The 71,338-nt window shown below is 44.8% G+C and overlaps 2 protein-coding genes and 1 pseudogene across 2 annotated transcripts; 1 reads left to right on the top strand and 2 right to left on the bottom strand.

Moving 5' to 3' along the window:
- Positions 1 to 28,656: 28,656 nt before the first annotated feature.
- Positions 28,657 to 29,316, bottom strand: DEFB136 (defensin beta 136). Its single transcript, XM_028169183.1, has 2 exons — positions 29,262 to 29,316; positions 28,657 to 28,829 (listed from the first exon to the last, which is right to left on the bottom strand). Exons 1-2 carry the CDS (start codon positions 29,314 to 29,316, stop codon positions 28,657 to 28,659), a joined length of 228 nt encoding a protein of 75 aa, XP_028024984.1.
- A 3,843-nt stretch (positions 29,317 to 33,159) lies between these two features.
- On the bottom strand, positions 33,160 to 34,748 carry LOC103005140 (polyadenylate-binding protein 4-like; annotated as a pseudogene).
- An 11,806-nt stretch (positions 34,749 to 46,554) lies between these two features.
- On the top strand, positions 46,555 to 50,168 carry LOC130708388 (60S ribosomal protein L17-like). The gene is made up of 5 exons (XM_057548304.1): positions 46,555 to 46,603; positions 47,052 to 47,233; positions 47,547 to 47,906; positions 49,735 to 49,839; positions 50,088 to 50,168. The coding sequence occupies exons 1-5, from the start codon at positions 46,555 to 46,557 to the stop codon at positions 50,166 to 50,168; spliced, it is 777 nt and encodes a 258-aa protein (XP_057404287.1).
- Positions 50,169 to 71,338: the final 21,170 nt, after the last annotated feature.

The following is a 71,338-nucleotide window of genomic DNA, read 5'->3' as shown; positions in this document are numbered from 1 at the left end:
ACGGACGGCGACACACAAGCCAGCTAGAGCCACCTCCGTTGCTTCTGCTGCCGTGACTTAAGGTTTTCCCCTTTTCCCGTCCCCGGAGTGGGCTCTGTGTGTGCCCAGGGCTGCGACCTGGGGGGAGCCCTGTGCTGGGTCTGTCGGGGGGCGCTCCCGTCCGCACCTGCAGCATTTTCACAGATGCACGCGGCGCGCGGGTTTCTGTCTTCGCCTTCCCCGCAGGACTCCTGGGAATTCCTGTCCCCTCCTGTTCTCCCCCTCCTTCCTCTTTTTCATTAAACGCCTCCGTTTTCTGGACACGCAGGTGTCTGCCGCTGAATGACCCAAGGCGTGCAGTCAAGGGACTTGGGATCCAGACACAGCTGTGCCCCGTGTGAGCATCTTGTCCTAGGGCACGTGAGGCAGGAGAGGCTCACGGTCGAAAACAGAGCTTCCTTGATTGGCTCGCACCCTCCAAGCTCTGCTGTGGAGACCCCTGAGCCTGTAGGTCGGGGGACAAAAGCCCCCCCCCGGCCCCCGCAATCCCAGACCCCATCTTCTGGCTCAGCCTGCTTCTCCAGCCTCACCTCCCAGGCAGGTGGCCTCGCTGTTCCCCCAGAACATTCCCATAATTTCCCACTAGTGTCTCCCCCTGGAAGGCAGCTCAGCTCCCTTGGCCTGAAATCTGCACATCCACACAGGCTCTGCTTGCTCCCTGAGCCTTCACAGACATCTGACAAGAGTCTCTGCCACCAGAGCTCCAGGACCAAAAGCTCATATTGGACGTGTGGACACGGTTTGTTAATTATCTTAATGTTTTTCTAATTAGAAGGGTGATATGTGTGCTGTTCTGTACAAAACATTTAAAGAAAAAGTAAGAATCACCCATTAAACTACTACACTGATATAACTACTATTAATTTTTAATTAGTACATTCCTCTAGACTTACAATTTTTCCTGTGAAAGTACATGTATTTTACAAACATAAGATCATATCTATGAACCATCTTTTTTTTTTTTTTTAATTTATTTGGTTGCATCAGGTCTTAGTTGCGGCAGGCGGGCTCCTTAATTGTGGCTTGCCAGCTCCTTCGTTGCGGCGTGCTAACTCTTAGTTGTGGCATGCATGTGGGATCTAGTTCCCTGACCAGGGATCAAACCTGGGCCCCCTGCATTGGGAGCATGGACTCTTATCCACTGAGCCACCAGGGAAGTCCCTTAACCATCTTTTAATGTGCAAAAGTTATGCTTCTGAAAAAAATAATTATGCTTCTGAACCTAGTTACTGAGCTTCCAGAAAGCATGAACTCCTACTCACCCTTCAAAGCCCAGCCCATGTCACTCCTGTCTGAAGGACTCTCTGATTCACACAGGCAGTGTTAACTGCTTTCTCATCTGGGTGTTGACGACAGCTTGACCATACTTTTACTTCCATACTTATTATCTTGCATTTGGCTATTGGTTTAGGCAACTGATTTCCCCACTTGACTGGAACTCTTTGAGGCTGGGACCCTGTCTGATAGATTTTTGTATTCCTACCTATAAAGAGAGATTATTCTGATACTTGTGAAAATGGTAAGAAAAACTAACACAACATTGTAAATCAACTATACTGCTATTTAAAAAAATGAAAATGAAAAAAATGGTAAAAAAGACTTTATTCAAGACTATTGCAGAGGGGGTTATGACTCTGGCAGTAGGAGTGAGAGACGGGGTTCAACTCCTACTACAACAAGGACAAGTTGGGGAGAATCCACACTTCCACTTCAGGGGGCACGGGTTCTATCCCTGGTCGGGAACTAAGATCCTGCAAGCCATGCAGCCTGGCCAAAAAAACCCACAAAAAACCGCAAGTGGGGATTTCTAGTCAAGGAGCAGAGTGGGGGTAATGGATGGAAAATTACTAAGAGAAAATGTCAAGGGTAGGGGAGAGTCTTGCTAAACTGATCTAACAGGATTCTTGCTAAAGACAGGACAAGGACTTAGATAGCAAGGGTGGGGCATGAGGAACTTGATCAGATACCCAGGGTGATCAGATATCAGGGTGATCTGTTATCAAGGGTGGGGGCATTCTTGCTAAACTGAGTCAAGTGGCCTGGGGACAGGATGGGGGCCAAGGTCGAGACCCAGTTGAGAGGAAGGCTCAGAGGAGCCTGACTGTAATATTTGGTCAAGGAGAGAGTCTTTGTCACAAAACATATCCACTGAGTATGTATGTACTGAAGTAAATATCATGCACATAATTAAAAATAAGCCACTGAATTTTTAAACTACCCTCTAAGAGCAAAACTCATAATTTCCTCTCCAGAGTTTGTAAACTTGAAAAGAAGGAGTTTGGCAACATGCGTCACATCACCCTTGATGCCAGAAGCCCTCTGTAGGACACAGGAGCTTTATGAAGATAGGGGACCCCCAGCCTGGCTTCTATCCTGGTATCTCATACCCCCCAAATCCATTATTTATTCAAGAAACATTTATTGAACGCTCATTATGTGACAGATACTATTGTAAGTACAGAGAATATAACAGAGATCAAAACAGATCCCTGCCAGACTTCCCTGGTGGTGCAGTGGTTAAAAATCTTCCTGCCAATGCAGGGCACGTGGGTTCAATCCCTGGTCCGGGAAGATCCCACATGCTGTGGAGCAACTAAGCCCACGAGCCACAACTACTGAGCCCACGTGCCACGACTACTGAAGCCCGTGGGCCTGGAGCCCGTGCTCAGCAACAAGAGAAGTCACTGCAATGAGAAGCCCGCGCACCGCAACGAAGGGTAGCCCCCGCTCACCACAGCTAGAGAAAGACTGCACGCAGCAACAAAGACCCAATGCAGCCAAAAAATAAAGATAAAAAAATTAACAAACAAACAAAACAGATCCTTGCCTTCTTTGGGGCTTACATTTTACTGGAGGGAACCAGACAATAAGCCAAATAAACAAGTAAAATATATACTGTATCAAATGGAGAAAAACAAAGCAGGGAAGGGACAGTCCCATCCCTAGACAGGGCTAGAAGGACCCCTGCCCTAAGCCCCACACTTTAGAGGCCTGCCCGGCCTCCTCCAGGGGGAGGTGCTTGCCAAGCCGAGGAGGTGCACCCCTGGGAGCCTGAACCCCCTCTTTAGGCCACACCCTGGCTACCCAGAGTCTCAGAAGTTCCTGCCCAAATGGCGCAGGGTCCACATCGAGGGCTTGTACGGATCTCCCTGAGGTCTGATCTTAGCGGCTAGAACGGAACACAGGTGTGTGTACCCCTAAGCCTGCGCTGTGATCAGGAGGTGGCTGCTTGCTGGGGACACAGCTGGGATGCTCACATGTGTGGGTGAGGACCTTGAGGGGCCAGGTGGAAATGGGGGTGGGAGGAGGAAGGAGGGGCTGCATTTTGGGGACCACCATTTTACTCTTGCTGCAGGCTCCACAGATGTTAGGGGCAGGCCCAGGAAGATAAGGAGAGGGACGTTTTTTGGGGGGGGGGAGAGCATCGCTGCAATTTTAGATCAGATGTCAGGAAGGCATCACAGAGAAGGTGATATTTTCCTGAAGACCTGAGGAAGATGAGGGAAGGAGTGATGTGAATATCTGTGGAAGAGCGTTCCAGGCAGAGGAAAAAGCACATGCAAAGGCCCTGTGGTGGGCGTGTACCTGGCATGTTCAGGAAAAGACACCTCAGCCCACGGGGACCTGCCACATTTGTGTCTGTGCAAAACATAACAGGCTGTCCATAAATGTCATATATATATATATATATATTGGCTGTGCTGTGCAGCATGTGGGATCTTAGCTCCCCAACCAGGGATCGAACCCTGTAGTGCAAATGTGGCGTCTTAACCACTGGACCACCAGGGAAGTCCCCATAATTGTTATATCGAGTAAATGAAGGGGTCAGGCTCTTCCTTCCCTGTCCTGCGCCAAAGAGTGCTCCTGGGCCAGCTCTGCTGTCATTCTGATGACCAGGGACTGCTACTCTTCAGGCCAGGATTTCCCCAAGCCTGCTGTTTTCAAGTTTGTTTTTCCAGTTCCCTCGAGACTCTCTCCTTATCACCTCCACCTTCCTGTTTTCCTCTCCCACCCGCACCCTTGATCTCCCCAAGGTCTCCGCACACGTCTGACTGTCCTCAGGGACACCCGGGTGTCGGATGTGGATGCAGACACAGGGCTGAGGTGGGGGGTGCAGGGGGGAGGCGGGGGGGTGCAGGGGGGAGGCGGGGGTGGTGCAGGGGGGAGGCGGGGGTGGTGCAGGGGGGAGGCGGGGGTGGTGCAGGGGGGAGGCGGGGGGGTGCAGGGGGGAGGCGGGGGTGGTGCAGGGGGGAGGCGGGGGTGGTGCAGGGGGGAGGCGGGGGTGGTGCAGGGGGGAGGCGGGGGGGTGCAGGGGGGAGGCGGGGGGGTGCAGGGGGGAGGCGGGGGGGTGCAGGGGGGAGGCCGTGCCGAGGAAGGACAGCCTCAGAGGTCGCTGGACCTGGTCTCAGCCAAGGGGGACGGGGGAACGTGTGTGGGTACTGACACAGATAAGAGGAAAAGGAAAAAAAAAAGGCTATCTGGGGGGACCAATCCTGAGCGTTTCACCTGGCAGGGAGCCTGGGTCTCAGATTTTCAGCTGGTGGCGTCTCAGCGCTGCTGTCACTGCTCTGAGCATCCTACATCCTTGTCGCTGGAGAGGGCCGCAGTCCCTGGGAGGGGGCGGGGGGTAGCCCCCTTTCAGAGAGTGGGCCAGCTCCAGCCCCGGGCCCTCCCCGTCTCCTACGGCCCGGACCAGTCCCCTCACGGGCCCTTGCCACCCTCCTGGGCCCGGGCAGCGCCGCCTGTCCTCCTCTTCTGGCTGGCGAGGTGGTGGGACACCCTCCCCTGTGCTCTAGAGACCCTGCACTTCTTCACTTGGTTGCCCTGACCACTGTGGCCCTGTGAGCTGTGTCTTCCCTTGGTGGCAGAGGCCTAACACGGGGCCAGACACCCAGTGGACATCCAGAGTGTCAGTTCAGTGAATGAACGGGTAGGACGTGAACCCTGAAACAGGCTCCCGGGGCAGTTCAGTATGTCTAAGGGTGGAGCGGGTGCTACGAGAGGGGACACTTATCGCGTTGAAAATGGGGATGGGACTCGGATTTGGCCAGCATCCTCCATGCAGTCTCTGGAGGTCCCCGGAGGGTCGTGCCGGCTGCCTGGGTTGGCAGGGAGGAGCTGGGGAACAGGAGGGGAACATAACCCACGTTATAAAATGCTTTAGCTACAAGGAGCTCAAATTTACCATCTAGCAGGAGGTCCTCCCCTGGGAGGTGGGTGGGACAAGGATCTCAGCACAGATGGAGAAACAGAGGCTCAGACAGGTGACCTGACTTGCTCCAGGTACCCTTGTATCTAAAGGCAGCGTCAGCCCTGACAACCCGACTGACCTCTTGATTGCAGCCTTCTGAGAGAAGCTGAAGCAGAGGACTCAGGTAAGCCGTTCCTGGACTTCAATGTACAGACACTGTGAGATAATAAATACATGGTTTTTTTTAAGTCGCTAAGATTGTGATCATTTGTTATGTGGCAATAGGTAGCAAACACTGATGTACATCAAATAACATGAAAAACTGTGGGAATCATATTATCCAGTTAAGTTAAAGATTAAGATACACTACTTTTAGTTTTAAACATCTTGAACGAAGTCACAAAAACTGTCCTTTCAAAGATGTAGGTAGCTAACTGTCTTTAAATAGTCCTCTGAGACAGACAGAATGTTCTTTGGTTGACGGAAACCACCGTTCATTAAATGAATGTTAAATAAGTTCAAGACATCAGGCCATGGCAAGTTATTGATAAGTTATTTGGGCCAAATACCAACCCCCCCTGAAAACAACAAATTCTGGAATGAAAAAAAAAAAAGTCTTAAAAGCATTTGAGTATGGATATAACAGCAACAAATTATCAGGTCAAAACTGAAGTATAAACAAGTACCTAGAGATGTAAGCAGAATCTGGAAACCACTTTTGCCTTGAGGGCATTTGCTGATCCTGGCAAATCTGGACTTTCCTCTGACAGCCTCATGGGTTGGATAATAGAGGACAGAAATAAAAGTCCAAGCCCATGTAAATTGGAAAGTCTAATAGAAAATTTCTCCCTCAATATGCTGGCATCACAAAGGGCTACATCCCTAGAGTAAGGGTGAACTTGATGTACAGCCTTCCTACTGGGGGTTAGAAATTGCGTTCCCATTGTCTGGGAGGTCCAAGGAACCTTAAGCTTTGAACTTAATTTAAGGCAGCTCTGGAGGTGCATAGCTCCTACATACCTGGCAGAAGCAAGCAAAATCCTCTTTGGAGAATGGTAGTTTGATCCCAGATCTTAAATTACTGCTATAAATATTTTTTCAAGTATAATGAGCAGCTCACAATAGAAGATAAACTGGCACCAAAAGAAAACAAGGTACCATGAGGAGAACCAGCATAAAGAACAGATAATAGAAACAGACACACAAATACATCGCTCTCCTCTCTGTCTGAATATTCCAAGTATATCCCCACAAAAGGTATACTAAATACGCTTAAAAACATAAAAGAGAAGCTTGAAAATATCTGCAGGAAATTTTCCAAAGTGACATAACAGATCTTAAAAGGAACCAAACAGAATGTTTATGAATGAAACATACAATAACCAAAAATTAAAAGTCCAGTGGCTGGAAATAACAGTCCATTAGACACAACTAAGTAGAAGAATAGGAAATTAGCCAGAAGAAATCATCTGGAATGCAACACAGGGAGACAAAACAATGGAAAATGGAGAAGAAAGGGTGAGCGATATAGAAGATAGAATAAGAGGGTTTAACATATGTATAGTTGGAGTCTCAGAAGGAGACAAGAGAGAATAGAAGAGAGACAATCTTTGAAGGAATAATAGTTAAGGAATTCCCAGAATTGGTAAGAGATCCCAATCCACAGGTTCAAGTGTAATAGAATAAATCCCTAGGTGGATAAAGAAAACATATATCCACACTAGACACATCTTACTAAAACTGCAGAAAACCAGAGACAAAGAAAAAAAAATCTTAAAAGTCACCAGAGGGAGAAAAAACAGAGATGATCACACCAGTAATAATGGAATCTAGGAGGTAATCCAATATTTTCAATGTGCTGAAAGAAAATAACTGCCAATCTAGAATTCTATACAGTACAATTTTTTTTTAGGAATAAGAGCAAAATTAAGACATTTTCAGATAAATAAGACCAGAGGAATTTTTCAATATTAGACCCATGTAAGGGAATTCTACAGGCTGACAGTAAAACAATCCCAGATGGAAGGACTGAGCTGCAGTAATAGAGATGCAAGCAAGTGAGTGAAAATATGGGTAAATGTAAATGAACATACACTGTATCAAACAACAATACTAATTTGAAAGAAGAACTGGGAAAACGGACATATATAGCAATAGCACGCCAGCTGGAGGGGTAAGTGGAATTAAAGTGTTATAGGATGTTATACTGTCTGGGAGTGATATACACATATTGTTCAACTTTACACTTTGATAAGTAGTTAACTCTGCATGCTGTGATTTCCAGGGTGATCATGATAAAAATAGGGCTTATAACTTCCAAGGTGGTAGAGGGGGGAAAAAAAAAAAAGGAATGAAATTAATCGAGTCAAGTGATGCCCAGAAGAGAAAGAAAAACAAACTTAGAGCAGCCAAGACAAAAGAAAATCACAAAAGAAGTGGTAGATGTAAACTCAAATGTGTTAGTAATCCCATTAGATGTAAATGCACTAAATGTTCCTGTTAACAAAGGTTTTAAGACAGTGTAAAGTAACTCTGTGTGGACCAGAGAGAGGAAACTAACTTACCCAAGTCCCCAGGGAGTCCGGGGGGGGGGGGGGGGGGGAAGGAGGCAGCACCCTGCTTCCTAGTCCTGTGTTCTTCCAGCCCTACCCAGTCCAATCAAACCCAGTCTCTCAGTACTGAGCAGCCCACTGTGTGCTGGCTAGTGTCAGAGTTTGGAACATACAGATGGGGGGTGAAAACAAAGTTTCTATCCTTACTTATCCTAAACGAGGAACAAGTACGTTTCAGCACGAATTCTTGCATACATCCTTTTTCTAGGGGTTTAGGGTCGCAGCACAACTTCATGGTGGTGGTGGCAGGGGTGGAGACAATTTTGAGGACACTTGTGAAAAAGGTCCCGCCTGTGAGCCCCGAATGTCCCCTGGAGTGGGACCTCGTGAACACAGCGGGGAGGGGGCACTTTTCTCAATGGAAATTCATCAATGTGTTTCTGTCTGCCGCAGTTATCAACGTTGCTATTTCAGTGAGGAGCCGTGGAGCCTCCGCCGGGCTCCCGCCAGACGCTGGGGGTGGGGATGCAGGGCAGCGATACGGCGGGGTCCTCTCTGTCGTCAGAAAACATGAGCTCACGCCAGGGTTTCTGCAGGTCACCGAGATAGCACTGGCTCCCTGGAGACAGGCGTGACCCTCAGGTCGGCTCCTGGTCATTGAACTAAGTGGGCCCAGATAAGGGCCGGATAATGGTAGCCAAACTCCCACGGCCTGGGCAGGCTTCCCCCAGGGCCCTGAGGCCAGAGAGGGGGCAGGTCAGGGAGGGGCCAGTGGGAGGGGGTCCTCAGGAGATCCCACAGGGGCCCGGGCCTCCTGGGCTCAGGGCCTTACTGTTGGTCCGAGCCCCTGTCTCTAGGCCAAACCGTTGTTAGGACGCACGGATGTGTGCTGGGAAGACCACTGGCCACAGTAACTCCTGGGAAGATGTCAAACTGGCAGCACTTCCTTCCCTGGACTTTTTCCTTTTTCATCGCGATTTGCTGTATCTGTTGGCAGATTTTAGTATGTGGGGAAGTAGACTCGGGCATTTGTTACTGAGTCCAAGCTCGCTCTGCTTGCCTCTCGACAGGCCAATAAATCGGAGACGAGGTGTCGAGGCAAGGAAGACGACTTTATTGGGAAAGCCTGCGGACCAGAAGATGCCAGACTAAAGTCTCCAAATAACCATCTTACCGGGGTTTGGATGTCAGTTTCTTTTATAGCACAGAGAAGGGGAGGAGATGAGGAAGTTAAAGTAAAAAGGCCATAAATTTTGCGAATATCCCCTGGAATCGCCAGCCTCGGGGAGGGGATGTGTTAATTTCTTCTTTCTTGCAGCCAGCCACAGGTGGAACAAGGTCCGGATGCTTCCCTGAACAAAGGCACTTTGGTTCTACATTCAGGCAGAGGGGCAGGGTTCCCCGAGGCAGGCCATTATGTATACACAGTATCTTTTCAGTGAACAAAAGCAGCGGAAAGCAAAGGTTAAAGTAAAAGAACCAGATCCAGCATGTAGTCCGATTTGGCTCTTCCGTGTTCAGGGCCCTGCTGTGGATGGGGTGGGAGGGTACCCGGGGTTAATCTGGGCGGTGGTTTCAGGAAAAGCCAAGGCCTGGTCATGCTCCAAACATTTTCTCAACCTCTGTGCTCTGACCCTGAATCCGCCACCGAGGAGGTTTCATCTCAGCTAAGCCTTCCTGGGACTCAAGCCACAGACACTTAAAAAAGAAAATGATAAATAGAAACCCGTGTAACCACGATGGGAGACGGTCACGGCCCAGGCCTGCGAGTCGCTGGGGGCTGCTACACAGCACCTGGGGAGGGTGGGAGGTGGATTAGAGCCGGGAGGACCCCCCAGAGCTCATCACCTCTGGGATGGCGAACACCGGGCTGCAGGCGGCCAGTTCCCCTCTGTCCTCGTGCATTAGGGAATCTTTCCTCTGCCCAGAGCAGCTCCCAGGGAGCCTCTATCAAAGGACCGGAGTGCCTCAGGGAGATGCAGCGATTTGCTACCCCTGATTCTCGGGGTGGGGTGAGGGGGTGGTGAGAGGAGTTTGGCACCGAGGCCCAGGGACCAAACGTGCCCGACCAGGTTGGCGCTGCTGAAAGCATTCTGCGCACCCCAGAGCTCACAGGCCTTCCCTCTAGGGAAAGAACTTAAAGAAATCATCGGAGGTCTCACTGCTTACGGTGCTGCTGCTTTGGTATCTTGCCTGTAGACAGCTTCCAACTGCAAACGAGAGTTAAAACTTGCGCAGAAGGAAATCCCAAGCCTGGCGCTGAGAGCGGAGAAACCGGATCCCCATGACTGGAGCGCTAGCGACATCTACCGGAATGTGTAGGCACTGCATGTGCCCCGGGCAACGAGTCATCCCTTGATTCCAACACAATTTAGTGTGTAAAGAAGTTTAAAAGCATGCAATTCATACGTTATTCATGAATATAAGCACATGCAGAAAAAGTATAAAATATGCCTTCAAATGAAAAGCATAACTTCAAGATAGAAGTTACCTCTGGGGAGGGTAGAGATGGAGAGTGTGGTAAGGGTTTCAGCTCTATATGTAATAATTATTTTTTTCCTTTAAAGAAATCTGAAGCTGATATGACAAAGTGCCAACATCTATTAAATCCTGGATGAGGTAATAATGGGGTGTTTTTCTGCACTTATCTCTTCGTTTAAGATAGGTTATAATAATAGTAATGATTATTATATAGTATATGTTTATTGTACTATATTATATAGTAAAGTTATATATTCACTGTGTATTGTATAATTACATGTATGTAAGGACAATAAAAAATAAGAATGTAAAATTTGGGGTCCAGGTTTTTGGCCCTGATGGCAGCAGAGCAGCTTAAATAGCAAAAGTTGTTAATACTCGCTGGCTGCTATTGTTATAATTAACAGGTTTACCGCAGTTGATGCAAATAATTGAATAGCAACCAAAGACTCACGTATGGGCTAAAGATGAATGGCGTTCTTCAGTAGAGGTGACGAGATGAAGATGATACATGCATTTGCTGGTTTGATACTGAACAGACTCATTTCTTCGTTGTTGCTGAAGAATGGTCCAGTCTCCATAAGGAGATGTGGTGTGAAACGTCAGAATGTTACTGGCACCGAATCTGGGATTTGCACGTAAGGTCTCATGTAGGAGGCTGAAGGAGGTAGTTACAGTCGACAGTCAGTACTATCTCCAGATTAACGTTGCAGCCTATGGAGGATCACAGACCCCAGCTTCCCACAGTTGCCATTATAACCCAGAAGTCGCCTAACAAAGTCAGCAGGGCTACAGCAGGGATCACCATATTTTGACAATTCGGGTTCACCTTCATAATTTTTTACATGTTTGGGTACCTCTTGTAGTTTATTTACACAGTATATTTTTATTGAAATAAACTCACTTTTCACTACCAGAGATTTGAATGTGATGGGTCTGTTTGTGTCCTGGGAGTTTTAAAATGTCCCCAGTTGATTCTCATACAAGCCAAGGTTGAAAACCACTTCTTCAAAGCAAGAAAGGGAACTGCCAAGTTTCTGGGGGTGAAGAGGGAATTGAAAGCCAGAGTGCTGGTGTGAAAGCTGGTGCTGTGGGCCCTGGAGTCTGGGTGGGTGGATTCTGACCAGGAAATGGGTCTGATTGGCTAAAGGCTTGGGTTTCAACATTCTCACGGGGACAGGTGATGAGGCCCCAGGCCTGTGAAAAAGGGGAGCTGGACTTGAGACCCCTGCTCAGTGAAAGGGGGGACTAGAAATCGCCTACCCACTGGTGAGGGAGACTTTGTGTGCCTGGGGCTCTAGGTGGGAAAACATCTCCCAGCGTAATCCAAACTCCAGCTGAGAAATTCACTTAAAATTCAATCCCCAACAACTCAACTATCCATCCATGGGTGAATGGATAAACAAAATGTGGCATATACATAGAGTGGAATATTATTCAGCCTTAAAAAGGAACAATATTCTGTTTATTTATTTTTAAAATTGAGATGTAATCAATGTATAACATTGTATTAGTTTTAGCTGTACAAGGAATGAAATTCTGACACGTGATACAATGTGGATGAACCTTGAAGACATTACACTGAGTGAAATAAGCCAGTCACAAAAAAGACAGATATTGTGTGATCCCACTTCTGTGAGGTGCCTAGAGTAGTCAAATTCATAGAGACATAGAGTCAAACTAATAGAATGGTGTTTACCAGCAGCAGAGGGGAGGGGAGAGTAGGGAGTTAGTGTTTAATGGGGACAGAGCTTCAGTTTGAGATGATGAAAAAGTTCTGGGAGATGGATGATGATGATGGTTGCACAACAATGTGAATGTACTTAATGCCATTAAGCTGTACACTTAAAAATGATTAAAATGGTAAATTTTATATTATGTATATTTTACCACGATAAAAAAAAATTGGTCTCAAGTTTATGGTATCCCTGGAGCGTTTGGCAGAATCAAATAAAATTCTACTTGGAGGAACAATCCTCTTCTCAGAGTGTATTGGTTCCCACAGTAGAGTGGAGAGACAGGGGATGGGGTAGGGTGAATCCTCACTGAAAATAGTTTCATAGTAATAAATTACAAAACACAGGAAAATCACCTACCATGATAGAGAAACAGCAGGATTACCACCCAAGAGAGTGAGATAATGGGACAATCTAAAAGAAAATAAATATCTTAGAGATGAAAGAAGAACTAGAAACCATTAAAACATACTATATACAAAAGAATAGCAGTTTAGATATGGGTAAAGAGAAAATTAGCAAATGAGAAAACAGGTCTGAGGAAACTTCGACAAATGAGGCCCAGAACAAAAAAGAGACGGAAAATATAAAAGTGAGTTTAAGAGGCATGAAAGATGGAATGAGAAGTTTCACTATAAATCTGAAGATGATGTTGGTGGTGCCCTGTGCTAGTCCCTGGACCCACCTGATTTAGAGCAGCGGTGGTGGGTAATTCCAAGCACAGTGCCAACATCCTTTCTCAACCATGTGCCACTATCTCTGTTCTGACCCTGGCTTTCACCAACACTGCAAAAGCCCATTCAGTTTACACGTAAGCACAGGCTGGAAGTTTTAAGGTGCTAACACTTCCAGTAGCAGCCCTCAGTCAATGGAGGATGGGAGTAAGTAAATAAATGTCTCAATTAAATTGTCCTTTGTTGAAACAATTGGGGGTGTATGCTATAAAGTTCTCCAAAGAATCTGCTGCAGGATTGAGTCCCAGTTGGTCACAGTGGTAACTAGTTTAATAATGCAGACTTTTTTGAATTTCCTGCTTCACTCTCCATACCTCACTATTTCTGGTCACTGAGATCACTTCCTGAATAAACCACTTGCACCTAAATCCTTCTCTCAGGCTAAACTAAAGCACAAGGTGGGAATGCAAAAAATGCATTATTTGAAGAGGCAATATTGGAAGGGGTAGTATCTAAGAATTTTCCAGAATTAATGAAAGACAAGTAGCCTTAGATTCAATAAACACAGTCCTAAACAGGATTAAAAAATAAATTTAGGGCTTCCCTGGTGGCGCAGTGGTTGAGAATCTGCCTGCCAATGCAGGGGACACGGGTTCGAGCCCTGGTCTGGGAAGATCCCACATGCCGCGGAGCAACAAAGCCTGTGCACCACAACTACTGAGTCTGTGCTCTAGAGCCCGCGAGCCACAACTACTGAGCCCATGTGCCACAACTACTGAAGCCTGTGTGCCTAGAGCCTGTGCTCTGCAACAAGAGAAGCCACCGCAATGAGAAGCCCACGCACCGCAATGAAGTGTAGCCCCCGCTCGCCGCAACTAGAGAAGGCCCATGCGCAGCAGTGAAGACCCAATGCAGCCAAAAAAAAGAAAAAAACCTTTTGCACGGTGAAGGAAACTATCAACAGTTGAAAAGGTAGCCTACTGAATGGGAGAAGATATTTGCAAATCATATATCTCATAAGGGGTTGATATTCAAAATATACAAAGAAGTCATACAACTCTATAAAAAAAACCCCCAAACAACCCAACTAAAAAATGAGCAGAGTACCTGAATAGACATTTTTCCAAAGAAGACATACAGATGGCTAACAGACACATGGAAAGATGCTCAACATCACTTATCATCAGGGAAATGCAGATCAAAACAACAAGATACCACTTCACACCTGTCAGAATGGCTATCACAAAAAGACAACAAATAACAAGTGTTGACAAGGATGTGGAGAAAAAGGGAACATTTGTGCACTGTTGGTGGGATTGTAAATTGGTATAGTCACTATGGAAAACAGTATGGAGTTTCCTCAAAAAGTTAAAAATATAACTACTGTATGATCTAGTAATCCCACTTCTAGGTATTTACCCACCGAAAACAAAAATATTAATTTGAAAAGATATATGTACTCCAATGTTTATTGCAGCATTATTTATAATAACCAAGATATGGAAGCAACCTCAGTGTCTATTGAGAGATGAATGAATAAAGAAGATGTGGTAGACACACACACACACACACACACACACAAACACACACACACACACACACACACACATATATATATGCACGATGGAGTATTACTCAGCCATAAAAAATGAAACCTGGCCATTTGCAACAACATTAATGGATCCAGAGGATATTATGCTGAGTGAAATAAGTCAGACAGGGCAAATACCACATTATCTCACTAAATGTGGAATCTAAAAAACAAAACAAAGAAACAAAACAAAAAGACTCATAGATACAGAAAATAAACAGGTGGTTGTCAAAAGGGAGGGTAGTGGGGGGGTGTGAAATAGGTGTAGGGGAATAAGAGGTACAAACCTCGAGTTACATAATAAATAAGTCATAGGGATGTTAATATACAGCATAAGGAATATGGCCATTAATACTGTAATACCAGGACTTCCCTGGTGGCGCAGTGGTTAAGAATCCGCCTGCCAATGCAGGAGACACGGGTTTGAGCCCTGGTCTGGGAAGGTCCCACATGCCGTGGAGCAACTGAGCCCGTGCGCCACAACTACTGAGCCCGTACGCCTAGAGCCCATGCTCTGCAATAAGAGAAGCCACTGCAATAAGAAGCCCATACACTGCAATGAAGTGTAGCCCCTGCTCACCGCAACTAGAGAAAATCCGCGCGCAGCAACGAAGACCCAACGCAGCAAAAAAAAAAAAAAAAATTATATATATATATATATGTATATATATATATGTATATACACATAGTAATAACTTTGTATGAGGACAGAGGATTACCAGACTCATTGCGGTGATCATTTCATAATATATGCAAATGTCAAGTCATTATGTAGTACACCAAAAGCCAACATAATACTGCACATCAACTATATATCAATTTAAAAAAATGATAACAATACCTATTTCTTCATCCTTTCACCAAAATCGGTTGTTTTCCTCTTTTAAATGTTTTCCCTGACGCTGTTTCTTACTACACTCCCACTTCTCCATCCCTTTGTGCCATCGACTTCTCTTCCGACACACCAAACACAGACACACTTCAGAGACTCATACTTTGTATTCAAGTCATAAAATCACACAAACATAATCCATATGGTCAGAAGCCATGGAGTGAAAATCACTCAAACAGGCATCCACGGGAATTTGTAAAATCACACACACACGTCTTCACACACAAATGCAATCTTCTTTCCAGTCAAGATAAGACTATTGGTGGGAAAAGTGCTGCAAACTATCTCATTTCCCCGTGTGGGCGTCCCAGATAAGTGGCCTCCCACATCTGGACAATAATACCCCAGCTGACAGCTTCTCTGCAGCCCTCAGCCCGCCCGCCCTGAGAAGTCCCCGTCGTCACGGCTGTGCCTGCGGCTGGGTTGGGCCAGCAGCTCTGAGCAGGTCGGACGGGTGGGCAGCCATGAGGACCTAGGAGCAGGGGTCACAGCCACGATTGCGGCGTGGCTGGGGATGCCCGGGTGCCCAGCATCGCCTGGGAAGGGTGGCAGCCAATCAGAGTAATGAGAGTAACCCCAGGGGCCCACATCATCACCATGGCCTGGAAGCGAGGATGCAAAGTGGCCAAGCTTGAGGGGTGCGTCCAACAGGCGTGTGAACCTTCCTCCGCTCTGCCTACCAGGCACTCTGGGTGGGACGGCCCTGCTGCCAACGTTCCCTCCTTTCCCGGCCCTGTCAGCCTTCACGCTGCAGCTTCTGCAATAGGTTAGCGAGTACCAGGGACTCTGCTTGTCCTAAAGGAAACGAAACACAGTAAGTGCTCACTTCTGTCCTCAAGTACCTCATGGTCTGGAGACGTGTCTCGGATCCCTCTGGCATTATAATTATTTTATAATCCTAGACCATGTCTCCCTGCCCCGTGTTCCTTGCTGCTGTGTCCAACGTTCACGGTCTCGATGCCACCGACCTAGCTGCTCACGAGGCCCGTTTTGAGTCCTTACTGCTATTTGTGAAGTAAAAGCCTGGAGACGGGCACATGGGAGACCAGCAGTGATGGACGAACCTGAGGCCAGAGGAATAAATACACTGCTCCACGTCCCTACATCCAGGGCTCGGAAGGAGAGACTGGAGCCCGAGAGACTCTGCTTGGAAGCCTGGAGATGCTGTCAGGCTGTGCAGAGCGTGAAGGGGGCCCGTCCTGATGATGTCTGTGGTCCCCCCCTTGGGAGGGTGGGGCAGGGCTCCTCACATCTGCTACAGACGAGAAGCTGAAGCCTGCAAAGGTTAAATGACTCGCCCCGGGCGGCACAGCTGGGAGGGGAAGAACCCAGGTCTCTGGACTTGAGGGATGTGGGCCCAGCCACGGGTCATATCCACGGGAGCTTGGCCAGCGCCCTCTCGGTGGAGGAGGCGGGGGCATCCCTTGTGTTCTCCTGGGGCGCAGGCCCCTGTGTGCATCCTTAGGGAGACGGGAGACAGAGCAAGTCACGTTTATGCCCTGCTCGGCCCCCAACGTGAGCCTCCAGGTATAACTTGGTTAAGAAGGGGAAATTAAACATTAAGGGTGGGCTTGAGGGGTTTATGGGCTGGGTGTGTGTGTATAAGCCTAATACTCCCAGCACTAGTTGATGAAACTGCTGGCTTTTTCCTTAGAAATAGTCTGAGCCTTTTGTTCTCCAGTCAGATTGAGACCCCAAACCCTCAGCCTTTTTTACTTGCTGATTTACTGACCATCGGTGTCCTGGCCACAGTAACAGCCGTGTGACGGGGCCCTGAGCTTGGATGTGAGGGCCACAACTTGCACAAGTCCAAGCACAGCCTGTCCGGACTGGGAAGAGTCAAACGCTGGGGTCCAAGGAGGAATTCTATAAAAGAATCTAGGGTTAAATATCAAACAGTGGGAAAGCCAAATGCCAAAATGGGCCAGAAGCAAGAGTGAAGCTTTAATGTGGAGCTGGGATTTGGAGCTGGGTCAAGAAGAGGTTTGGAAGCAGAAGGGAGTGTCAGGGAGAAGGACTGGAGTATTTGGGGGTCATGGTTTTAACGTGTTTTGAGCCGTGGAGCCCGATCTCCCCCCAAAAACGGTTGTTTCAATTTTCACTGCACCCAGCAAGGGGTGACAGTTCCTGTTGACCAGCACTCTTGCCCATACGGTCATTCCCCTACATATGAACGAGTTCCCTTCCAAGAGTGCGTTCGTAAGTCCAATTTGTTTGTAAGCCCCACAAAGTTAGCCTAGGTACCTAACTAACACAATCGGTTATATAGTACTGTACCATAATAGGTTTATAATACTTTTCACACAAAAAATACATTAAAAAAAACACGAAAAATAAACATTTTTAATGTTTAAAAATGTTTTGGGGGGCTTCCCTGGTGGTGCAATGGTTGAGAATCTGCCTGCTAATGCAGGGGACACGGGTTCAAGCCCTGGTCTGGGAAGATCCCACATGCCGCGGAGCAACTAGGCCTGTGAGCCACAACTACTGAGCCTGCGCGTCTGGAGCCTGTGCTCCGCAATGAGAGGCCACGATAGTGAGAGGCCCACGCACCGCGATGAAGAGTGGTCCCTGCTCGCCACAACTAGAGAAAGCCCTCGCACAGAAACGACGACCCAACACAGCCAAAAATAAATAAATAAATTAATTAAAGAAAAAAAGTTTTAATTGTTTAGCTTACAATACAGTACCTTGAAAAGTACCGTAGTACCAGCTACATCACTGCTGCTTTTACGCTTGCTTCCAGACAGCCTGGGTTTGAAATAAAGATACTGTACTACTGTACTCTATACAGTCATGTAAAGTACACAAAAGCACAACCACTTGTAGAGGATGCATGCCACGTGACAATGTACATCAGACACGTGAGCTAACTTACGTGATGACATGCGAGTGCACGTTCGCACCTTTGAAAGCTCGCAACTTGAAGGTTCATATGTAGGGGACTTGCTGTACTTGATATTACAACTAAAAAATGTGATCTCATGAGACTGTGGTCCTGGAGGGTCTTATTGTCGGGCGGAATTTAAATGCCCAGCACGTGGAAGACCCTCAGTAAGCATTAGCAATTCACGGTTATCACCCGGATTGGGGGAAGGGTTTGCAGGCCTGGGAGGGGAGTCTGGAGGCCAAGCCTTAGGTGGCCTGGCCCCGCCATCCCTAAAGGAGGGAGCGAGCCTCTTCCCTGGGGGCAGCCGGACAGATACAGGCCTGCTCTCTAGAACCAGAACCAGAAGGTCCAGATCCTATTCTGGAACCAGCTGTGTGACCTTGGGCAAGTCACTGGCTCTCTCCTTTCTCAATGTTCTTGAGCACAAGATAGAGACAGAAAAACCACATTTCCAATATGTGGAGCTGTTGTCGGGGAGATGAGGTACATTCAATTCAGGTATGGAAAGATAAAAGTCTCACAAAAATGCAGGAAGCTATCGGAGGTATTAAGAGGGAAATGGGCAACAGTGTGAGATCTGGGTGGCACGTGGGATGAGAAATACTGTTCTAGGCCCCTTCTGCTCCCTGACCATCTGCCCTGCATCCAACCTCTAGGAGGGAGGTGCAGGGTTTACCTGGGAGGTGACTCCTGGCCAAGAAGGGACACTCAGAGTCTGCACAAACGTTCGTGAGCATCAACTGGCCTGGTGCTTCCAGAAGGGCATAGGAAGTGAGCAGAAGGGAGAGAGAGGCCCTGGGATGTGTACGGGTGGCATGTTCTCCATCACTGGCACCTCACCCGTGTGGGGTAGCGGAAGGCACGGTGCAGTTCTCCCCTCATGTGTGACAAATGTCCCCTTCTCCATCTAGCGATTCCTGAAGTCAGGAGCTGGCTGAAGTGCCCGGGCACCAGGAATCACTGTGGGTCCTGGTCTGGGGGGAGAGGTTGGAGGCCCGTGATCCAGCAAGAGGGGGGCCCAGAGGCCCCTGGGGGGAGTCATGGAACCCTCATTTGTACACCTGAAGGGGGTGCAGGCGGACTTCTGGGGGCTGAGGGAGCCCAGGGGGGGGCGGACCGCCATCTCACAGAGACGAGACGAAAAGAACATGTTTCCTGAGTGTTTGCTGCCCGCCGGGCATGAAGTACTAATGTATTAGTCTATTTGGTCCTTGCAACACGCTCTGAGGAGTAACAGTTACACTCCCATTTTACAGATGTGGCAACTGGGGTTGCAGGGAACTGCCTCTACTTCAGAGCACATGGCCGTGGGAAGCCCAGCTCCAGGCCCGTCCTCCGGGGGTGACAAGGCGAGCCCCACCTGGCCGGGGCAGAAACCAGCCCTTGCAGTGCTGGACCAGACTGGAAACTGACCCCAGCTGTGAAGCCAGCAGAGCAGTGACACGGCCGGCAGGACACAGCCGTTTCCCTGGGCTCCAGCTCCCCACAGCTCTCTCCATAGCCTCACGCGACACCGGAGGAGGACAGTGGGTGCTGAGCCAGCACCGTGCCGGAGACTTTAATTCCTGAGCTGGATGAATGCCGCGCTGGGCTGGACCGAGACGGCCAACAGGGATGGAAACAAATGGCCTGGGTCGTGGGGACCTGGGAGCAAGCATGGACTTTTATTTCAGGGGACAAGGGGAGACGCCCTCTGCCCTTCTGTGCCTGGCTACGTGGTGGCTCTGTTTGCAGCTGGCCTTGTTCCCAAGTGCAGCTTGGAGGGGGGTGGAAGCTGAGCTGGGAGAGGTGGCCACGTGCCCTGATGGCCGGGGCAGCAGGAACCCCCAGAAAAAGGCCGGGGCCACGCGGATTTGAAGGCTGCGGCTGACAGTCCGCAGAGGCCCAGCCTGTGCCAAAGTAACCAGAGCTCGGGCTGTCCTTTGCCTCCAGGCTCCCTCCCCTCTCCGGTCCCAGGGAGGCCGAGCTGATAGGAGCTGGGTTCTGCCATGAAGTCATCTGTTTTGGTGCCAGGGAAGGGAAGGGCTGGGGGAGCAGGCGGAGGGGCCACAGGGCCCCCGCTCTGTCTGCCTTCCCCAGGCTGACGCCACGGGTTGGAAAGCCTGAGTCTTATCTAGGCAGTGCCCGCCGCGGGGAGGCGATGGTGGGTGGGAATGGGGGCCCTAGGAGGGCAGGGGGCCGGGTGGGAAGGCCTGTGTATTGTCAGCAAACCTGGAAGAGAAAATGAGAGTGTGGTGGAAATGTCAGGGATCGGGGCATTTGTAGGTCTCTGCAAAGTTTGTCTGGCTGATACCGGGAATGATTCAATCGTGATCTGATGTAAGCACTCCTTTGACCATGTGCCACTCTACAGAAGAAGGAAAGAACCTAAAGGACATTCCAAAGTGCCGAGGTCGCGGGGAAGGGGTGGACCAATCCAGCTCTCTGAGAGGGGGAGGGGCGCCCTGGAGAGATGGTGCTGGAAGTTACCTCCTCGCGCCCAAATGAAGCAACAGAGAATGTTGCAGGGCAAGGTAACAAGGATGACAGAAGTGTGAGCCCACTCAGGGCAAGGGCACCCATGGGCGTAAGACCCAACCAACCAAGCATCAAGAAATCAAGACCAGGAGAAGGACCATCTGTGCCCCAGGGACCAGGGCCCAGGCACGGTGAAGGATGTGTCTCTTAGGGGACAGAGAGGCTGGAGACAAGCTCTGGACGGGAGGTGGACAAGAGCAGGCGGAGCCTTGGAAGCGGAAGCAAAGAGCCGCAGAGGAAGACTCACCGTGTCAGCCATTATTCTTGATTAGTGGAGCATGAGGGAAACTGAGTCCAGTGCTGGGCGGGTCTCTTGGACTGGACTGAAGTCCCATCTTGGGATGCTTGTGCAGACAGAGAAAAACGTTGTGCTCTTCCTCAGGCGTGGGATATGATGCGCATGTACTCAGGGAAGGGGTCAGAAACAGAGGGAAGCTGAAAGCCTGGAACCCAGAGCCTCACACCCTCTGATGTGGTCTGAATTCTGTGTCCTCCCCAGATTCACACGTTGAAATCCCAACCCCCACAGGTGATGGTGTTAGAAGGAGTGGCCTTTGGGAGGTGCTTAGTCATGAGGGTGAAGCCCCCAGGAGGGGGGCTAGTGCCCTTACAAGGGACCGCAGAGAGCTCCTTAGCCCCTCTACCATGTGAGGACACAGCAAGAAGGCTGTGAGTTAGGAAGCGGGCTCTCACCAGACACCCAATCTGCTGGCGCCTTGATCTTGAACTTCCAGCCTCTAGAACTGTGAGCAGTGAATTTCTGTTGTTTGTAAGCCACCCAGCCTGCGGTATCTTGTTAGAGCAGCTGGTACGGGCTAAGCTGTCAAGCTGACGCCCTTAGCCCTGGGCTGGGCCTGGGACAGCACAGCCTCATCAGGACACCGGGCAGGGTGGGGCCCCAGGAGCTGGTTCTGAGCTCCCTGTGGACCGCCCACATCCAGAGCTGGCTGCTCTGTGTTAGTACATAGAGCACAGCAGGAGAGGGAACCCATCCCTGATACCCGCCTGAGCCCGCTGCAGAGACAGTTACACACCAGGTGCCCCTGGAGCCGCTGGAGGAGGTGGTACCACCGGTGCCCAAGTGCCAGGCATCCTGCTAAGGTGGGGCTGGTAAGCAGTGGAAGGGCAAGGCCTTAGGTGAGGCTCGGGGCAGGGCGGTGCTCTAAGGTGTGGCCCTGAAGCTGTCTTTACCTTTTTCAGCTGCTCTTGACTAGTTGCAGCTGACGTGCTCTTTAAGTGATACCCAGCCAGCTGGCAGTGACTATTCTCAAATTAGAGCTCCATCATTATTTTGAAACACACCTTCAAAAGTCAGAGCATCATTCTTTTGGAATGTTTCCTATGGATTCAAAAATCCATTCTCATTGTTATAAACTAGTTGAACATTATATGGTGAAATAAAAGGAAGAAGTATACTGAAGTATAAAAATGGATATGAAAAATACATATTCAGAGAACTTCAAAGGTCATATTAAAATTGGAACTATTATATAAGGAAACACTTATGTACCTTGGAAAATGCCTCTTCTCACCTCTTGTGAAACAGAATCTGGGTACAGACCTGACCTGTGCCACTGATTCTTATTCTCCACAAGTAGATACCACGTCTGTTGACTCGTACCATGACACGGTGCCAACCACATGAACTTATGTATGGCCTCTTGAGTGATTATTATTTTCCATTTACATATGAGTAACTGAGGTTCAATGCTTTTCCTAATATCACTCAGCTAGTAGGTGACACTTGGGCCTGAACGCAGGGAGGCTGCATCTGAGTCTATAACACTTCAGTGCTGTTCTCGTCACTGACTCTCCATTACATTTGCTCTGCCTTCCCCTTTTTCCCCCAAATTAGTTTCTTTCCTTTCATATACATTTTAACGTACAATTAAAAAAACTTCATCTCCAATTGATACATCTTATCAATTTATACTTGCTAACGATTTCTATGTCTTAAACAGTCAGAAATTGACTTTCGTTACAAAACTGGAACACTCTCCCCTTCCAATCCCCCTTCCCCTCCCCCCCCCAAAAACCCCCCAAAAACCCCAAAACCAAACAACGTAACAATTTCATTTCTCTGGTTCTTACTGTGTGATGTGAGGTTATATCCAAGGTCACACTCTTCCAGTTTTCTGTCCCACTCTTTCAAAAGTTGTTGAAAGTTGCCTCCTACAGGTGGAAAAGTGGCGAGAGTGGTCGTCTGGGCTCTGCAAAGACCGCCCCCCACGAGGATGGGAGAAGCGCGGACACCTCCTCCGCTCGCCCGAGCGGGAAAAGCAGGTAGGCCGCGCCCCCTGGTGGTGAGAACAGGTTCTACCTGCTCGCCCGGAGAGGGGTGGGCGGGGTCTTCCCGCCCACGGTCACTCTCACCTGCGCAGAGCAAAAGCCCTTGGGGCTTTTCAGCGACTCGAGTCCCTTTTGGACCATCGGATTGCATTTAATTTCGGTCCAATTTCTTTCTAGTCCTACACAAGTTGGCACGTATCAATTTTCCCAAACAGGCACGGTTAAAAAGAATAAAAAAATGTAAATGGTGGCCCATCATTTTGACCAGCTCCTTCCCTAAATGCACGTGGTGTGGAGCAGGGAGCGCGGGACTGCCTCTCAGAAGACCTGGGGCCTTTCCTGGGTTCTGGCCTCACTAGTGGCTTCCCTTCCCCTTCTGGGCCTCTGTTTTCTCACCTGTGGTGATGATTTCTAAGGGCCTTTCCAGACCCAGGCGTCGGTGCGTCTTTCAGACAAGAGGGGTCTGCCTCACCGGCCTGTGCTTGGGTCAGACCCAGCAGGGCAAGAGCCTCACCCCGCTCTGCTGCCGCCCCCAACCCACCGTTAGGACACTAGTGGCTGCGGTCCCTGGCTTAAATTTTCATGTGGGGTCTGACTCTCACTTGCTGTGTGGCTGGGACCGCAGCTTTAACCGGTCTGTGCCCTCGTTTCTGTAAACTGTCATGTCCCGTAAACAGAGCCCTCTGGACAGTGGACAGTATTGCAGAGAAATCACAGCACAGAGGGGGCTCTGCTTCTATTCATCGATTGTGCTTTTGATCGAATGCTGACTCTATGCCCAGTATCGCGCTGACCATGAGGACCTCAAAGGACACGAAGGAGCTGGTTGTTAAGCTGGACGTTGGAGAAGACGTCCGGCGGTGGTCAGCGGGTGCTCCCGGTGGACTCTTGAGTCGTAAGGCTGCAGAGGGAGCAAAACAGAGTCTGCCACCTGGTGGCAGGAAAGAGTACTGCTCCATAAGGGGTGCTCTGTGCAGCTCCCCCCCCCGAACAAGCGGGGCAGAAAGGGAAGAGCTTGCTGGCCACGCGTCTGGTACAGAGAGCAGGAGGAACTGTTCCATAAATGAAGTTGTTTCTGCCTTGGTACGGATTGATTTCCTTCAGCCCCGTGATCTATCGATATTTAGACTTGGTCTGTAGGACAGGTCACGATTATTTATTTAATCATAACGAGATGTGATAAGCAAGTAAGGTACACCCTCCGGGACCTGGTCCAGGGTGACAACTCAGCTGTTCATTGTTTTAAAAAGGAACAATTTAACAGCATTTTGTGGCGCTCATTTTCCCCCCACATCCCCTCTCATCTTCCTGGTATCAGGTTTGCGTGCGTGAACATTACAATACTCCGAGGAATAGGCGACACAGTGGAAGTTAGGAGACCCAAGCTCTTGTCTGGGCTCCGTCATTAACTTAGTGATGCGCTCATGGCTTAGCTATGGTACCAGGGCTGTCGAGCTTGATTTTAAAGCAGATAAAGATCATTTCATTACTGTCGACATATTTGTCAACTCAAATGTTTTAGAAGTCCTACAAATCAATAAAAAAAAGACAAACAGCCCGATAAAAGATTGGCCAAATGTATGAACAGGTGCTTCATAACTGAGGCTCTCCAGGTGGCCAATAAGCATGTGAAAGATGCTCAGCATTATGCTTATTAAAGAAATGAAAATTAAAATAACAAAGAGACATCTTCCAGAAGAGCTCGGGCCAGACCTGGCCTTAGGTGACCCCAGGCCAGCAGAACCTAGGATTTATTAATTACCTTCTTTGCCTCCTCCCAAGATTCTGCTTTACCTAGGAGAGAGTGGGCCAAGAGTAGAAGGAGAAAAAGACAGGGAGAGACAGAGAGACAGAGGGGAGAATCTTCATGCCTGGAGCAAGAAGGTTTTAAGTCAGGCACCCACCCAAGCAGACCTTCACTTACAGGTGTGAAGGGGAAACATCACCTTCTCCCTCAATTCAAGTTTGACAGATTCAGTTATTTTCCGTCTTCCTGTGAAGGACATCGAAAGCAGAAAAAACTAACTTTGGGCTAAAACTAGGCCCTTGCTGCTTTCCAGAATAACTGAAGGCGCTGACCCTGCAGCAGGGCGTTACAGACCTGAGAGGAACTTGAGACCCCCGGGGCCAGTCCAGAAGTGAGCAGCGGTGCAGGAAGCCGCAAGGCTGTGCAGATCCTCTTAGGCTCACCTCTTCCGGGTCCTCAGAATTTGGGGTGAAATTAACCGAGCAAATAGAAGTTCAGGAAGTCGACTTGGCCAGCTCCTCCAGAAGCAATTAGGTTGCTGTAACAAACCCCCCAAGACAACTGCTGGTAACGTCAGAAAGCCAGTTGACGTATTTGCGGTGTGTGTGGAGGTCGTACCCCTCCTAGGAGAACTGCTTGGTGTCAGGAGACCAACCGCGGGTGACAGGCCTCGTGACTACAGGTGGAGAGTGTGAGGAGTGTCAGGACCTTCTCCAGGGACGTTCTGTCAGATCAAATGCACACCTTTCCCCACGCAGGAAGCCATGTTTCTTCCTCTTGCTTGCCCTCCTCCAGGCTCATTGAAGGCCATCAAGATACTGGTTGCACCTGTCAGGGCTCTGGGTGGAGCAGGCCAGGCCTCCGGTGCAGGGGACAGGCAGCCCACCAGATGCAGCCAAGACACCTCAGGTCAAGGTCTTTGTCCTTCTGGGAGTGACATGCGTGACCAGTGGAAAGGCCATTTTCTTCTCCTGTGCTCCATTCCATCCTCGTTTAGCTCCCGGCATGAGCTGAAGTGTGGGACCAGCCTGTGGGGAGAGCCAGCCAGCCAGAAGCTGGAAGTCGCCTGCCCTGGGTATTGGGAAGGGAATTTCTTGGAAGTGGCTCAAACCGTAGAGTCGTCTCCAAGGAAGTGTATGAGCCTAAGCGTTCCTGGCTTACGGCCCTATTCGAGGGGTTCGTTTCTCCTGAAGTCCTGGTTTGTGCTGTTCTAGCCTTTTCTCACCGTCTCTGGAAATTTTAGGGTTAGCCTCCCCTCTTCTGGGCCAGCAGGACTCTCAGAGAGCCCGGGGGCTTTATCTCACGGAGCAGGACGCCGGAAGGGAGAGGGTGCACCCGTGCCCGGGGCTCCAGCTTTGCGGTCTGCTGCTGTGTGGTCTCGGGAACATTTCTCAACTGCTCTGCACGTCCGTTTCTACACCTGCTCCTTAGGCTGTGAAGGATTTTAGAATATCTGGTCACTCGCTTGACCGGCTATTCGTTGAGTAACCTGCTCCAGGTTCGAGAACTGAACTTCGAGACTTCTTTGCACACAACCTTAGAAATCAGGGCCTGGGACTCGTGTGAACATCTGGAGCTCGTAAGCAATCACTTTCTGTGTTTCCCGCTGGTACTGAGTCCAGTCTGAGTTCAGAGGTTTCAGACCCAGAGGCGACCTGAGGTCTGAAATAGTCGTCATTGTCACTTCAACCGGCCTTTTGCAAATTCACACGCCGGGCCTGGTGCTGCTTGTGAAATATGCTGTAATTCAGCTTCTGAGTATCTGGGGGCCGCGGGGGGAGCTTAAGGAACTGCCACCCCTGCCAGCTCCGGGATGGTGCATTGCTGTTCTCCTCAGAGCCACGCCTCGGCTCTGTAAGATGAGCTGCAGTTTGAGAACAGAACTGCTCACATGCCTGAAACAGGAGGGAAGAGGGCAGGGCACAACCTTTAAAAGAATGACATAGCCACAGGACATGACAAAAACTGGTTAGAACTAACTAGATCCAAGATGGCGGAAGATTCGACTCCCAGCGGACCTTGAGCCTCATTCTACGCTCACTGTAATACATCAGCATATGCTAAACGCCACCGCTACCGGTGTCATGACAGTTCCGAGACTAGCCATAAAAGGCCAGAAAGTGGGCGATGACCCAGTTCCTGGAAATCCCTGCCTTTTCCCTTGAAATAGTTGGAATAATCCTCCCACTCATTAGCCTATGAAATTACTCAGCCCATAAAAACTAACTATGCCATATTTTGGGGCCTCTCACCTTCTGAGATGGCCCACACTCTGTCTGTGGAATGTGTTTCTCTCTAAATCAATCCACTTCTTACCTATCACTTTGTCTCTCACTGAATTCTTTCTGCAACGAGACATCAAGAACCTGAGCTTCACTAAGTCCTGAGACCAGGTGTGTGATCTCAACTAAAAGACCGTGGATTCATGACCCAATTTGGATTTTGTCTGGATTTGAGTTCTGGTGCGTGGGTTCAAGTCCCAATCTGAGTTGCACAGTTTCATATCCAAACCAAACCACCAGCATATGCAGGAGGCACTATTGTCCCAACAGGTTGATTCCAAGGTACTTCATGTGTTATGGAGTCAGAACCTCTCTGCTGGTGGCTTGTGGAGAAGAGCTAAGAAGCAGAGGCCGTCTCTGGACCTTGTGGGCAGGATAGCCCACCTGGACCTGGCAGGTGGAGCTCACTGCTGCTCTGCTGTCACTCCGGAGGGGGAAGAGGGTGGGGAACACAGCCCCGGAATGGCCCGGCCCCGTGACACCCTGCCATGCCGCACGCAGTCCTGTCTGCTAGGGTCTCTGGGCGTGTGCCCAGCATGACTGGCCGTCCTTGTGCAGACAGAAGACATGTGATTCCTGCCAAAGGTTGGTCTGGGGCTTCTGCTCTTCGGCTGGAACTCTGAGCACCCAAGGGTAGGGAGCACATCGTCTTGCTCACAGAATGCTTCCTTTTTCAGAGTCTGGCACAATCCCAGTGGTGGTGGATGTAATAAACACCTCAGGGGGATGCTATGACCTGGTTCTGTTGCGCGGAGTTCTGACTCCTGGATTCGACTGCTGGCCAGAGAGAGAACACGAGAAGGATGCCACAGAGGCGCCCCTTGATGCAAAACTGCTCCCCACCTTTCCAGCCTCGCACCCCACTTGCCCACCCCACCAAGGACAATTTCTCCCAGTGTGGTTTTTGGAGCCCCTGAGATACAAAATTGGGAACTGGGTAGTGAAAGAGAAGATGGGAAGCCTCGGGGGGATAAATTAGGAGTCTGGGATTAACAGATACACACTACTATATATGAAATAGATAAACAGCAAGGACCTACTGTATAGCACAGGGAACTATATTCAATATTTTGTAATCTATAATGGAAAAGAAACTGAAAAATTTGTATGTATATGTGTGTGTGTATACATATATACATATATGTATATATATATACACACACACACACATAACTGAATCACATTGCCGTACACCTGAAACTAACACAACATTCTAAATCAACTATACTTCAGTAAAAAAAATACATCCTGTTAGATTCCTCTACTTAGTAATTGAAAGGTGGTACACCTTAATCGTGTAGACACTGGATCAAGACTGTCTGGGTTCAAATCCAGTGCTAACTAACTCTTACTAGTTGTGTGACCCTGGAAAAGTTTCTTCATCTGCAAAATGGGAGAAATAATAGAGTTTTGGGTGAGGATTAAGTGATTGAATACATGTAAACCACTTAAAAGTGGGACTGGCATGTGGTAAGTTATCGTTATTAGGCTCAGTGGATGTCATATCCTTGGGCCTGTGGTCACGTATTGATCAACTGATTCTGAATGGGATATAGGAATTATTGATTGGAGATTGGAGGGCAGAAAGTAGAATAGGAATGCCTTTTGCCACAATGCCCCTTTAGAAAAACACATCTGGAATTTCGCCAGTACATTGGTTAGAATCTGGTGCCCATTTGCTACCCATAGCTCGTTAGCCATCCTTACGCACAGATTGGAGGTCTTGTCCTTTTAGCCATTTGTGTATCCTTTTAATGTGGACCCATGAGGTAGGCTCATGTTTCATAGACCTGAGGGGGAGTATGTCTCTTCAGTTTTAGGCAACAAGACAATACACTGTGACAGTAGGCAACCCATTTCCAACCTACTCTACAGCCGAAGAAACATCTGCCCCCAAGCGCAGTGCAAGTACGAACTTCCACTCCATCATTTCCAAACAAGCCATTCCCTGAAGGGGAAAAGAACACACACACAAGAAAGAAAAAATCAGTCTTCAAGAGGCTGGGGAGATCTTAGGGCTGCCCTCTCTTTCCTGGTGAAGGACTCTACCCTCTCACCTGCTGTTACATTTCGGCGAGGGCCGCTGAGTCCAGCGCTAATCGGAGGAAGTTGAGGGAAACAGGAATTTGGATAGCTGGAAAGTGATCTCTGCATGTGGTGAAATGGGCTCCCCTCTCTTAAGCTTTGGCAGATTTTCAGGATGTAGCGACAGATGAGCAGGGCGGGGGCCGAACACCACTAACCCACCTCTTGCCCCTAGTCTGCTGGTTTATCTGATATTGGTGTCTCCCTGCTGGGCTTACACCAATAGGGCTTTTCAAGTGCTTCAGTCCTTGGAAGATCCTCATTTTCATGATCAGACCTGTACCCATCATCTTACCTGAAGACGATGAGATCACCAAGAGGAAGAGTAACCCAGAGAGACAGAGCCTCATCGTTTAGGAGGGCACAGAGCTGCAACTTCCTGGGAGAGGCTGTCTGGGAGGCTCCTTTATAGTGCTGGGCAAGGCTGGGTGGGGCTGGACGCTGGCCTCATTCTATCTGGAAGGACACCCAGGGGAGACAGGCTTCTTCAGGGTTAGAGGAAAAAGAGTCCCTAGGCCATTCTGTGCTACTTCCTCTTCTACACATCATGGGAGAAGAAGCGACTCAGTCAAGGCAGAACAGGAGCAGAGACTAGGCATCCTCGTGCCAGGCCTGGGCACTTTCCCTGTAACTTCAAGGGTACACTGATGGAAAAATGGCAGGAAAATGTCTGCTTGTTTTTCCGGTCCAACTGAGAACACAGGAGCCCAGAGAGGTGATGTGATAAAATACAGGCTTCATTTCAGGCCAGAAAAGAAGTCGGCAAGAATTTACAGTGTTCCAAGAAGCAAAGGATCTCAAGGTGTCTTGGCCTGACCAAGAGTTAGGTAGGTGTTCAGACATGGTGGAGCAGGGAAAGCCTTCTCTTCGGATGCAGATTTATTCTCCTGTTGGAGGCCCATGCTGCAGGGAATCTTTCCCCCAGAAAAGGTCGCTGAGGGGCTTCATTTTCCAAACGGCTGATATAAAATGTTGGCTGGAATTTGGCAACCTTGAGGGTTCTGAGAAAGATTCTCTTTTTGGAGTGGGTGGGTTAGAACCCTCTCCTGGCCCCTGAAGGAAGGGGAGTTCAGTGCTACAGGAAGAGCCAGTTCAGTGCTACGTTCAGGGTTGGCTGCCCTCTGTCAGGAGTGGAGTAGAACAACGCTTCCCCGGAGCTACAGGGACGTGGATCTGGGGAAGGGTCATTAGGTCTGCCTCCTTGGAGGGATGGTGGGGGACCGAGAGTTGAGAAGACACGAACTTAGGGTTTATTCTTGCCCCTGAGGCAGGCTTGTACCCGCCTGACCCACGACTGTAGGATTCTGAGTCTGTAAAGTGGCAACAGAGCATAATTTTATTGATTACACGCTGTTTTGCAGTAACAGGCTGTTGGATAAATTATTTAGCATCTCTGAGCGTCAGCTTCCTCTTTCTTTTTTTTTTTTTTTTTTTTTTTTACTATTTTTAAAATTGAAGTATGGTTGCTGTACAATATTATGGAAGTTACAGGTGTACAATATAGTGATTCACAAATTTTAAAGGTTATACTCCATTTATAGTTATTATAAAATATTGGCTAGATTCCCTGTGTTGTACAATATCCTTGTAGCTTATTTTATACCTGATAGTTTGTATCTCTTAATTCCCTACCCCTATACTGCCCCTCCCCTCTTCCTTCTTCCCATTGGTAACCACTAGTTTGTTCTGAAAATCTGTGAATTTGCTTCTTTGTTAGATTCACTAGTTTGTTGTACTTTTTTTTAGATTCCACATATAAATGATGTCATACAGTATTTGCCTTCTCTGTCTGACTTATTTCACTTAGCATAATACCCTCCGTGTCCATGTTGCTGCAAATGGCAAAATTTCTTCCTTTTTTATGGCTGAGTAGTATTCCATTGTATGTATATATACACCACATCTTTATCCATTCATCTGTTGATGGACACTTAGGTTGCTTCTTGGCTACTGTAAATAGTGCTACTATGAATATGAACTCTGGTGTGCATGTATCTTTTCAAATTAGTGTTTGTTTGTTTGTTTGTTTTTTTCCCAGATAAGCTTCCTTTTCTCTAAAAGTGCATTGTAAGAGGTTTTTTTGATGATGAAATGAGATAGAGCTTGAAAAATGCATCATGCTCATTCTGGTATAGATTTCCTTCTTCTCCTCTCCTCCTCCTCCTCTTTCTGCTACTCTTCGTACTTATTCTGTATTAAATCCCACCACCAATATAGCTGTGTTTCTTTCTCTTCTGCAGACCCTCTCCAAGAGACTTCTTAGTGAATGCAAAATGTTGCTGGGAAAGTTTTATTCTGGGTTCCAACAATGCGTATGGTTGAGAGCACAGCTGTAGGTTGGAATGGGAGTGGGAGAGAGATGGTGGGCTAGTGGAGTAGAAATATGGAGGTCGGTGCTAGATCAGGGCTGAGCATTCCCTTGCAGTCCCCAGGAAAGGCTCCCAGGAGACCCTGCACTGGGCATATGATTCCCGCCTACGGAGCCCAGGCCATATCCTGACCATCTGCTGCCACAGACATAGCATAGGCTAGTAGTGACACCTTATTCTTTTAGAGGTGGAGGAAACAAGGCTCAGATTGGTGAATGGGCTTGCACAAAGGAAAGAAGCAAGCTGTGGGCTGTCCTGGCATCAAATGTTCAGCTGTCTTAACACTCGGTTTGGAACTCTGTCCTCCATATATTTTAGATTGTTCAATTGTGCATTAGGGAATATGGGAACTATGAACCTAACATTTTCTAAATATTTCTGAGTCCCTCCTACACACAGTTCTGGAAAAGCAGATCTAATATGTGTCTGGGGGTCAGTATGTGTTCAGGACAGACTCTTTCCTTTCCACCCACAGATGTCCTGATTAAACTACCGTCCCGACCGTTGGGCAGGAGTTTCTCCTAAGTGAGCCAAGTGTTCCCACCTTCTGTCCAAGGTCTTGTTGGGCTAAGCTGCCAGGGAAACACAAATGGATTCAGTGTTGCTCTGTTGGTGCTTTCTTCCTTTATCTTAATTTGCTAGAATTCTCATGCCCTCCTTATTATCATCTTTACCTTTGAGAAAAAAAACATCCACTGCACATCCTATGTAACCCTAAATGAATTACCCTGTTTAAGGAGCACGCTTCCTTTTCAGTTGCCTCATTCACTAGTCAGACCCTTCCTGAGTGAAATGACTTAAACTCCATTTTAAAATTATGTTTTTCTTTCCCATTATGGTTTATTACAGGATATTGAATATAGTTCCCTGTGCTATACAGTAGGACCTTGTTGTTTATCCATTCTATATGTAATAGTTTGCATCTGCTAACCCCAAACTCCCAATCCATCTCTCCCCCACTCCACCCTTGGCAATCACAAGTCTGTTCTCTATGCCTGTGAATCTATAAAGTCCATTTTTTAGAGCAGTTTTAGGTTCACAGGAAAATTGAGTAGAAAGTGCAGACAGCTCCCTCCTGTTCCCACACGTGTACAACCACCTCCATTATCGACACCCTGCACCAGAGTGGTACGTTTGTTACAAACGGCGAACCTACATTGACATGCAGTATCCCTCAAAATCTATAGTTTACACTAAGTTTCACCTGTGGTGTATCTTCTGTGAGTTTTGACAAATGTATAACATCTATCCACCACTGTAGTATCATACAGAATCGTTACCCTATCCTAAAAATCCTCTGTGCTCTGCCGTGGTTGTTATTTTTAAACTTTTAATATAAACTATTGATAAAAGATGAAATTTAATACACATAAAGAAAAATAAACAAATCACAGACGTAGCTTCGTGACTGAACATACAGCAAACACTGCGTAACCACCACTCAGATCAAGGAAACAGATGTTCTCCAGCACCACCGACGGTCCTAGTGCACCACTGAGTGACCTGCCCACTCCCTCCCTCATAAGGGGGTTTCTGAGTGCATGCTCTGGATGAGCTGGAGCAAATGTCCACCCGCGCAGCACCTGCTTCGGTTCCTGGCGGGGTGGACGGTTCCTGGCTGCGGCGGCCCGCGTGGATGCGGTCAGCGGCTCCTGCCCCTGCGCGTGGACTGCAGGCTGGGGTGCCTGCAGAGGCTGTACGGCAGGGTGAGGGATACGCTTGAGGTGGACTTGTAAGGTGCAGCAGCACGAGGTGGTTAAGTTCTGCAGAGCCGGGGGAACGCCTCCAGATGGGCAGCTGTCAGTCACACCTTGCTAGGCAGCGCTAGCCACCAAAGTCCATAGCCAAGCAGTCGGGGCACTCAGACCCAGATGGAGCCAGATGGCGAAGAGCTAGACGAGGCCCAGACTGGCATATAGTGCTTGGCATTCCTTGGACGCCTTGCTGCCAGCGTGGATGAGGTCTCATCTGTGCTAGATGGTTAGGTGTGTAACACGGAGGGGCTTCCCTGAGCCTGTGGAACTGCTGGCACAAAGTAGCCCCCAGCGGCAGGCTGGGACTCATTTAAGATGGCATTGGTGGGGGGCACTCTCATCCCGGCCACCTGCTGCTTATACTGGTTGGTCAGGTGAGCCTTTCTCTGTTCCCGTCTCTGGGCCAGGGTGACACACAGTGGCTTGGAGCCCACGATGCATCCGCTCAGTGACTGCTCCGCTTGCCTCTTGGGGGCATGTGGAGCAGACAAAGCCAAACCCTTGCTTCTCCCATCCTCCCGCGTCCCCTTAGCACTGGCGATTGATCCAAAAGGAGAAAACTCTTCCTGAACTTCTCATCATCACTGGTGTCATCCAAGTTCTTAATGTAGAGATTCACCCCTGATAGCGACTAATTCTCTCCTGTTGCAGCTGTTCAAACTTCCGCTTTAATGGGGCCTGCCAATCCACTTTCTTCTGTGCACGGCCGAGGAAAACGACTTTCCCACTGATTGCTTTTCCATTTGTCTCTTCCAAGGCCTTACTGGCATCCTGGTGTTTTTTGTGACTCACAAAGCCGAAGCCTTTGGATTTCCCACTGGGATCTCTCACTTACCTTGATGCTTAGGGTCTTACCAAACTGGCTGAATAGCTCTTTCAGTCTCTCATCATCCACCTCTTCCCCAAAGTTTTTGATGTAAACGTTGGTGAATTCCTTGGCTTTGGCTCCAAGCTTGGCTTCCCGCTCTTTTCGAGACTTGAATCTGCCCACAGACACTTTGTGGTCACTGAGGGTCATGCCCTTCATCTTCTCGATGGCTTTGTCGGCAGCCCCTTGGGTCAAAGGAATAACCCTTAGGGCCAGTCTCATCACACCCTACCTTGCAGGACCTTGCAGGACAGAATGTTTCCAAAAGCAGAAAAAGAATCACTAAGTGCCTTGATACGTATAGATTTGTCCAGGTTCTTGATGAAGACGTTTCCCACGCCAGGTTTTCTCAAAGAGGGATCCTCTGAGGCCACGTGATACGGGTCAGCTTTCCCTTACTCACATCAAAGTTCGTGGTCTCCAAGGCCCGCTCAGCCGGCTGCTGGAAGTGGATGCAGGCAGAACCCAGGGAGTGGCCCACGTGGACGGACAGCACAGGCCCCGCAGGGCTGAACTTTGTTCACAGCGAGGCCTCAGTGATGTGAGAGTGCAGGTTACCCACACACGGGGGGCCGTGGGGTAGCCGCTGGCAGCAGCGCTCATCTCCCCAGCCCCGACCGCTCCCAGACCTGCCAGGAGGACTTCTTAGCGGGACCACACAGGACAACAGGGGCTCTGCTCGGAGCCGTGGCCTGCAGTTCAGAGAAGCTGGAGGGGGCTCCGAGAACCAGAGAGAGCAGTTCGGGGCTGGCTCCCAAGAGACTGCCAAACCGCAGGCTCTCAAAGCTCATATGGCCCTCCCCGGGAGTCTGTTAATATTCAGCTGTCCTGGCCTGAAGCAACGGACAAAGGATTAATCTCCAAAATATACAAACAGCTCATGGAGCTCAATATCAAAAAACCAAACCACCCAATTAAAAAATGGGTGGAAGACCTAAACAGACATTTCACCAGATAAGACATACAGATGGCCAAGAGGCACATGAAAAGACGCTCAACATTACTAATCATTAGAGAAATGCAAATCAAAACTACAATGAGATATCACCTCACACCGGTCAGAATGGGCATCATCAAAAAGTCTACAAACAATAAATGCTGGAGAGGGTGTGGAGAAAAGGGAACCCTCTTGCACTGTTGGTGGGAATGTAAATTGGTGCAGCCACTATGGAGAACAGTATGGAGGTTCCTTAAAAAACTAAAAACAGAACTACCATAAGACCCAGCAATCCCACTATTGGGCATGTACCCTGAGAAAACCATAATTTAAAAGGACACATGTACCCCAGTGTTCACTGCAGCACTATTTATAATAGCCGGGACATGGAAACAACCTAAATGTCCAATGACAGATGAATGGATAAAGAAGATGTGGCACATATATACAACGGAATATTACTCAGCCATAAAAAGGAATGAAATTGGGTCATCTGTAGAGATGTGGATGGACCCAGAGTCTGTCATACAGAGTGAATTAAGTCAGAAAGAGAAAAACAAGTATCGTACATTAACGCATATATGTGGAATCTAGAAAAATGGTACAGATGAACCTATTTGTAGGTCAGGAATAGAGATGTAGATGTAGAGAACGGACATGTGGACATGGGGGAGAAGGGGAGGGTGGGACGGATTGGGAGATTAGGTTTGACATACACTACCATGTGTAAAACAGATAGCTAGTGGGAACCTGCTGTAAGAGCACAGCTCTGTGCTCTGTGACCACCTAGATGGGTGGGATGGGGGGGTGGGAGGGAGGTCCAAGAGGGAGGGGATATACATATAGCTGATTCACTTCATTGTATAGCAGAAACTATCACAACATTGTAAAACAATTTTACTCCAAAAAAAAAAAAAAAAAAGAAATGAAAGAAAATGTACCACCTGAGATCAGTAACCATTATTCTTCAAGTCTCAAGTGAAATGCCATTTCTTCAGGGAGCTCCTTCCTGAGCAACTTACATTATTAATCCATTTGACTGTCCTTTTATATTGTTGTTCTCAAGATCCCAGAATGGAGCTACTCTTTCCCAATGACTTCACAGCACCTTGTAATCACTGATCAGAACGAAGACTCTCTCCTCTCGTCCCTTGTCTCCATTCTCGTTCCCTCCCTTCCATTCTAATGTGTCTGGTATGTCTTTGAGTATGAGGGTGGCTTCTAAAAAGATGTAGCATTGTTTTCCTGTGTGTATTTAAAAATTTTAATACATGTCATTATGCGTTGAATCACACAAACACACACACACACAAAATTAAAACGGGGACTCCCCTGCAAACGACACAAATACTTCAAGAGGCAACCGAAGGGTACGCACGGTGGCCTCGAGAAATGCATTTCTGTATAAACACAGGCTTCGGGCGCCCGGAGTTTAAAATTACAGCAGCCTGGGGAAGAGGGAAACCAAACATACGTAAATGCCGACTCGGCGAGGGCAAGCCGCCTCCCCCCTAGAAGCAAGGCAGCGCTGAGGCGCGGTGCGCGGACAGGTGGTGGGCCAACACGTGGTGGGCGGACGCCTGGTGCGCAGACGCGTGGTGGGGGGGACACGTAGTGCGCGGAAACGTGGTGCGTGGACGCCTGGTGCCCGGAGACGTGGTGCGCGGAAACGTGGTGGGCGGACATCTGGTGCGCAGACGCGTGGTGGGCGGACATCTGGTGCGCAGACGCGTGGTGAACGAACCCGTAGTGCGCGGAAACGTGGTGGGCGGACGCGTGGTGCGCGGACACGTGGTGGGCGGACATCTGGCGCGCAGACGCGTGGTGGGCGGACGCCTGGGGCGCGGACACGCGGTGTGCGCGGGCGAGGGCGAGGCGGCGGGCGGAGGCGCGTGGGCGCGGGCACGCGGGCGGCTCACAGCTAGCCTTGTGGTTGGGGACCAGCGGTCGCCCAGGTGCTGGAAGCGTGCAAAAGTGATTTCCCCGCGGGTTCTCCGAGGAGGATTCGCTCTCCCGCCCCCGTCTTTTTTTAGATTTTAAAGCGTTTTAGGGTTTTTAGAAAAACTTTTTCTTCTTTTTTCTTCAGGGTGCTAGGCTTGAGAGAAGCGGAGGCTGCCGCGACCGGGGGCGGAGAGTGCAAAGTATACGTTCTTATCAGTTATTTGCTATTATTGTCTGCTACGGAGGGTGACCTGTTAGAAATAAGTATCTTAGGGTAGTCACCCTACCCAGGAACAAGAGAAGGTTTTTCAATACAGGTAAGCGGTTAAAAAAAAAAAAAAAAAATAAGGCACATAAACTAAAGAAGCCATAAAAGTTGCATGAGGTTTGTGGCACGGCAGAGCTTGAGGCCCATGAAGGACGTGGAAATCGAGTCTCGTTGGATGGGGAAGCTCAAAGAAAACTCACTCTGTATGTGGGGTCCCATACTTAAATTGGGCGCTCCAAATGGGAATAAATGAGAGAGAACGGTTTCTTTTACGGTTCCTACCCAAACTTTTGTACCGATGCAAAGGCAGGCCATGTATAGTGGAAAGAATACAGACCCTGGCTTCTGCTAGAATGGGTTGGCCTCTGGGCTCTGCTACTTACGAGTTATGTGATACTGGCTAAGTTACCTAATATGTCTGAATTTCGGTTTCTTCATCTGTAAAATGAAAATAAATGTACTTCTTCATAAGGTTATTGTAGAGGTAAATGGAGATGACAAATATAAAATACAGGGACTGTGGGTTCTTGTCGATTGTTCTTTTCTTCCTTTTTTTTATCAGGAAAAGGGAAAAAAAAGAGTGGAAAGTGGCTTGGCCTTATATGTATAAAAGTCAAAAGAATTGCGAGAGAAGGGGGATGGGAAAAGAACAGGAGCGACTTTGGCAGGCTGGCCCTTCCCTACTGCACTGTGGCTCTTCAGTAAGTCTTGTAGAACTGGGTTTCTCTGTCAGTTTCATCCCTTCTGCAACGCCTTTTTGGCCTCCACTTGCCTGACCCTGATGGAATAGCTGAAAGTCTGGTTGTTCTAGCAGGCACACAGCTTTTTCATTGGAAAAAGTTTAGGTGAGGGTCAGGGATGGATGGCCCTCAGAAAATATCTTTCCCAGGTGTGCTTCTGAGGGTAGTGCTTTGCCAGGGCTCCCCAAGGGATTCTGTCCCTATTTCAACAACAGAACCCTTATGTTGCTACAGCCTTGCTTGTTTGATGGTTCTCTTCTGTGATGTACAATCTGCTGTACACCTGCTTTCGTGGACTGCATAATGCTCAGTATATTCATGTTATAATGAATACCCAGAATCAAGTTCGAAGAGATTCTGTTTCCTATAGTGAAAATCCCTGGGATTAAAAAAAAGTCCCCCCATCTCACTAATCCCAGAAGATACCAGTGGGCACACAGAGCTTCTTTCCTTTTAACTTCTGTGGTTAATCTCTGGGGTTTAGGAACGCGGGAGTAGGGAGGGATGGTGCCTGAGGTTTTGACCAGGAGCCCAAGGTTTCACAACAGAGCAAGGTTTAAAGATGCATTTCCCTAGACCAGCCTTCTCTTGCAGGATCTTTGCCCCACATCCAGCTCATCCCTAGAGAATCCGTGGAGATGTCAGTCCCGGGGAAGGCCTGAGACCTATTCCTATGGCCCAGCTTAACTTACACCCATCCCCTTATCTGGAAGCACACGTGTCAAGAGGAAGATCTGGGTCAATGCAAGGAGGTGGCCTCCCATATCTGATGAAGGGACATGGTTCAGACCCTAGAACTTCCCAGTGGAAGATGGGGAGACCCTTGTTTCAAGCTGGGCTGGACTGTTGGGGCTTCAGTATGACCCATTCTGCCATAAAGAGCTGATAGGAGACTCCATGGAAGTCAGAGGGTAGGAGTGCGTTGCTGCCCTCTCCTTAGCAACTGGGGGACTTCAGACTTTTTCTTCAGGCTGGTAGGCCCCAAAGCAGCAGAAGCTGCAGCGACGGGGGGCAGAGGAACAGGAACAAAGGGTCTGAGCACAGCAGCTCCTCTGATTACTGGCAAAACTTGACCTAAATCTAGGCTCTTCTAGGGCATGGTCCAGAACCTTCCACTCTTACCATGTTCCTCTGTTTGCTGGGGCAGGACTTAGAGTGAGAATTAAGATCATAGTTTCAGTGTCTCTAACACCCTGCAAGCTCTGAGAGACAGCTTCAGACCAAAACCCAAGTCCAAACCCAAGTAGGAAAATCCAGCTGGTTACATATAACAGCTCCTTCGACATGAGGATACTGAAGAAATCACTCTCTGGACCTGGAGAAGTTCAGAGAGGAAAGTGAGGTCTGGTTGTCCCAAGTGATCAAAGAGACACAGCTGCCTGGAAGGGGCTGTGTGATCAGGTGAATCAATTTATTGCCTTTAGCAAGATTTGATTATGTTTGGAGTCTTAGGACATTCTGTGAGGAGATACTGGCTGGGAACTGGTCCCTGGCCACACGCAGGGAAGAATGTTCTCAGTACCTTCTTTCAAGATCAGATGGCCTTATGCCACTGGGACTGATGCCCAGAAGTCCCCAGGGCTAGTTTGCCTTCTTCCTTAGCTTCTGCCAGATTGCCTAGAGAACATGATTTTTTCCTTTGGGCATTGAAGTCTCTGCCCTGTCCTCAAATTTCTTAGCACACTTGTAGCTAACCGGGCTGTCCTTATCTCCATGGATTTCTATGAGGGGCTGTGGAGAAAGGCAGTTCTGCAACACCGGTCATGCGCCTGGCATGTGACAAATATTCAGCCTTACTCATAAGTTTGGGCAGATCACCAGCCCACCCTTCCCTTACTCAGACTCATATCTGTAAGAAGTGAGGCACAGACCCAATGTGGGAAATACGGAAGGGCCAGGATCACTATGGGTGTGGAGGAGAAATGTAGCATGGGGCGTGGAAGTAGAGCACTGTAGAGAGCAGGAAAAGGGGGAGATTCAGTTCAGTTCCGTTCAGTGTGGCAAGCATTAGTGGCACTTTATGCCGGGCACTGTGCTGGGTTCTAGGGACGTAAAGAAGAGAGAAGACTCTGCGCTCACAGTTGCATGGGCCATAGGTTATAACTTTAATATGATGAGGTAAAAGCTGTGATACAGGATTTATGTACAGGGTGCTATGGAAACTTGGGGCATGAAACTGAGCTTTGAGGGAAGCAGGGAAGGACTCCTGGAGGAGATGATACTCTGGAGTAGAATCTTTAAGGATAAGTAGGGATTATGCAGGAAGTACAAGAAAGAGGGCTCTAGGAACAATCAGTAGATCCATAGGATCAGGGGAGAGAGGTATAGAAAAGTTTGGTGTGTGCAGGTATGAACGCACATTTATGTATCACTAGGACGTGGGGGGTGGTTACAGATAAGGCTGGAGAAGGGTGTAGAGCCAGGTTACAAAGGACCATGAGTGAATATTTATTTATTTAATTTTATTTTTTAATGAAGTACAGTTGATTTACAATATTTCACATATACAACAGAGTGATTCAGTTATGCAAATATGTATTTTTCAGATTCTTTTTTAAGACTTACTGAAGTATAGTAGATTTACAGTGTTTCGGGTATACAGGGAAGTATTTAAGTGATACATAAATGTATCTATATGTCTATTTTTTTTTAACATCTTTATTGCAGTATAATTGCCTTACAGTGGTGTGTTAGTTTCTGCTGTATAACAAAGTGAGTCAGCTATACCTATACATATATCCCCATATACCCTCCCTCTTGCATCTCCCTCCCACCCTCCCTATCCCACCCCTCTAGGTGGACACAAAGCACCGAGCTGATCTCCCTGTGCTATGGGGCTGCTTCCCACCAGCTATCTATTTCACATTTGCTAGTGTATATATGTCCATGCTACTCTCTCACTTCGTCCAGCTTCCCATTCCCCCTCCCTGTGTCCTCAAGTCCATTCTCTTCGTCTGCGTCTTTACTCCTGTCCTGCCACTAGGTTCTTCAGAACCATTTTTTTTTTTTTAGATTCCATATATATGTGTTAGCATACGGTATTTGTTTTTCTCTTTCTGACTTACTTCACTCTGTATGACAGTCTCTAGGTCCATCCAGCTCACCACAAATAACTCAATTCCGTTTCTTTTTATGGCTGAGTAGTATTCCATTGTATATATGTGCCACATCTTCTTTATCCGTTCATCTGTCGATGGACACTTAGGTTGCTTCCATGTCCTGGCGATTGTAAATAGAGCTGCAATGAACATTGTGGTACATGACTCTTTTTGAATTATGGTTTTCTCAGAGTATATGCCCAGTAGTGGGATTGCTGTGTTATATGGTAGTTCTATTTTTAGTTTTTTAAGGAACTTCCATACTGGTCTCCATAGTGGCTGTATCAATTTACATTCCCACCAACAGTGCAAGAGGGTTCCCTTTTCTCCACACCCTCTCCAGCATTTATTGTTTGTAGATTTTTTTGATGATGGCCATTCTGACTGGTGTGAGTTTTGATTTGCATTTCTCTAATGATTAGTGATGTTGAGCATCCTTTCATGTGTTTGTTGGCAATCTATATCTTCTTTGGAGAAATGTCTAGCTCTTCTGCCCATTTTTGGATTGGGTTGTTTGTTTTTTGATATTGAGCTGCATGAGCTGCTTGTATATTTTGGAGATTAATCCTTTGTCAGTTGCTTCATTTGCAAATATTTTCTCCCATTCTGAGGGTTGTCTTTTCGTCTTGTTTATGGCTTCCTTTGCTGTGCAAAAGCTTTTAAGTTTCATTAGGTCCCATTTGTTTATTTGTGTTTTTATTTCCATTTCTCTAGGAGCTGGGTCGAAAAGGATCTTGCTGTGATTTATGTCATAGAGTGTTCTGCCTATGTTTTCCTCTAAGAGTTTTATAGTGTCTGGCCTTACATTTAGGTATTTAATCCATTTTGAGTTTATTTTTGTGTATGCTGTTAGGGAGTGTTCTAATTTCATTCTTTTACATGTAGCTGTCCAGTTTTCCCAGCACCACTTACTGAAGAGGCTGTCTTTTCTCCATTGTATATTCTTGCCTCCTTTATCAAAGATAAGGTGACCATATGTGTGTGGGTTTATCTCTGGGCTTTCTATCCTGCTCCATTGATCTATATGTCTGTTTTTTGTGCCAGTACCATACTGTCTTGATTACTGTAGCTTTGTAGTATAGTGTGAAGTCCGGGAGCCTGATTCTTCCAGCTCCGTCTTTCTTTCTCAAGATTGCTTTGGGTATTTGGGGTCTTTTGTGTTTCCATACAAATTGTGACATTTTTTGTTGTAGTTCTGTGAAAAATGGCATTGGTAGTATGATAAGGATTGCACTGATTAGAGTTAAGGAAGTTAGAAGGTTGTTTCAAGTGTTCAGTCAGCTCATTAGGCAATGCCTCTGTTGGCTTATCCCTTACACTGAAACATTGCTCAAGCTGGTAGTGTCCACTATAGAACTATTAATAAGAAAGTTATATTGTACAGGCGAAGCCTATGCAGATGTTGAGGGGAGAGGTAATGCCAGTATGTGAAGAAGAGTGGTCTGACTCTGGGGTACTCATTACACTTGTGTATTTGCCATAATCCAGGGTCTGTGTCTTGGTTTTCCACTCTCCCAAAGCATATCCATCCCCCAGGGTCTAGATTCACATAAACCAGGCTCATCAGATTTATTTACAAAACATGTATCATAATATATTGATTTATGATGAGAAACAGTCATCACAGGGTTGAAATATTCCATGTCAGCTGGGTTGCAGCAAGAGTACTTTGAGCCCCTCATGCACTGCTGGAGGATGGACACGGTTGGAGTATTTTATGATCACGATTACACCGATGAGGGGTGGCCAGAGAATAATGCATTTTATTGATACGGGTTTGAAGTCTGCACATCTTACATTGGTTTTCCTTGGTTTGTGTCCTAATACATGCTTCCTAAAGTTGAAATAATATTAACTTTGAGGCTTATGTGGTAGATGGAGTACATGTCCATACCTTATATCTTATCATCTTTTAAAGACAGAAAGGCTCCTCACTGTGTTCAGCGACTTGGTGCTGTGGGATGCAGATAGTCTCCTCCTAGGCTAAGCTGAACGTGATTTGTTGGTGGCATCAGAGATATGAGGGCATTTAGTATTTTTCAGCTACTCAGTTTGGTAGCCATTTCAACTTCCTTCTAGGTCTCCTTTATATGAGAGAGAATTCTATCTTATTTAAGTCACTTTTATTTTGGGGTTTCCCATTATTTACATTATACCAGATCCTAAGTGTCATCACAGGAAAATTATATTTAATAGAAACCTGGTAAAGCTACATGAACATTAGCAAAAAGAGGATCTGAAGCAAAAAACTGTAACAATGTTTATGGGCAAAAAGGCAAAGAATGTCACTACATAATGATAAGAAACAGGAAGATATAATAATTCTAAACGTACTGTAGGTGCCCACTTTTTTTTTTTTTTTAAATGAATAGCCCAGTTTGCTTTTTTTTTTTTTTTAAAGAAATTCACGTTCTTTTATTTTATTTATTTATGACTGTGTTGAGTCTTCGTTTCTGTGCGAGGGCTTTCTCTAGTTGCGGCAAGCGGGGGCCACTCTTGATCGCGGTGCGCGGGCCTCTCACCATCGTGGCCTCTCTTGTTGCGGAGCACAGGCTCCAGATGCGCAGGCTCAGCAATTGTGGCTCACGGGCCCAGTCGCTCCGCGGCATGTGGGATCTTCCCAGACCAGGGCTCGAACCCGTGTCCCCTGCATTGGCAGGCAGATTCTCAACCACTGCGCCACCAGGGAAGCCCGGTGCCCACTTTTATGGCATTAAAAAACAAAGCTAAAGGACACAGCCAAGCACATATCAGAGCCCTGATCTTTGTAAACCAGGAGGGTCTTAGGTATTTCTGCCCAGCAATGTGCATCTAATTTGCGGGCCTCATTATTTATGGCTGCTAAGAGATAAGAAATCATAAAGCTGATTAGTGAATGGACTGCTCAGCTACAACTAAAGAATGAAAGTCCCCAGTGGCCCTGTGCTCTGGCTGATTACTAAAGAAAAATAGGAGAAAGTATACTAGGATGTAAAATCAGCAGTTTTTGCTAGAATTGACATTTTTTTCCTCAACTATTATAGCCCACCTTTCTTTGTCTTTTGGTGTTGTTTTCACTCTTATTATACATACGTTATTGCCAGATTAAAAAAAATTCAATCTTAAAACCTCAGTCTTTTAACTGATAATTACCGTCCATTTATATTTGCTTTGATAAGTGACAATTTATTTCTTTTTTTTTTTTTAAATTTTATTTATTTATTTACTTATGGCTGTGTTGGATCTTCGTTTCTGTGCGAGGGCTTTCTCTAGTTGTGGCAAGCGGGGGCCACTCTTCATCGTGGTGCGCGGGCCTCTCACTATCGCGGCCTCTCTTGTTGCGGAGCACAGGCTCCAGACGCGCAGGCTCAGTAGTTGTGGCTCACGGGCCCATTTGCTCCGCGGCATGTGGGATCTTCCCAGACCAGGGCTCGAACCCGTGTCCCCTGCATTGGCAGGCAGATTCTCAACCACTGCGCCACCAGGGAAGCCCGACAATTTATTTCTTTTTTGTGCTTTTTATTTACCGTTTTATTGATTAAGTGATTATTGATTTTTGCTTGTATTGATTGTGCTTCCTTTGGTTTTGAAGTTACACATTCTATTTTTATTCTTATAGAGATGATTTATTTTTAACCAGTAAACTTGATTAAAAAATGTCTAAAGTTAATCATTATCTTCATCTTCTTCCAATAGACTTTGGAATGTTTTACTGCGGTAGTTTTCTGCTCACCTTTCACGTTGTGTTTAATATTTTAATTTAACCTTATTTTTATACCTCTAAATTACTTATTTATATATTTTATTATTTTAATAGTTGTTGCTCATAAGTATTCTCTGATGTAAATAATTTCCCTATTAATGCTTTTTTCATCTTATTTCTTGTCTCTGGGCTTAATTTACTGCTTTATGAAGTGCATCTTTTAGTAATAGGTTTAGTGATGATTTTTATTAGTTACGGTATAGTTGATGTACCACATTATATGAGTTTCAGGTGTACAACATAGTGATTCACAATTTTTTAAAGGTTATACTCCATTTATAGTTATTATAAAATATTGGCTATAATTCCTGTGCTGTACAATATATCCTTGTAGCTTATTTATTTTCCACATAGTAGTTTGTACCTCTTAATCCCCTCCCCCTGACTTGCCCCTCCCCGCTTCCTTCTCATACTGGTAACTACTAGTTTGTTCTCCATATCTGTGAGTCTTGTTTCTTTTTTGTTATAGTCATTTGTTTGTTTTATTTTTTAGATTCCACATATAAGTGATATAACGATACTTGTTTTTCTCTGTCTGACTTATTTCGCTTAGCATAATACCCTCCAGGTCCATCCATGTTGTTGCAAATGGCAAAATCTCATTTCTTTTTTATTACTGAGTAGTATTCCATTGATTATATATGTATATGTGTACGTGTGTGTGTGTGTGTATCCGTCCCATCTTCTTTATCCATTCATCTGTTGATGGACGCTTAGTTTGCTTCCATATGTTGGGTATTGTAAATAATGCTGCTGTGAATATTAGGGTTGTTAGTTCCATTTTTAATCTTTGAGGAACCTCCATACTGTTTTACATAGTGGCTGCACCAATTTACATTCCATCAGTTGGGTATCAGGCTTCCCGTTTCTCCACATCCTCATGTGCATTTGTTATCTCTTGTCTTTTTGGTGATAGCCATCCTCACAGGTGTGAAGTGATATCTTACTGTGTTTTTTATTTGCATCTCCCTATCTTTTCTCCATTGAGTATTCTTGGCTCTCTTGTAAAATATTAGTTGATCATATATGCATGGGCTCTTATTTCTGGGCTCTTATTTCTGTTCCATTGGTGTATGTGCCTGTTTTTATTCCAGTACCATACTGTTTTGATTACTATAGGTTTGTAATATAGTTTGTAATTAGGAAGCATGATGCCTCCAGCTTTCTTGTTCTTCCTCAGCATTATTTTGGCTATTTGGGATCTTTTGTGGTTCCATGTGAATTTTAGAATTGTTACTTTTATTCTGTAAAAACTGCCATTGGCAATTAGAATATCACCCCTTTTCAACCCTTGATGAATTAATGGATCTGGGAGTTAAGTATCAATGATTACTGAAAGCACAAAAAGAGGCACAACCAGATATTATGAGATTTTTTAAAAAAATTTTATTTATTTATTTATTTATTTTTGGTTGTGTTGGGTCGTCATTGCTGTGCGAGGGCTTTCCTCTAGTTGTGGCGAGCAGGGGCTACTCTTCATTGCAGTGCATGGACTTCTCATTGCGGTGGCTTCTCTTGTTGCGGAGCACAGGCTCTAGGAGTGTGGGCTTCAGTAGTTGTGGCACATGGGCTCAGTAGTTGTGGCTCACAGCCTCTAGAGCGCAGGCTCAGTAGTTGTGGCTCACAGGCTTAGTTGCTCAGTGGCATGTGGGATCTTCCCGGACCAGGGTTCGAACTCGTGTCCCCTGCATTGACAGGTGGATTCTTAACCACTGTGCCACCAGGGAAGGCCTATTATGAGATTCTGATGAAAAGACACAAGAAAACTTGTAGTTCTGGTAAAGGGATTGAACCTGAGTCTGACCAAGCCTCTGGATCCAGCTGCCAATCTCCAGGAAATATGAGGACAGAGGTACAAATTCAACCTCACCATGAGTGAGTACACAGTCAAGAAAATCCAGGTTGTGGGTAAATCTGCAGGTCAGGTGTCCTAGGCTATTCAACAAGTAAATTGTAAGAGAGCAGGAGGAAGAACACACAGATAAAGAGAGACTAAAAGATATGTCAAATGAAAAATGAGCAAAATGAAATTTTAGTTTTGTAAGATTCGTAAATTGTAGTTTGCTCAGTTGGTTGGAATAAATAGAAAGAAATTCAGGGACATGATTACAATAAAAGTCAAGGGTTGTGGTAACTTGTGAGGGTTATGATTGGGATGGGGGTAAAGGGAGGTATTTCTTGGGTGGCTGCAAAGTTGTGTTTTATCATCTGAGTGGTGTTTACTATAGGGTTAAGCTTATAATAATTTGTGAAGCCCTACATTTGTCTTGTGGGTTTTTTGTATATGTGTTATTTATGTATTTTACAACCAAAAGTTTTAGTTTTTTGATTCCTTTTCCGGTAAGCGGCCTGAGGTGACCTCTAAAAGTGGTTCGCTATTCACTTGACCCAGAAAACCCCACAAAATCATGCAAGTCAAGAGGTTCAAATCTTTGTGTTCACTTTAAGAACACTCGTGAAACTGCCCAGGCCATTAAGGGTATGCATATCCGAAAAGCCACCAAGTATCTGAAGGATGTCACTTTAAAGAAGCAATGTGGGGCTTCCCTGGTGGCGCAGTGGTTGGGAGTCCGCCTGCCAATGCAGGGGACACGGGTTCGTGTCCCGGTCCGGGAAGATCCCACATGCCGCAGAGCGGCTGGGCCCGTGAGCCACAACTACTGAGCCTGCGCGTCTGGAGCCTGTGCTCTGCAATGGGAGAGGCCGCGGCAGTGAGAGGCCCGCGCACCGCAATGAAGAGTGGCCCCCGCTCGCCGCAGCTGGAGAAAGCCCTCGCACAGAAACGAAGACCCAACACAGCCAAAATAAATAAATAAATAAATAAATTTAAAAAGTCCCCCACTAAAAAAAAAAAAAAAAGAAGCAATGTGTACCATTCCGTCATTACAGTGGTGGAGTTGGTAGGTGTGCCCAGGCCAAACAGTGGGGCTGGATGCAGGTTCGGTGGCCCAAAAAGAGTGTTGAATTTTTACTGCACATGCTCAGTAATGCAAAGAGTAATGCTGAAGTTAAGGGCTTAGATGTAGATTCTGTGGTCATTGAGAACATCCAGGTGAACAAAGCTGCCAAGATGTGGTGCAGGACTTACAGAGCTCATGGTCAGATCATCCCATACATGAGCTCTCCCAGCCCCACTGAGATGATCCTTACTGAAAAAGAACAGATTGTTCCTAAACCAGAAGAGCAGCTTGCACAGAAGAAAAAGATATCCCAGAAGAAACTGAAAAAATGCTGCAAAAAATAAATGCAAATAAAAGTAAAAAAAAAAGTTTTATTTTTTTAAAAGAGGGGATTAATGACAAAGCAGCATTACTTAAGAGATGGGTGGGAATGTGCTAGGAGCGTGGCTGGAAGGATAAGACTTGGCAGGAAAATTGACACTTATTCCTCTGAAGAAAAAGGAAAAGAGGAAAAATACATATATATTTATAGGTATATGGTTGCTTATTGAGTGAGGTGGGTGGGAATAGGGTGCAAAGGTAAATGATTTAAGACCCTCTGACATTTATTTTTTTCTGGAGCAGAAACCAGATCACCTGCTGAGAGTAGGACAGGCTCTGGTGGGCGGTGAGGTCAAATAGCATCTGAAGTGAAAGGAATGACCTAATTTCTACCCTCAGCTTGCTTGCAGGATTGTGTGATATTCTCCAGTGGCTTTGAGAAGCCCAGGAGTAGAAGCAGCTCTGTGGCTGACTGTTCTTCTGTGTAGTGTGATAGAAGAAAAAAAATAACAATTAGTGTCCTAGAAAAAAATTGTTTGATGTGATGTCATTTGGGTCATAGATATTACCCAGGAAGATGAAAGATTAATGTTTGTCATGGGTTAAATTGTGCAAAGATGCTGGAGTCCTAACCTCTAGTGCCTGTGAATGTGACCTTATTTGGAAATAGGGTGTCTGCAGATGATCGAGTTAAGGTGGGTCCTGATCCAATACGACTGTGTCCTCATAAGTGGGCAGAATTGGACACAGGCACAGACACATACGGAGGGAAGACCATGTGAAGACACAGGGAGAACACCATCTCCAAGCCATGGAATGCCAGGGGCTACTGGAAGCTAAGAGAGAGACTTGGAACAGATCCTGCCTTCACAAGCCTCAGAAGGAAACAACCCTGAAGACAGCTTGATTTCAGACTTCTAGCGCCCAGAACTGTGAGACAATACATTTCTGTTGTTTAAGCCCCCCAGGTTGTAGTGCTTTATTATGGCGGCCCTAGGGAATTAATGCAGTGCCCTAGAAAAAAATTTGGGTTTGGTTGATGTGATGTCATATACATGTGATGTGCGTGGTGCATGCTCTCATTGAGCTTGTAGTCAAGTGGAGGGAGCAAATGTTAAATCAAGAAAAACATAAGTATGCTAACAATGGAAAAGGATCCTGTGATAAAAATTAACGAGGGAGAATATGATTTAGGTGTGGAGCATTCAGGAAAATTTATTCTGTGGAAAAGACCGAGAATATCTCTTTAAATGAGTAAATGTTAGGTGAAGGTTGGGGGACGGCGATGTGGATTTCCAGGACGTGCGAATAGCTTGGGTAGAAGCTGTGAGGGGGTGTGTTTGAGAACAGTGAAGTCCAGGGGTTGGACCAAGGGGAGGGGGTGGGCAAATGAGAGGAGTAGGGCTGGGGAGGTAGTCGGGGGCCAGTCGGGGGGCTTGGCGTCCATGTAAGCAGCTGGTACTTCAGCCCATTAGGAAGACGGCGAAAGGCTTTACGCGTGGCAAATGCGTGATCCAGTTTCAGTTTTATAAAGGTCATTTTGATGACTACGTGAAGGAGGAATGATAAATACGTAAAAATGACACAGGAGACCGGTTAAGAGGCCATTTACTCAGTCAAATGACAGATGGTGATACCTCGAGCTGCGTGGTGGTCGTGCAGAGGGAGGGGTGGGTGGGGGTGAGCTGATGGGTGAGGTTTGTTGAGCAGTGCGGTGTGGGTGGGGTGAGGGAGAGGAGGTGTCAGATCATGTCGGGGATTGTTCTGGAAACTGCATGGGGCTGTTAGCAAATGCTCTTGCCTGTTCCATGGTGTGTGGGGCCTCAACAGATGGATGGCCTCCGGTCACCAAAGGCTGCTGGGAAGCAGCCTCCTCCAGAGGAGAACCCAGTGTTCCACTGGAACGTAGAGGCGGAAGGGCGTGCTGGGGAGAAGGTATAAAGTGGAAGGACTTGGGGTTCTGGAGGGCACCGTGGTAAGAGTGGCGTTGGAGGCCAAGGAGGATGGCTGGAGAAGAGGAGGTGAGAGCCAGATGAGGTGAAAGAATGCCTTTCTGGCTGTACCTGTTGCTTCGGTCTGGAAAGCGGTTCTCATGTCCCTGCGTGCACCCATGCTCTCTTGATCATTCCCCCAAACTCAAGTCTTCCACCTTTTCTGTACTGGATGATTGTTTTGCTCTGCAGCCCTTTCAGGGTCTTGCACAGCTCTGTAACGGCAGTCACATCACAGGCTTCCTGACGCTGGAAAGCACGAGGCCACCATAGCGGTACACGTGCAGCTGAGTTTTCATGAGGTGAAAAGCGCGTGGGGCAGAGGGATGGAAGAGTGGGTTGCTGCCCCGGCTCCTCTGCTCTAGCTGGAGGGGCTGTGTCTCTAGCGTCTCCAGCCTCACACGTCTTCTTGTGTTCCGTGGGCCTCACAGCCCCGTAAGTGCACGTTTTATAGAGGGCGCTTCGCAAGCACTGCCTCGTTTGGTCCCACCACGGGCCTTTGCGGTAGAAGCACGGGTGGTGCACGGCCTGTCTTACTGGCGAGAGAGGTGATGTCTGGAGAGGCAAAGCAGTGCCGTACTGAAAGCTCATCAAGCTGAGTCCAGATCTGAACTCGGATTGCCTGATTCTGGGTTCCATATTCTTTATAAAGGTCAGATAGAGGTTTCGTTAAGCTTAAAACACGTTGAAAACTGTCAAGTAAACCGTCAAGCACTCTTGACCTTCAGTCCCTCAAAGCAAGAGTTCTAACACGAATTCTCTGTAGATCCCACGTTGCCCAGCATGGAAGGCTCATGTTGATGGTATTATAGGGCTTTGCCCTGCTCTTTGGGAAGCTCTGATTTTCCTAAATAGATTGTAGCCACACTAGAATGGGGCTGGAGCATACTTTAATTCTTCTGTATGCAGGAGTCACGTTAAGTTGTGTTGCTGTCATTTATGATCTGTATAAACTTGAGCAAGTCATTTTTTCCACCTGAGCTTCATGTTCTTTGCTTTTAAAATGGGTGAGTAATATCTACCTGGGGTTTCTTTTTTCTCGGGGCAAGAGATTGAAAACAACTGTTGAAAACACTTTGTCAGCTAAATAAAGTAGCCTTACAGCTCTCTGCACACTATAGGCGTTTGTTAAGTGGATGTACGGTGAAGATACAAGGAAGCTTACACAGCATCTCCCAGGCCATTAGGGCTGTTCCCACGGTGAGAATGCAGTTTGCAAGTGGCGCTCAGGAAGTGTATTTTAATGGTGAGACATCATGTTCAAAGTCAGACTTGTAGTTTATTGAACTGCTCAGTGGAGCAAGCAGATGTTCTTGTTCCTGAGAGGTTCACCAGTCATGCAGCTCCTGTGTCACGAGAGCTGCATATAGAGTGACTCTCCCCTGCTCTCAGCTGTCTCTTTGCTGATTGGTTCAGCCATGAGGAGCTTACTCTTGGTCCTTGTGGTCCTAGTCTTGCTCTCCTGTGTTCCACCAGGTAAAACGGAATCCCCTCCCTGTGGAATTATGAACAGTTAAGGGAAAGTGGGAATGAGGTCCTATAAGCGTGAGGAGGAAGCTGGACTTGGATGAAGGCAGTTGCAACAGGGAGGGATGTGAGCAGAGTTAGATGCTCCAGGTTGTTCCAGGGGACGGAGAGAAATGCTAAGGACACATAGTAGTTTCCAAGAAGAAATCGGTTCTGGATTTTGGTCTGGGGAATCTGTGAAGTTTGCAGGGAAAGTTGGACTGATGGTATTGGCAGCGCAGAAGCGTGAGACCTTTAGAGGACAGGTAGGCTTTGGGAGTGGGAAGGGAGCTGCTCCTTTAGGACTCTTAGAACTTGCACTCCCAAGTCAGTTACCTGGATTATTCTTTCACACACATTTAGAAACCAAGGCAGACTTGATGCTGAGCAGAATCAACAGAGAGAGCAAGTTGTTCCAGCGTGTCACCTTAAAGCATGACGGATCCTATGGAATGTCAGTTTGAGGGGTCAGAGTTTATGCCCTCTGGACAGACACCAGCAACTTGACACGACTGAAGAGGGTCCCCTTAAGGCACTGCAGTGGAGGTTCTCAGACTTTGCTTGTGGTTTGCTAAAGTCTGCAGAAAGCTTTAACCCTTTGCCCCGAAGCTTCATGTTCTAAAGGTATCACTTGGGGGCCAAAGGTGAAGTATTCAAAGGACAGGTGAGGATTGTGTTGAGATTTCCGCCACTGTCCTGGATGGCAGGACCTCTGGACACATGGTGTCTCCACTGGACTCCTTTGTCCTCCGAGAGGTGCCCCAGGGCTAATGGGCATGTGAAAGGCAGATTTGCTTGCCGGTGGCCTTTGGTCATACCACACTGATTACTCTCACACCCATGGGCCAGCTGGGTGGAGAGACTGATAAGGCTTAGCACAGAAGAGTGGGTCACTCAGTAGGGTGACTCAGAGCCACCTTCACCCTCTTAAACTGCCTGCCTTACCACTCCTCCCCGACCCCTCAGCTTCCTGAGGCACCCCGGTCTTAAGGTTAGGAAAAATACTAGCAGTTGATTTAGATACATGTTTCAGGTATTTCAAACCATTTCACACTCGTTACCCCACGGGATGCTTTCAACTACCCTGTGAGTAAGCCTAGGCAGGTAGTCAGGCACGGAGCAAAAAGTCCAATAGAATGTTATTGGGAAGGCAGGCCTAGAACCATGGGCTTCTGTGATTCTGTGTTAGTGATCTTTCCTTCTTCAAGCCGACACCTGGTAATCTCAGACTGCCTTGCTACTATCCTGGACCCTGCACGTCTCCTGGTGTGGGGCCTCGACAGACTTCCTGGTCTACTTTGAGTTGTAAATGTTTCTTCCGTAGCAAATACTCCCAAGCGAATCTGCTGGGCCCTGTTTACCTGTACATAGTTGTTTCGTGATTCATGTGAGTCGGGACCACGGGAACTAAGGATTCATAATAGGGTCTGTGGAAAATAACTGAAGAGCAACTGAAAAAGGGGCACTCAGCCATAACATGACTGGGGTCTTTGGATCCTGTCCAGTTTACCGTTAAAAAGTTTTGAAGTGTAGCCTTCAATCTAATTTATCCATAGCTTTATGACCCTGCAAGCACTGTGCATTTATTTTTGTTTTTGTTGGCAGTTAGAAGTGGACCGAATGCATACATAAGAAGATTGTTTCATACATGCTGGCGAACAAAAGGTGTTTGCAAGAGATCATGTGGAAGGGGTGAAATATTTCATATTTTCTGTGAAGTGGCAATTCTGTGCTGCATTGACAAAAAGTATTTGCCTGTAATGGTTGGGAAATAGTTGTATATGAGGCCCCTGCTGACTTCCTCTGGGGACCGTCTCAGATGTACCATCCTATTAAAATGATGGCTTTAGCTGATGTTTTTGTGTTGGCTGTGTTTCTCTTTATCTAGAGGCGTTCATTGTCTCTCCCATGGAAATACTCATATAATCAGAATAGTGTAAAAATCATAAGTGAACCTCGTAATGAATTTCACAAATTTAGCATGTCCATGTAACCTGAACCCAGATGAAAAAAAGAATGTAATAATATTCCAATCACTACGAGTCAACTACTCCACAAAAGACAGTCCGTAGCCTGACTTCTAATAGCATGAGTTCTGCCACCTGTTTTTGAACTTTATATAAATGGAATCATACAGTAGGTACTCCTTTGTATCTGGCTGCTTCTGGTCTACATTATTTCAATGACATTTATTCTTATTGTTTGATGTAACTGTAATTTATTCATTCTCCATGTTGTATAATACTACATTGGAGAATAGGCCACAATGTATTTGAAAATTGTAATATAGATGGTCATTTGTGTAGTTTTCAGGTTTTGGCTCTTTTAAATAGCGCTGTGATGAACATTCTTGTGGATGTTTTTTAAGGCTTATATGCAAGCATTTCTGTGGGTATATACCCAGGAATGGAATTTCCTGTCATAGGCTGTACATGTATTCAGTTTTAGTAGATATGGCCAAATTGTTTTCCAAATTGGTTGTACCAATTTACAACTCCCACCCACAGTGTCTGAGAGTTCTTGTTGCTTTACATCCTTTTCCACAACTATTATTATCTTCCCCTTTTTTCCATCGAGGAGGTATATAGTAACGGCATATGCATTTCACTGATGGCTAATGAAGCTGAACCCCTTTTCACTTGTTTATTGGCCATTTAGATAATCCTTTTTTGGTGATGTACTGTTCAAGACTTTCATGTATTTTTCTACTGGATTGTCTAACTTTTTCTACTTGGGAACCTCCTAAGGAACACTCATTATTTGACATTGGCAATAATAAAGTGAAATTCGTATTGAAAATATTGATGTTTAAATATGGAGTATGTTATAGTTTACAAGGCACAGTTACAGAAATTTTGTACTGTTTAGTATGACCAGGCCATCAAAATGTTTCAGTTCTTAAGTATTTTTAAATTTCATTAACCTAAGCAAGATAAATCACTTGAGTTAATGACACTTCAACCCCCTTCTTTTTTGAGTAGGTTTTAGGAGGAATTAGGTCGATGAGAGAGAGGCAGTGCTTCCAGTGTGATGGGGAGAGGAAGAATAGGTCTGCTCCTGATTGACGGACTCCTGGAGGGAACACTGTCAAAGTTTGGAGCTGTAAACAAACCCTGCCGTGATGGGTGAAGTACCCATCCTGAGCAGATTGCGTTGTAAGACTGAGCTAGGACTAGACTCTTTTGGCTCTTCTGAGAAAAGGACAAAGGTGATTATATGCACAGCCAAATCATCTTTCAGTGTCGTTAACATCATTCCTACTGTCAGCTACATTCCTCTTGAGAGTGTCCTGCTCAGATGGGGAGAATAAGTAGTACGGGTGGTTCCTTCCTTATCTGCCACCACCAATAAACAGGGCCCTTTCTTCTTCTTCTCTGTCTCTTCCTCCTCCTCCTCCCCTTCCCCTTGCCCTTCTCTTTCTTCTTTCAGTGTTTACTGTTGTTTGCTCATGTCATCCATATGTGTTTGTGGAATAGGCTAGCCTTCGTTTTTCTGACTGAATAGCGTCTGTGATACATGCGTTTCCTCAGGCCTCTGAACAGTGATGGAGCTAAGATTGTGCTTCCTCATCGTGTCCGCCTCACGTCACTCCTTACTGCTGAGAAACCTTGGATGTGTCTTACGTGACCTCCCCAAAAATTCTTTCCTGCTTTTCTTGTTGGAGTGTCTGCTACTGGAAATTTGACCGGAAGGTGGCATCTTCCCTTTGTGGCTGCCACTGGGATTGCTGCTGTCCTATTCATACTGATGTCTCTCAGTATTTTGGGAGACATCAAAAGAAAGGGCTGCCACGTTCCCTGTAGGCTTCACTGAGCCCGCCTTGTGCTATGATCCATATTGAGATAGGGAAAATATTCCTGTTCTGTTTTTTTTATCACCTGAGTATCAAATCAATGCTGCTCATGGTCTCAGGTCTCATAGAGAGCCCTGTTTATAGCATTATTTAAAAAAAAATAAATGTATTTTTACTAAAACACCCCCAGCTCACTCATTTTTCCCACCCTCCCTGCCCCCAACCTGTTGCAACCGCCAGTCTGTTCTCTGTATCCATGACCTTGTTTTTTTTTTTTTTTTAAGATTGCACATATAAGCGAGATTATACGATATTTGTCTGTCTTTGAGTTATTTCACTTAGCATAATGCCCTTGAGGTCCATCCATTTTGTCACAAATTACAATGTTTTGTTCTTTTTTATGCCTGACTAATATTTCACTGTAGGTACATCATACATTTTCTTTATCCATTCATCCATCAGTGGATACTTAGGTTGTTTGCATAGCTTGGGCTTTGTAAATAATGCTTCAGGAAACCTGGAGGTTCGTATATATTTTTGCATGAGTGTTTTTGTTTTCTTCTGGTAAGTGCTCAAAAGTGGAATTGCTAGATCACATGGTAGTTCTATTTTTAATTTTTTGAGGAATCTGTGTACTGTTCTCCATAGTTGTTGTGTCAAGTTCCATTCCCACCAACACTGCAGAAGGCTCCCTTTTCTCCCCAGCCTTGCCAGCACTTGTTATTTCTTGTTTTTTTGATGACAGTCATTCTAACAGGTGTGAGGTGAGAACTCATTGTGGTTTTGATTTGCATTTCCCTGATGATTAGTGATGTTGAGGATCTTTTCACGTACCTGTAGGCCTTCTGTATGTCTTCTCTGGAGAAATGTCTATTCAGATATTCTGCTCATTTTGAAATTGGATGGTTTGCTTTTTGCTTTTGAGTTGTAAGAGTTCTTTATATATTTTGGATGTTGGCCCCTATCAGATATGATTTGCAATTATTTTCTCCTATTCAGTATGTTACCTTTTCATTTTGTTGATGGTTTCCTTTGCTGTGTAAAAGGTTTTTAGTTTGATGTAGTCCCACGTGTTTATTTTTGCTTTTGCTTTTGGTGTCAGATTAAGAAACTCATGGCCAAGACCAATGTCAAAGAGCTTATCCCCTGTGTTCACTTCTAAGAGTTTCATGGTTTCAATTCTTACATTAAAGTCTTTAATCCATTTTGAGTTAATTTTTTTGTATGGGGTAAGACAGTGGTCCAGTTTCCTTCTTTTGCATGTGGCTGTCCATTTTACCCAACACCATTTATTGAAGAGATCGTCCTTTCCCCATTGTATATTCTTGGCTCTGTTGTAAGTTAATTGACCTTATATGCATGAGTTTATTTTTGGGCTCTCTATTCTGTTCCATTGATCCGTGTATCTGTTTATATGCCAATGAAATAACAATCTTTTAGTTACTGTAGCTTTGTAATATAGTTTAAAATCAAGGAACTTGATGCCTCCAGCTTTGTTCTTTTTTTCTCACGATTGTTACTTAGGGTCTTCTGTGGTACCATACACATTTTAGGATGGCTTATTCTATTTCACTGAAAAATGCCATTTGAATTTTGATGTTGATTGCATTGGGTAGTATGGACGTTTAAAAACATATTAAATAAATAAATAAATAAATAAATTTATTTTGGTTGTGTTGGGTTTTAGTTGCCGCACGCAGGATGTACGTTGCGGTGCTCGGGCTTCTGTCTAGTTGTGGTGCGTGGGCTCCAGAGCGCGGGGGCTCTGTAGTTTGCGGCACGTGGGCTCTCTTGTTGAGGTGCCCGAGCTCAATAGTTGTGGCATGTGGGCTTAGTTTGCCCCATGGCATGTGGGATCTTAGTTCCCCAACTGGGTATTGAACCTGCATCCCCTGCATTGGAAGGTGGATTCTTTACCAATGGCCCACCAGGGAAGTCCCCTAGTATGGACATTTTAGCAATATTAATTCTTGTAATCTATGAACACAGAATGTCTTTCCAGTTTTTTGTGTATTCTTAAGTTCCTTTCATCAGTGTATTGTAGTTTTCATTATATAGGTCTTTCAACTCCTTGGTGAAATTTATTCCTAGGTATTTTATTTTATTTTTTGATGCAGTTGTAAATGGGATTGTTTTTTAAATTTCTCTTTCGTATAGTTCATTATCAGCATAAAGAAATGCAACCAATTTGTGTATATTGATTTTTTTATACCTTGCAGATTTACTGAATTTCTTTATTAGTTTTAGCAGTGTTTTTGTAATTTTTGATTTTAATTTTATTTAAAAAAATTTTTATTTTCTATTGGAGTATATAGTTGATTAACAATGTTGTGCTAGTTTCAGATGTATCGCAAAGTGATTCAGTTATACATATACATGTATCTATTCTTCTTCAAATTCTTTTCCCATTTAGATTGTTACATAATATTAAGCAGAGTTCCCTGTGCTAAACATTAGGTCCTTGTTGGTTATCCATTTTAAATATAGCAGTGTGTAGATGTCAATCCCAAACTCCTTTGATGGACTCTTTGGAGTTTTCTATATGTGATATTTATATTACATTGTCTGCAAATAGTGGCAGTTTTACTTCTTCCTTTCCAATATGGATGCCTTTTGTTTCTTTTTCTTGCATAATGACTCTGGCCAGTACTTGCAGTATTATGTTGAATAAAAGTGACAAGGTTGGTCGTCTTTGTCTTGTTTCTGATCTTCGAGGAAAAGCTTTCAGCTTTTTACCGTTGTCTCTGATGTTAGTTGTGGACTTGTCATAATGGCCTTTATTTTGTTGAGTTATGTTCCCTCTATACCCATTTTACTGAGAGTTTTTATCATAAATGGATGTTGAGTTTTGTCAGATGCTTTTTCTGCAGATACTGAGATGATCATATGATTTCCTTTTGAAAACATCATTTACTGCTATTTCCTGAAACCTCTTTCCACACAGGACTCAGGCAGATATTAATGTGGCCTGGAAGGAAAAGAGATACCATTCTATTGAGTCTGCATTCCTCTCTCCTTCCAGGAATCTTTGCAAAAATTTTTTTCCTTTTTGTCCCTTTCCCCACATACAACTGAACTTTTGCCTGTAGATTAAGGCCAATATCATCCCTCCAACTCTGCACAAAGTACTTATTTCTATCAATGTAAAAAATATATCCACCAATCCATCTAACTTTTTGATGCATTTCAAGTAAGTTACAAGCATCAGTACACTTGTCCTCAAGAATTCAGAATGATATTGTTAGAGTTTAATAGTTTCTTTTTACGTTAAAAATTTTATATATCATGCAATGCCCATGTCTCGTGTGCCATTCAAAGAGCTTTGACAAATGCATACACCTGTAGTCTGAACCTTACCAAGATGATATTTACATCACTCCAGAACGTTCCTTGATGTCCTTTTCCAGTTGATATCTGCCACCAAGTTTCTGTTTTCTGAGCAGCAGCTGTTGTTATGTTTTATATTAACCACAGGTTAGGTTTGCTTGTTCTAGAACTTCATACGTATAGTGTCTAATTAGAGTGTGTACTGTGCTGTGTAAGGATTTTCCCTCCCTGAGGTAATATTTTTAGATCCTTCCATGATGTTGGCTTGTATCTGTTGTCCATTCCTTTTTATTGCTGAGTGGTATTCTGTTGTGTGACTTTACTGCAGTTTTTTAATCCATTGTCTTCCTAATGCACATCTGGACTGTTTCCAGTTTTTGGCTGTTGTGATTAAGCTACAGTGAACATTCTTGTGCAAATCTTTTTGTAAAGATAAGCTTTTATTTCTCTTGGGTAAATTCTTATGAGTGGAATTTCTCAGTCATAGGTTAGTCTTAGGTTTAGTTTTCTTTGTAAACAACTTTATTTATAATTCACGTTCCAAAATGCCATAAAATTCACCCCTTTAAAGTGTACAATTCAGTGGTTTTAAAGTGTACAGTTTAGTAGTTTTTAATATATTCAGTGTACAATTCAGTGGTTTTTAATAGATTCACAGAGTTGTGCAACCATCACCACAATCAAGTTTAGCATTCTTTTTTATCACTCCCCAAAAAAACTCTTGTAGCAGTCACTCCCTGTATTAGTGTGCTAGAGCTGCCACAGCAAAGTACAGCAAGCCAGGGAACATAAACAACAGATATTTATTGTATCGTAAGATCAAGATGTTAGCAGGGTTGGTTCCTTATGAAGGCTGTGAGAGAGAATCTGTTTTGTGCCTCTCACCTAGCTTCTCATTTGCTGGCATTCCTCGGCTAATGGAAGCACACCTGATCTCTTTAGCACTTATTGTCCAGTTACACCCTTAGAGTTCTCTCCATAGCGTGCCTTCTCATTTTTTTTTTTTTGTTTGTTTCTCAATATGGGTAGGCAGAAAATTCTCCAAATCTTCAAGTTCTGGTTCTTTTTTTTTCCTAAACAATTCTCTCTTTAATTTATTTTTTTCCATTTGCATTTTAATATAAACAGTAAGGAGAAACCAGGCCATGCCTTCAACATTTTGCTTAGAAATCATCTCTGCTAAACACCTGAGTTCATTATTTGCAAGTTCTAATTTTCATTTAACAACACAATTCAGCCAGGTTCTCTGCCACTTTGTAACAAGGATCTCCTTTCCTCCAGATTCTTGTAACGTGTTTTTCATTTCTGTCTGAGACCTCACCAGAACTGCATCCATCATTTCTAACCTTCTATTCGTGATGACATATGTATTCTTTAAGATGACTGAAGCCTTCTCTACAGATCTCCCCTTTTCTTTCTGAGCCCTCCCTAGAATATCCTTTAATGTTCATATTTCTACCAAGATTTTTCTCAAGGCAATCTAGACTCTGTCATGCACCTCAAAATTCTTCCAGTCTCTACTCATTACCCAGTTACAAAGCCATTTCCACATTTGTAGGTATTTGTTATAGCAACACCCCATTTTCCAATAGCAAAACCTGTATTAGTGTGCTAAGGCTACAATGACAAAGTACCACAGGCTGGGTGGTTTAAACAACAGAAATTTATTGTTTCATTGTTCTGAAGGCTGCAAGTCTAACATCAGGATGTTGGCAGGGTTGGCTGGTTGTGAGGGCTTTGAGAATCTGTTCCTTTTCTCTCTCTCCTGTCTTCTGGGGTTTGTAGGAAATTTTGGTGTTCCTTGGCTTGTAGGCCTCTGCCATCAGCTTCATATGGCATTCTTCTTGTGTGTATGTCTGTCCAAATTTCCCCTTTTTATAAGGACATCAGTCATATTGGATTAGGGTCCATCCTAATGACTTCATCTTAACTAATCATATCTGCAATTGATCTAATTCCAAATAAAGTCACATTTCGAGGTACTAGGAGTTAGGAGTTCATTATATGAAATTTTGGGGACATGAATTTAGCCCATAAGACTCTCCATATCTTTCCATCCGCGCTCAGCCTTAGGCAACCACTAATCTACTTTTTGACGATTTGCCTGTTCTGCACATTTCATATATATATGGAATCATACAATATATGCTTTTTTGGACTGGTGTCTTTCACTTAGTATAAGTTTTTCAAGGTTCATCCGCGTTGTAGCATGTATTAGTATTTCATTTTTAAGTTGCCTGATAGTCTATTGTATGGATGTATATTTAATTTTTTTTTAAAGTCTTTTTTTTAAAGTATTTAATTATTTATTTATGTATTTATTTATTTATTTTATTTTTGGCTGTGTTGGGTCTTCGTTTCTGTGCGAGGGCTTTCTCTAGTTGCGGCAAGTGGGGTCCACTCTTCATCGCGGTGCGCGGGCCTCTCACTATCGCGGCCTCTCTTGTTGCGGAGCACAGGCTCCAGACGCGCAGGCTCAGTAGTTGGGGCTCACGGGCCTAGTTGCTCCGCGGCATGTGGGATCTTCCCAGACCAGGGCTCGAACCCGTGTCCCCTGCATTAGCAGGCAGATTCTCAACCACTGCGCCACCAGGGAAGCCCTGTATATTTAATTTTATAGGAAAACTTCAGAACTTTTTCCAAAGTGGTTGTACAGTTTACACTTTTACCAATAATGCATGAGAGTTCTGGTTTCTCCACATCCTTGCCAGCATTTGGTATTGTCAGCATATTTAATTTTTAGCCATTGGAGTGGGTATGTGTAGTGGTATCTCACGTCATTGTAGTTGGCATTTTCCTGATGACAGTCACTTTTTAATGTGATTCTTGGCAATTTCTATATTTCTTTTGTCAAGTGTTTATTCAATTTTTTGCCCTTTTTATCTTTTTTTTTCCTTTTTATTATTGAATTCCTAATTCTTGTTTTTCTTCTTTTTTTTCTTAACGGTATTTTTTGGTGATCAGTAGTTTTAAATTTTGTTGAAGTCAAATTTATACGTGTTTTCCCTTTAGTGGTTGTTACTTTTTGTGTCCTAAGAAACTTTTGCCTACCCCCAAGTCACAAAAATATTCTCCTCTGTTCTTCTGTGACCTTAGTCTTTACGTTCTATTATGATATATCTAGAGTTAACTTTTGAGTATGGTGTGAGGTAGGGGATATGAATATTATATTCATATGAACAAAGTAAATAAATATCCATATTCTGTATGAATATTAAACAGTTCCAGCAGCATGTGTTGAAGAGATTTCTTTTCCCCTTTGGATATCCTTGGCAACTTTGTACAAAGTCAAATGACAGTAAATGTTGATCAACTTCTGGGTTCTTTATTTGGTTCCATTAGTCTGTTAGTCAGTCTTTAAACAGTATCATGCTGCCTTTCTTAATATAGTTTTATAGTAAGTCTTAAATTCATACAGTGTTAGTTATGCAGCTTTTTTTTTTTCTATTCCAGTAGCATTTAAAAATTCTAAGTCCCTTGCATTTCTATATCAGTTTTAGAGTCAGTTTGTCAGTTTCTACAAAAATTCTGCTGGGCTTATGACTGGGATTGCAGTGAATCTACGGGGTCATTTTAGAAAGAATTGAACCTTAACAGTATTGAGTCTTCCAGTTCATGATGAATATAGCATATCCAGTCATTTAGGTCTTCTTTTATTTTTGCAGCAATGCTTTGTAGCTTTTAGTGAAGAGATCTTGCACATCTTTTCTCTTCCTGTTCGTCCAATTCCTGTTACTCCACATCCTTGTCAGCATTTGCTGTTGTCAGTATTCTGGATTTGGGCCATTCTAATAGGTGATGTTTTAATTTTTAATTATCTGATGACATGTGATATGAAGCATCTTTTCATATGCCTATTTGCTATTTCTACTTCTGTGGAGAGGTGTCTGTTAAGGTTTTGGGCCTGTTTCGTATTTGGGTTGTTCATTTTCTTATTGTTGAGGGTTTTTCCTCCTGCTCTATTGAGGTATTGCTGACATATAACATTGTATAAATTTAAGGTGTACAAAGCAATGATACATATATATATATATATATATGGCAAAATAATTACACAGTAGGATTAGTTAACATGTATCACTCACATGATTACCATTTTTTTGTGTGTGTGTGGTGAGAACATTTAAGGTCTACTCTCTTAGCAACTTTCAAGTGTGTAATACAGTATTGTTAACTGTAGTCACCATGGAGTACCTTAGGTCCCCAGAGCTTATTCATATTATAACTGGAAGTTTGTATACTTTGACAGCTCCCCATCACCCTATTCCTCAGCCCCTGGCCACCACCACTCTACTCTCTGTTTCAGTGAGTTTGGCTTTTATATATTCCACATATATGTAAGTGATATCATAAAGTACAATACTTGCCTTTGTTTGTCAGACAGATTTCACTTAGAATAATGCCCTTGGTGTCCATCCATGCTGTTGCAAATGGCAGGATTTTCCTCTTTCTCATGGTTGAATAATTTTCCATCGTGTATATATGTGCCACATCTTCTTTACCCACTCGTCTGTAGACAGACACTTAGGTTGTTCCCATATCTTGAATGTCGTGAACAATGCTGCAATAAACAGTTGGGGTACAGATATCACATTGAGATTCTGATTTCAGTTCTTTTTGGTATGGGATTACTGGATCATATGGTAGTAATATTTTTAATTTTTGAAAGAACCTCCATACTGTTTTCCATAGTGGCTGTACAAATTTTCCTTCCCATCAGCAGTGCACAAGGATTTTATTTTCTCCACATCCTTGCCAACACTTATCTCCTGTCTTTTTTATGATAGCCATTGTAACAGGTATGAGGTGATATATCATTGTAATTTTGATTTACATTTCTCTAGTGATTAGTGATGTTGAGCATCTTCTCATGTACCTGTTGGCTATTTGTATATCTTCTTTGGAAAAATGTTTATTTAGGGCCTCTGCCCATTTAAAAATCAGATTATTATTCTTATTATTAATTTTTGCTGTTGAGGTCTATGAGTTCCTTATATGTTTTGGATATTAACCACTTATCAGATACATGATTTGCAAATATTTTCTCCCATTCAGTAGATTGCCTTTTCATATTGTTGGTGGTTTGCTTTGCTGTGCAAGAGCTTTTAGTTTTATGTAGTTTCATTTGTTTATTTTTTGCTCATGTTGCGGGTGTTTTTGATGTCATATCAAAAAAATGATTGCCAAGACCAGTGTCAAGGAACTTCCCCTCTATGTTTTCTTTTAGGAGTTTTATTTCCTACGTTTACATTTGTAATCTATTTTGAGTTAATTTTTTGTGACTGGTGTAAGGTAGGGATCCAGTTTCATTATTTTGTTTGTAATTAACCAGTTTTCCCAGCACAGTTTACTGAAGAGACCATTTTCCCTATTGAGTATTATTGGTTCCCTTGTCAAATATTAATTGACCATAAATGTGAGGATTTATTTCTGGGCTCTCGACTCTGTTCAGTTACTTTATGTGTCTGTTTTTATGTAAGTATGATACTGTTTTGATTACTATAGCTGTTTAGTATAGTTTGAAAACAGGAGGTGTGATGCCTCCAGTTTTGTTCTTCTTTCTCCAGATTGCTTTGGGTCTCTGGGGTTTTTTGTGATTCCATACAAATCTTAGAATCATTTTTTCTATTTATGTGAAAAATGCCACTGGAATTGTGCTAGGGATTAAATTGAAGGTACAGGTGACTTTGGGTAGTATGGACGTTTTAACAATTCTTCCTAGCTAAGAACATGGGATATCTTTCCATTTATTTGTGTCTTATTCAGTTTCTTTCCTCAAAGTCTTGTAGTTTTCACTGTTCAGATCTTTTATGTCCTTGGTTAGATTTATTCTTATATCTTTTATTGTGATGGTATTGTAAATTGAATTGTTTATTTTTTTAGGTATTTTATTGTTAGTGTATAGAAACAACTGCTTTTCTGTATGTTGATTTTGTATCTGCAACTTTACTGAATTTTTTTTATTAGTTCTAACCATTTTTGGTGGAGTCTTTACACTTTTCTATAGATAAGCTCATGTCATCGGCAAACAGGTACAGTTTTACTTCTTCTCTTCTGATTTGGATGACTTTATTTTTCTCGCCTAATTGATTTGGATAGGACTTTCAGTACTGTGTGGAGTAGGAGGGGTGATATGGGGCACACTTGTCTTGTTTCTATCTTAGAGGAAAAACTTTCAATCTTTCATCATTGAGTATGACGTTAGCTGTGGGCTTGTCCTATACTGCCTTTATTATGTTGAAGTACACGCCTTGTATACCAATTTGTTGAGAGTTTTTTTTTTATCATGAAAAGGTGTTGTATTTTGTCAAATGCCTTTTCTGCACCTATTGAGATGATCATATGATTTTTACCATTTGTTCTGTTAATGTGGTATATCACATTTATTGATTTGATATGTTGAACCATCCCTGCATCCCAGGGATAAATTTTACTTGATCATGATGTATGATCTTTTATTGTGCTGTTCACTTTTGTTTGCTAACATTTTATTGAGAACTTTTGCATCTTTGTGATCAGGGATATTGTTTTGTAGTTTTATTTTCTTGTAGTGTTTTTATGTGGCTTTGGTAACAGGGTAACGTTTGTCTCATAAGATGAATTTGGGAGGGTTCTCTCCTCTTCAGTTTTCTGGGAGAGTTTGAAGAGAGTTGGCATTAAATTATTTTTAAAGGTTTGGTGGAATTCACTAGTGATACCTTCTGGTCCTGGGCTTTTCTTTGTTGGGAGGTTTTGAATACTGATTTAATCTCATTACCTGTTTTTGGTCTGTTCAGATTTTCTATTTTTTCATGCTTCACTGTCAGTAAGTGGTTTGTTCCTGGAAATTTATCCATTTCTTCCAGGATATCCAGTATGCTGACATATAATTGTTTACAGTAATTTCTTATGACCTTTTGTGTTTCCGTGGTATCAGTTGTAATGTCTTCGCTTTCATTTCTGATTTTATTTGACTATTCTCTTTTTTTCTTAGTCTAGCTAAATGTTTGTCAATTTTATCTTTTGAAGTAAACCGCCCTTAGTTTCCTTGCTGAATCTGTTGGCGCCATGATCTTGGAGTTCCCAACCGCTAGAACCGTGAGAAACAAGTGTCTTTCGTTTACAAGCTCCCTATCTTATGGTATTTTGTTATAGCAGCCCGAACAGATTAAAATGGCACTCAGCGTTCTAATCAGTATAAGATTAAAGTTTGTCCTTTTCTGTGATAAGAAGACATTATTAAGGGAGAGGAGAGAGGGAGAGAAGAAGACTTCACAGAAAATGAAAGAAGGACCAAAACGCCAACAAATAAATGGCCAGTGAGGGGAAGAATTACATAGGAATGGCAGGGTGAGCTTATTGAATCTTTTCCTTCATAGGTTTGTCAAGGTCACTATGGTGATCGATATATAGAAAAGCAGAAACTAGAACTTTTAACCTGATAAGGGGTCAGCTGCAACCAGGCAGGGCTTGTGCTGATGAGAACCTACATGGGTAAAAGTGGCAGATTCTGTCTTGTTCTGAATTTGTGCTGACCTCAGCTACTATGGGGCAAAATAATATAGAGAGTTATGTTCCTAGTGTGGGTTTCAGTTTTCAAAGTTTTGTGAAACTTGAGTCCCCTGTGTGAAGATTTGCGTTTAGTAAGAGACTCTTAGAGAAGGCTTGCTGAGCAAACAGAAGTGAGACTCTGTTAGTAGAATCTGGTGATGACTGTTGGTGCTGGTGACCTGAGGAGGGACCTTTCTCTTGGGACAGTACCATTTCAGCTGTCAGCTGGCTATCATATGCCCAAGGGCCGGAGCAATACCGTCTTCACAGCCTCAGGAGTGCTCCGTGCACACACCAAAGAGAACAGGTTGGCCACAGTGTTCCCTGAGTAATGAATCGTGTACCTCTGTGCTCACGTGGCAGAGCTCTCCTGTGCAGTCTGGCTGTGGTCGAGTGGGGAGGACAGTGGTCAGAGTTCTAAACAGCTGTCCCTCCTCACCCCTAGATCAGTCTTTGGAATTCTCTTAGGTGAGTTTTATTCTCCCTTGATTATCCCCCTTGCTTCCTCAGGCGTCTGGGCATTAGTTCAGTGACATGTTCACCCAAACTTGAATCTAGGCACTAATAAAGGTTTTAATAATTGTAATAAGCAATCACTTCTAGTGATACTGGGGGCATCTGAACTTGAATGTGGGTACTGGAAGTCATTTGGTACCTAACCAGGAGCAAGTCTCAACTCATTTTCTTTGTAGGGATAGTGTTTCAGAACCCAAAGAGGACAGATTCTACCCCACATTGAGAAAACAAAGTTAGCCATCAGGTTAGATCGCTTCCTTCAGTGAGATTGCTGCAAGCTTCCCAGGGCAGAGTCAGCGCTGCTAAATCTTTTCAGGAACGCTCTGGGAGCAGAGACTCCATCCCTCCTTCATCCCCACACACGTGCATTCATCAACCCAGTTCTTGGCTCTATTGCACATTCCTTGGCATCACACTGCCTGGCTGGACGGAGTTCAGACTTCTTATCCCCTAAGCCCCTCTTTGCTAGTTTCACTGCTGAGAACAGGCCAGTAAGCCTTTTTGGGAGCTGAGTATAAGCATCCTTGAAAATGAGCCTCTCTGAAAGCTTAACTCAACCAATCAGCCTGTGCTCCTTAAGAGAGACCAGCATTTCCCAGTCCAGCAGAGGCTAGGCTTTCTGAGAAGTACCAGCAGTTCAGGCTGCAGTGAGCTCCTCAGATGTCTAGGTGTCCCCATCTGCTAGGAGTCTGTTGGGTTGTAGCCACTACAAAATTCTGTACCCACGTCTCATTCATATCATCCAAAGTGTAAAATCCTTCCATTTTCCTGTCTCTCTATATTAACGCTTGGATTGCTCTGTCCACCTCTTGTTTTCCCAACATCTTCAGTGACTTCAGCATCCACAAAAACACCATCAGGCACCCTACCCTCTTCCTTTATCGACTCTCTCACCTCCTGCGATGCTCATCTTCACTTCACACTGTGCGCTTTGACAACACTTAGAATTGCGTCACCTTTGGAATCTTGTATTCAGCCGTCCCGACTCTGTGGCCACAATTTTTTTCCTTCCAACTCTTCCACTCAGTGGTTATCAATACCCTTAATTTTAAACCTCATTGAAATCTTTGGATTTGGAGAGGAAGTTATGTTGCACATTTTTATAAGAGATCTTGATGAAAATATTGGATGTCTTTGATCATAATTTTTAAAGTCCAACTTTAGTTGGACTAAATATCTAAATCTAGATATGCTTTTTTCTTTTCTCTCTCTCTCTCTCTTTTTTATTTGTTTGGCCATGCGGCATGTGGGATCTTAGTTCCCTGACCAGGGATCGAACCTGTGCACCCTGCATTGGAAATCTGGAGACTTAACCACTGGACTGCCAGGGAAGTCCCTAGATATTTTTATTAATAGTTCCAGATTCAAGTCAAGGGCATGATGCTCAGTCGTAACCTGTAGGGACTTTCCCCTGGGGATTCTAAAGTAACGTAATTTAGTTATACTGCTTTTATGTCATTTGACTTGGTACCAGGATCAAGTCTTCGTGTGATCCCGAATGTGGATGTTTACTCTGAGTTCATAAGTCCTTAGGAAGTCACAAAACAATGGAAACTGTTTTACTTATGTAAAGTCTTCTCTTGGTAGAGTTTTCATAAATTCCTTATTTTTTCATAAGTAAATATTTCATAAATATTCTCAAAGTGGTCTTTGTCCCCCCAAATGTTAAGCAGCACATTGCCAGTTGAATGAATATTTATATTGAACCATAAAATTTTCAGTTGTGCTTTAGATAGGAGACATAATTGGTAAAGAGATGCAGATCACTGGTGAGTCCATGGTGGCAGGCAGGAGCTCGTCATCTAGAGGTGGCCGGTGCGCCAGTAGTGCTGTATGACCGAGGACACAGTTGTCTCACTGCTTCTCTGCCTCCCCTTCTACGTCCTATACTTCTTGGAGCAGGAGCTGTGTCTTATTTAGGGTACCCTTAGGGTGTCCTTAACCCCACTGTGGTACTAACGATTTGTACTGTGTCCCCTATAGGGAAGACATAGATTTAATAAAACATGTTGGAAATATTTAATTTTACAAGGATTTGATTTTCTGAGAAGTAGGGCAGCAGGACATGAGAAATGCTTCACTGGTGATCTCAGAATAGAGGGAATGGAAGAGTCAAATACCCACTAAAGAACCGGGCAGAGGTATTAGGATGGATTAGGAGGTACAGTGGATGCCCTCCCTTCGAATGGCAAAGTTTCTGCAGAGAGAATCATGAAGAGGTGTTATTGAATGGTAAATAAGATTAAATTGGAATAAGAAACTGCTGGACTGTTTATAGGAAAGTCCTCCTGGATATGCTCAGATGACACAGAAGTGTTCTTCAAATTCTCCCTAAAAAAAAGTTAGCTTTGGAGGCAAAAGGTGCACCATTGCCGTTTTCTGTGCCAAAATACCCACAGCTAACTCCCTGAAGGGTCATTTAACAGGAAGGAGTCTCTTCTCTCGGTAACGTACGTTGGAGAGAAGTAGCGCGGGTGGATGCGGGCTCCACTAGACCACCCCTAAGAGCACGTGCTGCGTAGTCGGCTGAGCAGCCCAAGTGGGAGCAGTGAGAGATTTCTTTGAGTCTAAGAGAGGCATTCAACTGGGCACATAAAATCTGCCAGTTTGGCAGCTTTTTTCCAGATTATACTCAAGGGGGAAGAGAGAACAGAAAAATACAGAACAACCGGGTTTTTTTTTTTAATTCTTTGAAAGACTCATCTTTCTTCACATGATCTTCCTGGCCAAGAGGCAGAGAGATTTATTTAAACTTAGGTGAGAAATTTATGCTCATTCTGTGACAATATTCGTACATCTTGAATGATCTTTATCTTAAAATTTCTTATTTTTTCCTACAAAGTTATAATAATCATAGTCACTTAAATTTTTATGTTTAATTTTTGTTATACATATAATTTCCAGTTATTATAACATGCAGAAACAACAGAGACATACAAAGAAAATATTAATAATTGCCTCTTCACCTGTGATCCATTCCCTGTGAGGTACCAACTTTTTTGATGTGTTTGCCAACAATTTGATGAGTATCCTTTTGTTACTTTTCCATTTTCTTTTATATATATATATATATATATATATATATATATATATATATATATACTTTATTTTTTCCAGTAATAAAATCATACTCTGTAATGTGCTATTTTTAATTTAATAATTTATCATGGATGTCTTTTCAGGATGATTAAAATATATCTAACTTATTCTTTTAAATAGATGAATAATTTTCATGGTATAAATGTGCTAATCCTTTCTGATTACACAGTTTCTAGGTTTTTTTCCATTAGAAACAACACTGCAATAAGCTTTCTTGCGCATGATATTTTAGTGTACTGTATTCTTATTCCCATGAGACAGATTCTTAAGTGGAATTGCTCTACAATAAGACAGGTGCATTTTAGATTTTATTAGTCATGGTTGGATTATTTCTAAAGAGATTTTAGCAATTTATAGTCTCACTAATGAGGTTTGAGAGTACCTATTTCTCTGTAGGTCCACCTGCACTGGGTAATATCCTTTAAGAAAAATCTTGCCAAATTCAGAACTTTAAAAAGTCATCTGTGATAGAATTGGTGTTTCTGTGATTGCCTAGAGACATTACAGATTTTTTTTTTGGTAATGTTTATTGGCTATTTGTATGTCTTTTATTGCTGAATTGGTTCTTCATATCTTTTATGCATTTTTCTACTGGAATGCCTTTCTATTCTTAATTTTTTGTGACTTTCATCAAATAGAGTTTTAACTTTTAATATAGTCATGTCTGTCAACAATACCCTTTAAGACATCTGGGTTTTCTTTCCAATTTAAGATGTCCCACTTCAATTTGAAATCTGAATTATATAATATTCTCCTTTTCTTTTATGTTTGTATACTTCTAAGTTCTATAAAATTTAAAAAATATATAGAAAAGTAAAAAGTTAAGACATGGCTTTTTTTTAAAAAACAGAAACAAATCATTGCAGATATAGCTAAAGCTTCACTTTTTCATGCCTTTTTCTTCCTTCTTTGGAGATTACTATCATCCTGAAGTTGATATGAATCATTAATATGCCATTTTCACCCTTCTATTTTTGGTGACAAAATTGTCCTAACTCCTTTTTTAATGTTTCAAAGAGTATCTAATTAGGTCGAACCATTGATAAGGTTATGGAAAATTGAAAGAGCTATCTTTTAAAGACCGGAATTATCCCAAAGGACACATTTAAAAAAAAATTATTTTATTTATTTTATTTTTGGCTGCATTGGGTCTCTGTTGCCATGCGCCGGCTTTCTCTAGTTGGTTCGAGCAGGGGCTGCTCTTCGTTGTGGTTCACGGGCTTCTCATTGCGGTGGCTTCTCTTGTTGCGGAGCGCAGGCTCTAGGCGCGTGGGCTTCAGTAGTTGTGGCTCATGGGCTCAGTAGTTGTGGCTCGCAGGCTCTAGAGTGCAGGCTCAGTAGTTGTGGCGCACGGGCTTCGTTGCTCCGCAGCATGTGGGATCTTCCTGGACCAGGGCTCGAACCCGTGTCCCCTGCATTGGCAGGTGCATTCTTAACCACTGTGCCACGAGGGAAGCCCCACATTCTGTTACATTCACTTAGTGGTATATTTTGAACATATTTCCTTGTCCTTAAGTTTTTTTCTACAGCACCATTTAAAATTACATAGAAACACCATCCTATTCCCTCTATTGTATGAAATACAGATTTCCACCTATTTTTTTTTATTATTTAAAAAAAGTATTGTAGTAACACCTTCCCAGTCACAATTTCATTTTCCCTTGCCGTCAGG

This window comes from Balaenoptera acutorostrata, chromosome 6 (genome assembly GCF_949987535.1).
Source record: "Balaenoptera acutorostrata chromosome 6, mBalAcu1.1, whole genome shotgun sequence".
NCBI classification, from domain to species: Eukaryota; Metazoa; Chordata; class Mammalia; order Artiodactyla; family Balaenopteridae; genus Balaenoptera; species Balaenoptera acutorostrata.
This window is presented reverse-complemented; position numbering and strand designations above follow the sequence as displayed.

Coding starts and splice junctions, on each gene's coding strand:
- DEFB136 (XM_028169183.1), bottom strand. CDS start 29,316: ATGAGGCTCTGTCTCTCTGGGTTACTCTTCCTCTTGGTGATCTCATCG. Junction 28,830..29,261: donor GGTGATCTCATCGTCTTCAG/GTAAGATGATGG, acceptor TTTCCCCTTCAG/GGAATGGCTTGTTTGGAAAT.
- LOC130708388 (XM_057548304.1), top strand. CDS start 46,555: ATGAGTGAGTACACAGTCAAGAAAATCCAGGTTGTGGGTAAATCTGCA. Junction 47,234..47,546: donor AGCAATGTGGGGCTTCCCTG/GTGGCGCAGTGG, acceptor AAAAAAAAGAAG/CAATGTGTACCATTCCGTCA. Junction 49,840..50,087: donor AAGGGCGTGCTGGGGAGAAG/GTATAAAGTGGA, acceptor TTTGCTCTGCAG/CCCTTTCAGGGTCTTGCACA.